The 72,089-nt window shown below is 38.4% G+C and overlaps 4 protein-coding genes across 5 annotated transcripts; 3 read left to right on the forward strand and 1 right to left on the reverse strand.

Annotated features, from left to right (window-relative positions):
- The first annotated feature begins 13,421 nt into the window (after positions 1-13,421).
- On the forward strand, positions 13,422-16,512 carry LOC145129600 (chaperone protein dnaJ 10-like). 2 transcript variants are annotated; one of them, XM_079064370.1, is made up of 10 exons: positions 13,422-13,560; positions 13,627-13,768; positions 14,243-14,302; positions 14,465-14,547; positions 14,708-14,867; positions 15,031-15,160; positions 15,363-15,521; positions 15,609-15,787; positions 15,873-16,100; positions 16,183-16,512. In XM_079064370.1, the coding sequence occupies exons 2-10, from the start codon at positions 13,682-13,684 to the stop codon at positions 16,273-16,275; spliced, it is 1,179 nt and encodes a 392-aa protein (XP_078920496.1). In that variant the 5' UTR covers positions 13,422-13,560; positions 13,627-13,681; the 3' UTR covers positions 16,276-16,512. The 2 variants fall into 2 exon arrangements, with proteins under 2 accessions (XP_078920496.1, XP_078920495.1); XM_079064369.1 differs by having other exon boundaries at positions 13,542-13,768.
- A 5,134-nt stretch (positions 16,513-21,646) lies between these two features.
- Positions 21,647-24,285, forward strand: LOC145132326 (UDP-rhamnose/UDP-galactose transporter 2-like). The gene is made up of 5 exons (XM_079067074.1): positions 21,647-22,225; positions 22,893-23,077; positions 23,169-23,369; positions 23,462-23,629; positions 23,716-24,285. Exons 1-5 carry the CDS (start codon positions 22,096-22,098, stop codon positions 24,058-24,060), a joined length of 1,029 nt encoding a protein of 342 aa, XP_078923200.1. The 5' UTR covers positions 21,647-22,095; the 3' UTR covers positions 24,061-24,285.
- A 13,062-nt stretch (positions 24,286-37,347) lies between these two features.
- Positions 37,348-40,865, reverse strand: LOC145132332 (neurofilament light protein). Its single transcript, XM_079067084.1, has 3 exons — positions 39,464-40,865; positions 38,285-38,971; positions 37,348-38,194 (listed from the first exon to the last, which is right to left on the reverse strand). The coding sequence occupies exons 1-3, from the start codon at positions 40,673-40,675 to the stop codon at positions 37,631-37,633; spliced, it is 2,463 nt and encodes an 820-aa protein (XP_078923210.1). The 5' UTR covers positions 40,676-40,865; the 3' UTR covers positions 37,348-37,630.
- A 1,272-nt stretch (positions 40,866-42,137) lies between these two features.
- On the forward strand, positions 42,138-45,045 carry LOC145131189 (Protein kinase superfamily protein). Its single transcript, XM_079065917.1, has 6 exons — positions 42,138-42,690; positions 42,816-43,043; positions 43,137-43,472; positions 43,555-44,297; positions 44,372-44,738; positions 44,810-45,045. Exons 1-6 carry the CDS (start codon positions 42,340-42,342, stop codon positions 44,945-44,947), a joined length of 2,163 nt encoding a protein of 720 aa, XP_078922043.1. The 5' UTR covers positions 42,138-42,339; the 3' UTR covers positions 44,948-45,045.
- Positions 45,046-72,089: the final 27,044 nt, after the last annotated feature.

Below are 72,089 nucleotides of genomic sequence, written 5' to 3' on the forward strand. Positions count from 1 at the left end.
CGAGAGGCACGGTGTGTGAAGATCTTCCAGTTTCACCGAAGAATACTACATTTAGAGTCGTAGTGCTGTCCGATCATCTTCTAATCAAGTGAGTGTGTAGTTACTTTCTTCTAACACATAAATATGAAGTATTTGCTATGAAATACGTGCTATGTGTTTGCATATTGTTGTTTATTTGAGATGAGTGTGGAATGGATGTTTTATATAGGTTTTAAATGAGTTAAACTGTATATATATTTTTGTATCTACAATTATGTTGGGTAGAACATGGGTAGATGAGATTGTTGGTGTGTGATAAAAGATGAGTTGGATAATGAGATAAAAGGATGAGGAGGTTAGTTTTAGATCCGGGAGTATGGATCAGATCAGGAGGTTAGTTTTAGATCCGGGAGTATGGATCAGATCAGGAGGTTAGTTTTAGATCCGGGAGTACGGATTATGTATTTTTGAACTATACGTTCATCCGATAGGGTATCATGTGCATAATCCCTTTCATGGACATGATTTTAATACAAGTATTGATTAAAGTATTAAATATATATGTATGTGAAATATTTGTTATTGACCGATATACGTGTTAGATATATATTTGATGATATACAACGTGCGAATCAATTATGGTTCAATATGTGTTAAGATGTGAATATATGACATTATTACTTAAAACTTTGTGTTAAGTATACACTAGTTAGCGTTGCCTAAACGGAGATAGTATCGGAAATTGATTATAAACTTCGTAGGTTTGCCTAGTGATGGGTTAAGACTTAGAAATGGATGTTTAGTTCAATTAAGTTTGGACATTGGGTAGCCTCTTATTAAGAGTACGTGTGTGGTGAGATCGATGATCAATGGAGTACGTCTTACGTACAAAAGTACATTTTATGTACGAAGTCATTTTCAAAGCCATGTGTCTTTGGTGCTGCTTGCGCCGAGGTATTATTATGTTCTCGGGTACGAGTCCTACGCATACCAGAGTACTATAATGTGCCAGAAGTACTATCATGTACAAAGTCTTTTTTTGACACTATTGTGTGTCAGGTTACGGGACCGTACGGGAGTACTTTATTAGTACTTCCCTATACTTTTTATTTTGGAGAGCTTTGGAGTCTTCGTTTCTTTTATAAAGTAATCGGATGAGCTTCATGTGTCAGCGTTTTCTTCCACGAAGTAGTTGAGGGAACTTCGTAGACTGCCTAATAAAGTGTGTCTGTAATAGACCACTACCAGGTATGTCTGATGTTGTATTGCTGGATAGGGTGAGTCTGGGGGTAAAACACCTCATGATATTCAGACCACTGCTAGGCAAAGTTCGATGCTGGATAGGGCAAGTCTGGGGGTAAAATACCTCACGATATTCAAACAACGGCTAGGCATTTTTATCTAGATAACTACCCCTGACTTAATTGTCTTGTGGTTCTTTCTTTTACGAACGAAGGTTCGTGGTGAAACTTATTTCATTCCCCTCATTTGATGTCTTTATTGATCCTCGTTTGCTGCCAGGGAATTTCCGAAGCAGCTTCGTCAGTTTGTGGTTCATATCGATTCCTTAGGCTAGATCTCGTAAGATCATTGTATAGGGTCAGTATGTGGGGATCGACGGGATGGGATAGATTGTTTTAGAAATATGATATATATGTGTTAATAATAATAGTTGTCTTGCAGGATTTAGATATACATTATTATCACATTGTTTGAACTAGGTGTTCATTAAGTATTTTCAAACGGAGTGTTTACCAAGTATTCTGATTTAAGTGTTCACTAGTTGTAATCTAAATATCCTGGCAGCTAAGCCTAAAGGATTATATTGGCAACCATAGATTTAGTGCCTTATAGATGTACATTGAGAGTATGGATTTAGTATTGTATAGATGAATTTTGGTAGCTATGGAATTAGTGCCTGTTGTATAAACCCTGGCGACGATGTACTTCGTGCCTATTCGACATAAATTGTTGAGGAAAGCAATTTTGTCACCCCTTTGGTTGTCTATTCGACATAAATTGATGGGGAAAGCAATGTTGTCTGTGACATCCCCATTTTCACGGCCAGAAAAGACCGATTTTGTTTATGCTTGTTTGAAAATCAGAGTAACATTTTAAATAAAAGTGTTGCGGAATTTGTCCCAAAACAAAATATGATAAAGATTTATCAAAAGCATTTCCAAAGAAATGTATTTCATTAAAAGACTCGGGATGTCATGTTCGATACAGATCAAAAGCATAAACAGTACAATATAAGCCTTACTACATTATTTCATATCTACTGGCCTATATCCGTAATCCCTCAACCAAACATCACATCTATGCTCGAGCGCCACTACCTGTAATACATGAAACTGAGTGGGTCAGGCTTGGGAGCCTGGTGAGCACATAGGGTTTTCAACCCACAATAAATAAGTTTATTAATTTCATCAATCAACAATAACCCGATTACCCGTTCCCGTTATCCTCACTTTACGTCCCTAAACACCTATCATAAGGGACCTAGCCTAAGGATCATAATCGGGATGGACACTACTGTTAAGGGGGTTCCTTAGCAATAAATGTCCTAAAGGAAACCATGAGGGGGATGGAGTACACCGGTGAACACATCGTTCACAAACACCTACAGGTTGCGAGCCTGCTAGCGTTCCACTGGACTGTCTAGAAGAGTCTGTGGTCGTCATCTATACTCCGCTAGATGACTGGATCACCAACAACATCGAGGCCTCTCATCATTTTATCACACATCATCTTATTACATCTACCCATGTATTACCCCAACATTTTTGTAGATATAAAATACATATACAGTTTAAATCATGAAAAACGTGTATAAAAATCATTCATCCAACATAGACAGCAAGTATTCAGATAATATGCACACATAGCACGTAATTTATATAAAATACTTCATATCTATGTGTAAGATGAAAGTAACTATGCACTCACCTGATTAGGTGGTGACTCGGTACTCGAAAAACAATTTTTCCTTGGCCAAAACCTAGTATTAATACCACTAGGGTTTAGTTTTAACGTTAACTGCGACTAATTAATAGTCTGGCTATTATTATTATTATATAAGCGTTAAATAACACTCAATATAACTCATAATAATAGCCCAAATAATTATTTTAAGGACCTAATAACATTACTATAATTATTTAAAAGTTATATTAAAAATTGCGTAGTCGTAGCTCACTTACAGCGGATTTTAAAGAAAACCGAGCTTTGCTCGGAGCAGCGTTTCCAAAACCGAAAGACCCTTTTTCTCGGGACTCCGGGAGCCTCGGGGCTTCCTTAGGGTGCTAGGGGATCACCTAGGCTTAGGGGAGGGTTAAAACCCTTAGAGAGAGAAAGTTATTTAGAGAGAGAAAGAAAATGGTGTGAAAAACCCGGAGACCCTCGCAGGTATTTATAGTCGCGAAGCCTCTCGGTTATGCTGGGCGTCCAGCCGTCTACGCGGGGCGTAGGCTTCGGATAAGATCACCAGCTCGGATCCAGCTGGCTCGCACGCGCCTACTCTCGGAAGTGGATCAGATCAGTACGCCGGGCGTACTCAATTTCGGATGCGGGGCGTAGCGAAGGGCGACTTGTCCTTCATCCGAAGCGAGCCGTGATCAGCAAGCGACGGTCCAGATTATGCTACGTCATCAATCGAGCAACAAATTTCGCAAATTCGAGTCTAAACTTTAAAAATTCGTATCTTTCGCATACAAGCTCCGTTTTCGACGTTCTTTATATCCACGCGTAGCCGGGAATGCACTCTACAACTTTCGTTTAGACTCCGTCGGCTAATTTTGACTTTATTTTAAAAGTTATATTTTTAACAGGCCGGGACAGGATTGGTCCGTTAAAAATTCATAACTTCTTCATCCGACGTCCGTTTTCGTCTGTCTTTTTATCGTTCGTTTAGGTTGTGTCGGCTAAAAACCGCTCGATCTAATATTCGAACTTCGGGATGTACACTGCTAAGCCGAAACTTCGAAAAATCATAACTTCTTCATACGAAGTCAGATTTGGGCGTTCTTTTTATGGACGCTCTTGGTTTAACGTTTTCTACGACTTTCGTTTAGATCGCTAAGGCTAAAACTCGATCTATCGTAAATTCACTATTCACGCTTCCCGGTGTCGTGCCGTTTCGGTCGTGAAACTTCGACGGGTCATAACTTCTTCGTTATAACTCGGATTTCGGCGTTCTTTATATCTCCGGAATCCTTGTTTCGACCACTACAACTTTATGTAAAGATATCGGACTTATCTCATACTTTAATTTTGACGCTTATTTTTATTATTTATTAATTATACATTTATAATTAAATATTAAGCACACAAATACACATAATTCACATAGTATTTAAACATTTTATCTTTATTACATCAAAAAGAGTTACAATAGTTGACCTAGACTATTACATCGTCTAAAAATGCTTAGCCCCGAAACCCGGGCGTTACAATTCTCTCCCCCTTAGGATGATTCTGTCCCTGAATCATGCGTCAGCAAACAGATGCAGATAGCGACTCATCATGTCATCCTCTGTTTCCCAAGTGAGATTCGGCCCATTCGAATGTTTCCATTGGACTAGCACTAAGTCGACCATCTTGCGTCGTAACTTCTTAGTCTTACGGTCAACAATTGCCTCAGGCTCTTTAATCAGCCTTTTATTCTCATCCATCCTTAACTCTGAGATTGGAATTATGTCGGGAACTTCTCCCGTGAACTTCCTCAAATAACACACATGGAAGGTGTTATGAATACCATCGAGTTCTTCGCGCAATTCCAGCTTGTAAGCTTGATTCCCAATCTTCTGAAGAACTTTGAACGGTCCAATAAACCTTGGACTTAGCTTTCCTCGTTTCCCGAATCTTATAAGTCCCTTCCATGGTGAGACCTTAAGCAAAACCGAATCCCCAACTTCGAAGGTCACCGGTCGTCTTTTCTTGTCAGCATAGCTCTTCTGACGATCCTGAGCTGCTAACATCCTTTCCCTAATCACCTTCAACTTCTCAGCAGTCTCATGGACTATCTCAGGGCCCATAAACTGCTTTTCTCCAGCCTCAAGCCAACAAGACGGCGTACGACACTTCTGTTCGTACAAAGCTTGATAAGGTGCCATCTTGATGCTCGAGTGGAAACTGTTGTTGTAGGAAAATTCTACCAAAGGTAAGTGCTCATCCCAGTTACCTTGGAACTCGAGGGTACATGCTCTCAACATATCTTCAAGCGTTTGAATCGTTCTTTCGCTCTGACCATCAGTCTGCGGATGATAAGTTGTACTTAAACACAATTTCGTACCCAATTCCTCTTGTAGACTCCTCCAAAACCTTGACGTAAATCGACTATCACGATCCGATACAATTGTAAGAGGAACACCGTGAAGTCTTACTATCTCTTTCACGTAAGCATTTGCGAGCTTATCCATAGACCACCTCTCGTTGGCTGCTATGAAGTGTGCACTCTTAGTGAAACGATCCACGACTACCCAAATCATGTCGTGGCCGTTCTTCGTCCTGGGCAGTTTAGTCACAAAATACATGGTGATGTATTCCCATTTACCCATGGGTACAGGTAAAGGTTCTAAACTCCCATATGGTTTCTGATGTTGTGCCTTAACTCTTGCACATGTTACACACTCAGCCACATACTTCGCAACATCGAGCTTCATCGTCGGCCACCAGTAGTAGGGTTTTAGGTCCCTATACATTTTAGTGCTACCGGGATGAATCAAGTACATGGTCTTGTGAGCTTCTTCCATCAGAAGATCTCTTATTCCTCCCGTCTTAGGTACCCAAATCCGATCTTGGAATACCTTCAGTCCTCGACGGTTTGTACCGAATACCAACGTCTTTCCCAAACGTTCTTCTTTTCGGTCATTCTTTTCCGAAGCTTCTTCTTGAGCTTTCTTTATACTTTCTACAATGGTCGAGACAACTTCTATTCTCAACGCTCTTGGCCTTTTTCTTTCAAGATTGACTTTCCGACTGAGAGCATCAGCAACAACATTTGCTTTACCGAGGTGATAAAGTATCTCACAGTCGTAGTCCTTGAGTAATTCCAGCCAGCGTCGTTGCCTCATGTTCAATTCCTTCTGATTAAAGAGATACTGGAGACTCTTATGATCAGTGAAAAGCTTGCACTTCGTGCCATAAAGGTAATGCCTCCATATCTTTAGAGCAAAAACTACCGCTGCCAACTCCAAATCGTGAGTGGGGTAGTTCTTTTCGTGCTCCTTCAATTGTCGAGATGTGTATGCTATCACCTTTTCTCTTTGGGTCAGAACACAACCCAACCCGACTCCAGATGCGTCACTATAGACTGTGAAGTCTTCAACTCCATCGGGTAGAGAAAGAATCGGTGCTTCACATAACTTCTTCTTTAGCTTCTCGAATGCTCCTTCATGCTTCTCACTCCATGTATAAGTAGCTCCTTTGTGGGTCAAAGCTGTCAATGGAGCAGCTATCGAAGAAAAACCTTGGATAAATCGTTGGTAATATCCGGCTAATCCTAGAAAGCTTCGAATCTCTGTGGGACTCTTTGGACGTTCCCACTTCATTACAGCTTCGATTTTTGCTGGGTCAACCATTATCCCCTCCTGGTTAACCACATGACCCAAGAATTGGACTTCTCGGATCCAAAAATCACACTTGGAGAACTTTGCATACAGTTTCTCCGTCTTCAAGACTTCCAACACTTCTCGTAGATGCTTGTCATACTCCTCCTGGCTTTTCGAGTAGATGAGAATGTCATCTATGAACACTATCACGGATTTATCGAGGAATGGTTTACAAACCCTGTTCATCAAATCCATGAATGCTGTTGGAGCATTGGTTAGTCCAAACGACATAACCAAGAACTCGTAGTGTCCATATCTCGTTCTGAATGCAGTCTTTTCGATATACTGCTCTCTCACCTTCAGCTGATGATATCCTGACCTAAGATCGATCTTTGAGAAATAGTTCGAACCTTGCAGCTGATCGAATAGGTCATCAATCCTTGGCAATGGATACTTGTTCTTCACCGTTGCCTTGTTCAACTCTCGGTAGTCTATACACATTCTCATGCTTCCGTCTTTCTTCTTCACGAATAGCACCGGAGCTCCCCAGGGTGATGAACTCGGTCTAATGAAACCGTTGTCCAACAACTCCTGAAGTTGCGTCATAAGCTCCTTCATCTCCGTCGGTGCTAGTCGGTATGGTGCTTTCGCTATCGGTGTTGTTCCTGGCAACAAGTCTATTCTGAACTCCACTTGTCTATCAGGTGGTAATCCGGGAAGATCTTCGGGAAAGACTTCCGGATAATCACATACGACCGGTATGTTCTGCACCTCCTTCTTTTCCTTCTTAACATCGATAACAAATGCCAAATATGATGCACATCCTTTGGACAAACATTTTATGGCTTTCATCAGGGAGATGATCCCAGAATTTACTCGGCGTTTGTCCCCGTACACCATAAATGACTCTTTCCCGGGTGGGTTTACCCTTACTATCTTCTTTCGGCATTGAATCTCAGCATCATTGGCGCTAAGCCAATCCATTCCCAGTACGATGTCGAAACCGTTCAATTCTATGGGTAACAACTCTTCATGGAATTCGTTTCCGTTTAGGTCGATGACGATGTTCTTAATACGATTACTAACAGGTACGAACTTGCCACTGGCAACTTCCACAATTAGGGCATTATCAAGTTTTTCTACAGGCAATGCTAACTTTCCTCCAAATCTATGCGATACAAAGGAATAGTTTGCTCCTGAATCAAATAGTATATTGGCAGGCAATCCATTTACAAGAAAGGTACCTGAAGCGACGTCTGCTGCCTCCTTTGCAGCCTCGAGCGTCATCTGGAAGGCTCTTGCCTTCGGCTTTCGGTGGAATGTTGGGTCTTCCTGCCTCCTTCTTCTTCGGGCAGTCCCTCGAAATGTGCCCTTCCTCGCCACACCCATAACAGACTTTCTTGGTGAGGGTGCATTCATTGGCATAGTGCCCGGTCTTTCCACACTTAAAGCAGGTGACTTCTCCGTCGCATTTTCCGTAGTGCTTCTTCTTGCACTTGTCACACCACTTTGCTTCGGCTCCTCCTCCCTTCGAACCGGACTTCGAGAATTTACTTTTCTTGGTGGACCTTGAAGATCCATCGAATTTCCTTTTCTCACCAACCTCGGCCCTCTCCAGACCCCTTTCCTTTTGCTGGGTCTCCACATTCTTAGCTGCTCGAACAGCTGATTTCAGAGTGGTTGCCATCTTGACTGTCGGGCCAAAGTCGGCTGGCAGTCCATTTGCGAACTTCTCAATTTTGGAGAGTTCGGTTGGCACTAGGTATGGAAACAACTTCATCTTTTCTGTGAATGCAGCAGCATAGTCGTCGATGCTCATTCTTCCCTTCTTCAAGTTTTGGAACTCATTGTTCAGATCAATTAGATCTATCTCTGAACAGTACTGCGCCTTCAGTTGTTCCAAGAACTCATCCCATGACATTTTCAGAGCTTCTCCTCGCGGCATTGTATCCGCCAATAACTTCCACCAGCTCAAGACTCCAGTTTTCAATTGTCTCACAGCGAAGACGGTCTTCTGCTTCTCGCTGCAGTCGCAGCTCTCAAACACCATCTCCATCTCGGAGATCCAATCCATAATCTCAACAGGCTTTGGGCTTCCTGAGAGACTTGGTGGTTTCGCACCCAAGAAATTCTTGTACATCCGCCCATCCTTGTTGTTTCTCCTCTCCGGGCCATCCCTTTGCTCACCTTGAGTCCCTACTTGACTCACTTGGCGGTTGTAGTTCCCTTCCTCAGATTGTTCGGGAATTGGCTCGGTCGGCTCAACATGTATGGTAGGTTCGTCCCTATTCTCTTGCATCATTTGCCTAATTTCTTCCCTTTGTTCAGCTAACATAGCCCGCATCATGGCTTGTACTCCAGCCATGGTGATTGTCTCAGGTGCAACTTCTACCACGACTGGTATTTGCTGTATCACTGGGGGTTGATCTCGGTTCCCATTTGCATTTACGTTTCCGCTACGGGTCCTTGCCATCTTGATCTATACACCGAATAAGGTGAATTAAGATCTTTATTTAGGATAGTCGTTTAAATCATCCTTATCACTCCGAAACGTTTACATGCTAGTTCTAATATCGTAGTCGTACGTTTAGAATCCTAAACACATAAGGTTTTCAGATCCGGTCGGCAACAGACCATAGACCCGAACAAATAACAACATATCAGGCACACAACATTTAGCACATAAAAGCATTTTAGGCATAATTCCTAAAATAAGCTAGTGCTCACACCTCACAATCATCGCTTAGCATTCTAAGTTTAAGTCTAGAAATCCTACAAATTCCTAGTTCGCTTAAACTAATGTTCTGATACCAACTGTGACATCCCTATTTTCACGGCCAGAAAAGACCGATTTTGTTTATGCTTGTTTGAAAATCAGAGTAACATTTTAAATAAAAGTATTGCGGAATTTGTCCCAAAACAAAATATGATAAAGATTTATCAAAAGCATTTCCAAAGAAATGTATTTCATTAAAAGACTCGGGATGTCATGTTAGATACAGATCAAAAGCATAAACAGTACAATATAAGCCTTACTACATTATTTCATATCTACAGGCCTATATCCGTAATCCCTCATCCAAACATCACATCTATGCTCGAGCGCCACTACCTGTAATACATGAAACTGAGTGGGTAAGGCTTGGGAGCCTGGTGAGCACATAGGGTTTTCAACCCACAATAAATAAGTTTATTAATTTCATCAATCAACAATAACCCGATTACCCGTTCCCGTTATCCTCACTTTACATCCCTAAACACCTATCATAAGGGACCTAGCCTAAGGATCATCATCGGGATGGACACTACTGTTAAGGGGGTTCCTTAGCAATAAATGTCCTAAAGGAAACCATGAAGGGGGATGGAGTACACCGGTGAACACATCGTTCACAAACACCTACAGGTTGCGAGCCTGCTAGCGTTCCACTGGACTGTCTAGAAGAGTCCGTGGTCGTCATCTATACTCCGCTAGATGACTGGATCACCAACAACATCGAGGCCTCTCATCATTTTATCACACATCATCTTATTACATCTACCCATGTATTACCCCAACATTTTTGTAGATATAAAATACATATACAGTTTAAATCATAAAAAACGTGTATAAAAATCATTCATCCAACATAGACAGCAAGTATTCAGATAATATGCACACATAGCACGTAATTTATATAAAATACTTCATATCTATGTGTAAGATGAAAGTAACTATGCACTCACCTGATTAGGTGGTGACTCGGTACTCGAAAAACAATTTTTCCTTGGTCAAAACCTAGTATTAATACCACTAGGGTTTAGTTTTAACGTTAACCGCGACTAATTAATAGTCTGGCTATTATTATTATTATATAAGCGTTAAATAACACTCAATATAACTCATAATAATAGCCCAAATAATTATTTTAAGGACCTAATAACATTACTATAATTATTTAAAAGTTATACTAAAAATTGCGTAGTCGTAGCTCACTTACAACAGATTTTAAAGAAAACCGAGCTTTGCTCGGAGCAGCGTTTCCAAAACCGAAAGACCCTTTTTCTCGGGACTCCGGGAGCCTCGGGGCTTCCTTAGGGTGCTAGGGGATCACCTAGGCTTAGGGGAGGGTTAAAACCCTTAGAGAGAGAAAGTTATTTAGAGAGAGAAAGAAAATGGTGTGAAAAACCCGGAGACCCTCGCAGGTATTTATAGTCGCGAAGCCTCTCGGTTACGCTGGGCGTCCAGCCGTCTACGCGGGGCGTAGGCTTCGGATAAGATCACCAGCTCGGATCCAGCTGGCTCGCACGCGCCTACTCTCGGAAGTGGATCAGATCAGTACGCCGGGCGTACTCTATTTCGGACGCGGGGCATAGCGAAGGGCGACGTGTCCTTCATCCGAAGCGAGCCGTGATCAGCAAGCGACGGTCCAGATTATGCCACGTCATCAATCGAGCAACAAATTTCTCAAATTCGAGTCTAAACTTTAAAAATTCGTATCTTTCGCATACGAGCTCCGTTTTCGACGTTCTTTATATCCACGCGTAGCCGGGAATGCACTCTACAACTTTCGTTTAGACTCCGTCGGCTAGTTTTAACTTTATTTTAAAAGTTATATTTTTAACAGGCCGGGACAGGATTGGTCCGTTAAAAATTCATAACTTCTTCATCCGACGTCCGTTTTCGTCTGTCTTTTTATCGTTGTGCTACTATTAACGAGATCTTCGATTCTCGTTTAGGTTGTGTCGGCTAAAAACCGCTCGATCTAATATTCGAACTTCGGGCTGTACACTGCTAAGCCGAAACTTCGAAAAATCATAACTTCTTCATACGAAGTCAGATTTGGGCGTTCTTTTTATGGACGCTCTTGGTTTAACGTTTTCTACGACTTTCGTTTAGATCGCTAAGGCTAAAACTCGATCTATCGTAAATTCACTATTCACGCTTCCCGGTGTCGTGCCGTTTCGGTCGTGAAACTTCGACGGGTCATAACTTCTTCGTTATAACTCGGATTTCGGCGTTCTTTATATCTTCGGAATCCTTGTTTCGACCACTACAACTTTATGTAAAGATATCGGGCTTATCTCATACTTTAATTTTGACGCTTATTTTTATTATTTATTAATTATACATTTATAATTAAATATTAAGCACATAAATACACATAATTCACATAGTATTTAAACATTTCATCTTTATTACATCAAAAAGAGTTACAATAGTTGACCTAGACTATTACATCGTCTAAAAATGCTTAGCCCCGAAACCCGGGCGTTACATTGTCACTCTGATGGTTGTCCTAATTGACATAGATTGCTAAGGAAACCCCGAAGCAGTGTTGTCGCCCCATTGAAAAAAAATCCTTAGACTAGGTCCCTTATAAATAGATACTTTAGGGACGTGAAGTGAGGAATACGGGAACAAGTAATCTCATTTTAGGAGTGAATGAATGGAGGACATATGATTATTAAGATCTTTAAGAATAAAGAAGATAATGGGGATGAGAAAATTTGGTTAGTTGTTTGATGTTTAAACTTAATAAATTTACTTATTATGGGTTGAAAACCCTATATTCCTCAATAAGGAATATACTTATCCTAAGAAGAAGAAGGAGTCCTCAATAAGGATTTATTTTGTAACTTGTAGGTTACGATTGAAAGTCCAACCTAGTACGAAGAGCAGGTGCAAGATTGAGCATCATGGTTATTACTTAGGATGGAAAGATAACGTATGTAATCATTATACAAGTCCTATTTTCGTTGATGATTCCGGGACGTAATCATCCTAAGGGGGAGAAATGTTTTGGATTTCATGGTTTATGGAAAAGTGTTTTGGTTAATCAAAAATGAAAAATTTCTTTTGAAAATTTGGGTCGTTACAGGTCACGATGGGAAGAAAAAAAAGAGAAGGTAGGAAGGTAACTTTTCAGTCAACAATATTTTAAAGTCTGACCGAGAAATCATATGGGCCAGGCGTTTCTGATTGAGAAAGCTATTATCAAACACATTTCGTCTGACCGAGTCAGCCCAAATCGCTGACTCGGTCCCAATCAAACAATAACAAACGGGCCCTTAGACAATGCATGTGGATGAATAATTTTCACCCCTTAAATAATTTCCTTTACCTATTGAATTACTATTTTGATGATGTATGAATATGATGTTATGTACTATAAATACCCATCAAATGTAAAAAGAAAAACACACCATCTTGAATACAATCTTCTAAGTGTTCAAGAATACTCTCAAATCTCATTCTTTTATTTTATAACGTTTTAGTTTAGTTTTGTTAGTTTTAGTTTTAATTACGTCGAATTTATAATTAATATATATATATATATATATATATATATATATATATATATATATATATATATATATATATATATATATATATATATATATATATATATATATCATTTCAAGGTATGATCGGATCCGATCCCGATCCCAATTCCGATCGTATGAACTCTCATTTGCGATCTTATATTCGATATAATTCTTTTATGAGAAATTAAATATCTTCATGTGTCATATTAATGTATTAAAATATCATTAAATGAGAATTAAATAATACATATGTCACTATTCAATTGGGTAGGAGAATTTATAGGAAGAAATCGTAGTAGAATATTTAATTTCTCTTCTTGATCATGTCTAGATCGGATCGGGATCCGGATCTTGACACCTGTGGTTTATTGAAAAGGTGAAAACAAGTGTGGGAAATAGCTCATCACAAAGTGCCTTATTCCTAGGGTAACGATGGGTGGTTTGGATCGATCCGTGGTTGAAGTATAACCTCAACCTGCTCGTGGGGCCGGACTGGCGGTGGTCAATGCCAACGAATGTATACCGCAGCCGCGTCGTCTGTCTGTCTCTCTCTCTCTCTCTCTCTCTCTACTCGTAATCGTATGACTTGTAAGGGATTGGATTTGTGAATCATTTCCAACGACTATCCCAGTCGGTCTAGTTCCCATTTTATCACTTCCTTGACCAATCGTTGCGTTGTTCTGTTCGATTCGATCGAAATTTGTGCGACCTTACAGAAAGTCAGGTGAGGATTTCCAAGTTTTAAGCCTTGCGATTTCCGTAGAAAAGTATTGATTCGCAACAACCCCAGATCGATTATTCGTCGGAAGGCCAAACAAGAGCTCCGACCGAGAAATATATGATCCATGGTGAAGGAGACGGAGTACTACGACGTCCTCGGGGTTAATCCCACGGCAACGGAGGCTGAAATTAAGAAAGCTTATTACATCAAGGTCCTCATCACTTCTTTGATTACTATAATTTCCTCTGATCTTCTTCATCTCGCCCTTTTTATGTTACCTACACTTTTAGTAAACGAGTAAGATCCTTGGAAAAGAATTACAATCGTTAGGAAACGAGGTATTTTATATTTTGTACTCAACGGTGATATAGATTATAACCCCATTGAATCTATCCCCATTAGCACAGTCTATATAGGTTACGCCTCTTAGTAATTTTGCCCTAATCCTACCAAATGTCAAATAGAAACCAAGGAACTGTGTTGTGACAATACAAATTTCTCCTTTTCCCCACAATTTCTACTTAACAATTCGGATTAGGGATTATATTCGAACTCCAAAAATGTAGCAGATTTTCTTTTTAAAGATAGCATCTGGAACATGCATTTGATTCTTTATGAGCAAACACTTATCCCCATGCCATGAAGGCCCTAATTTATGATATTTTTAACACTTGTATGATTGCAGGCACGACAGGTCCATCCGGATAAAAATCCAAATGATCCTCTTGCAGCACAAAATTTTCAGGCAACACTTTCATCCACATCTTATAAGATGTTTATATATATATATATATATATATATATATATATATATATATATATATATATATATATATTTTTTTTTTTTTTTTCAGAATATTATCTTCACTTTATTGTTTTCAGTTAAAACCTTTATGTTCTATTACAGGTGTTAGGAGAAGCTTACCAAGTACTGAGTAATCCAGAGCAAAGACAGGCATATGATGCTTATGGGAAATCAGGAATCTCAACGTCAGTTTTGTGGTTTTTTACTATAGATATTGGAGTAATATTGTGTAGAGATTATGGTATTCTGAATAGTGAACATGCACAAACTCATATGTGTCTTCTTGATGTTTATATAGTTGATTTCTGCTGAATTTTAAATTTATGTTCTCTTGATTAATTACAGTGATGCAATCATTGATCCTGCTGCCATCTTTGCAATGCTTTTTGGGAGTGAGCTATTTGAAGAATACATTGGACAGCTTGCCATGGCATCAATGGCTTCTTTGGATATTTTCACAGAAGGGGAGCAGTTTGATGCTAAGAAGTTGCAAGAGAAGATGAGGGTATGTAATAATAATATGTTGTAACACATACCTCAATTAACTTTACTTATAATCTTATTATCTTGCATTGCAATACACAAGCACTAAGCCACCAACTAATTCAATTTATTAAGTTTCTAAGTGGCTATGTAGATTTGAATCAGTTTAATTGTTTTCATCACAGATTGTTCAAAAGGAAAGAGAAGAGAAGTTAATCCAAACACTTAAAGATCGTCTCATCCCATATGTGCAAGGAAACAAAGATGAATTTGTTCGTAATGCTGAAGCTGAAGTATTAAAGCTATCTAATGCAGGTGATGTGCATATATATTTTTTTTCTTTCTTTTAAAATCTTCAGTTCATAGTTTTCTCTTGATAAATCTTTTTTGTATATATGTTAAAAGTTGTATTAGATGTAAGCTTAATCATATTAGAGTTTGGAATGATGTTAGGCTGTAGGCATTGATATCTATGTCTTACTTAAAAACATATTTGGACACTTTTACCCTTTTGCAGCTTATGGCGTTGACATGTTGAACACAATTGGCTACATCTATGCAAGACAAGCAGCCAAGGAACTCGGTAAAAAGGCAATCTACTTAGGTGTTCCATTCATAGCTGAATGGTTTAGAAACAAAGGTCATTTCATCAAATCACAAGTTACAGCAGCAACAGGTATCAAACTATCAATCTACCTTTCTGATATTATCCAAATGTTTTTATGGGTTTTAAAAAAGTTTACTTTTTTGTCCCTGGATCTAGGTGCACTTGCTTTAATTCAACTCCAAGAGGACATGAAAAAACAGCTGAGTGCAGAGGGAAAGTACTCAGAGGAAGAACTCGAAGAATACATGCAGTCACACAAGAAACTAATGATTGATTCCCTTTGGAAACTCAATGTAGCAGACATCGAAGCCACACTTTCACGTGTCTGTCAGATGGTTGTTTTACCTTTATACCCTTTTTTCTTCTATAATCCAACACCTTTATAGTTTTTACACTACTTACATTTTGTGATGTTTTCAGGTTCTTCAAGATAATAGTGTGAAAAAAGAGGAACTGCGTGCAAGAGCTAAAGGATTAAGGACACTTGGAAGAATCTTTCAAAAGGCAAAAACAGGAAATGGAAGTGAAGGTGAAATGTTACATGGTGGAAGTGGAATGCATAACATTAATGGAGTTGATGGGGATAATGTTTCAAGAGGTGCAGAATTTGGTCAAAGCTCTCAAAGTCAAACCACCATGGCACCTCAGGTAAGAACTAAGAAGCACCACATTGTTTTAAACTTAGTTATAATGGAGAATAGTAGATTGTTATAATGTTTGGAAATTGCAGAGTCCATATGTGGAAGCTCCACCGTTTGCGGGTGTTGAGAATTTTCACTTTCCGATGCCGACTGCGCCACCTGGAGCTCAGAGGTTTCAGTGAAGATGGAATGATGAATGATGGTATGTGTTGTATGTATCATTGTGGTAATGGAGTTGAATTTGTTTGTATTTGTTGAGTGAATATTCATGTGATGTGAAGTTTGGAATGGTTTTTAAAGCACATATAATGTATTTGTGTTAGAGAGATGTGCTTATGCCTTATGCCTTATGTTTGGTTAGGATTTGCTGACATCAGCATGGTTTATTATATACTATTCACTATTGCCTCTTGTTTGAATTTTCCTGTTAGGGTTAAAAAGGTAAATCACAGTATGTAGTTACATATTTCACCTTATGTTTTATCTGGTTGTTGTGGTTGTTGAGCTTTAAGAAATCATTACTAACACAGTTGTATCTTTTTTATGTTTCAAAGCCTCTAGGTGTTTTATCCTGATAGATTTGGAAGTTAACATTGAGATATCATGTGTAGTGTTTGAGTGTTTGGTAGATCTTGGTTATTTAATAAAAGGTTAATGACATTGTTGGATAACCAACTTTTATGAATTGGTTTAAATGACCCCTTAGGTTTTTTCTTGCGTTTTAGGGCACAAAGTGCCTTTTATTAGGTTTAAGGGAGGAGGGAGTCATTCCCTCCCAACCCACTGAACCCAGTGCCACATTGTTTTTTCTCTTTTATTTTTCTTCATCTTTTCCAACCCACAATACACGGAAACCCTATCTTTTTGAACTCATTCAATCTATTTAATTAAAAAAAAATACAAAACAATCAAGGTAAAATCTTAATTAGCAATAGAGTTACCGCCGGTACCACTTCCGCTTCAGCGGTTTGTTTAATTGGTTTCACTAACCCACTTCATCATCTCTCTACTTTCTCTCTCTCATTTTTTCTTGTACCATGTGTCTTAAAACTTGTACCTTAGTTGTTTTGTATATTTTTTTAATTGAGTGGGTTGAGTGGGTTTAGAAAGATAGGATTTCCGTGTGTTGTGGGTTGGGAAAGATGAAGAAAAATCAAAGAGAAAAGTTGATGTGACAGTGAGTTCAATGGGAACGACTCCCTCCTCCCTAAAAGGCCACTTTTAGAAATGTGACTGGGTAGCCTGGTAACTTAGAACATGTGACAGTCCAATTGGTAGTATGGGCTACATGGTCAACACAATAAGTCTATGTGGCAGTTTGGCCAACACAATATGTCTACATGGTAGTTTAGTCAGCACAATAAGTTTATGTGGCAGTTTGGCCGACACAATGTCTACATGGCAGTTTGGTCAACACAATGACCCGTTTATGATCTTCATCTTTCTCACTGACCATAGTAATCCTTTTTACATCTAGACATCTAGAAATCTGATCGGGAGTAGAAAAAAAAACAATACATGCGTGTGGTCTACGAGTAGGAGAAGGCGACAAGGGTGGAGCTGCCTTTAGCTAACAATGTTGATGACACAACCGAAAGAGGAAAACGCTCTCCCCTTGTGTGTATAATAGAGACACGATTGAAAGATATCGGGGGTAGAGGAGAAAGAGAGCAACATGACAACGTTTGTCGGTGCGATTGCAATATGTATTGGCAGCGGTGTGGTGGCCATATCTCTGACAGTGGCTTCTTATACGAGTTTGAAGGTAACATAACTGTTTGATATGCCTATGATTCCTCCTTGGTATGTACCAATTAGGTCCTATAATCTTGTCGTTGATTTAATACACGTTTGGCGATTCAGATATGCATTCGCAACAAGTTTCATATCAGGGTTTCATCTTAGCATCAACGTTCAGGCTGTGAAAGCAGTTTAATTTTGAATTGTCAATTCCAATACCTAACTCAAGTCAACTAAGATCTGTTAGGTACATAGTAAAGGCAATCAAAAGAAAAGAAAGAGCAAGAGAGACTTACTCTTAGCATCATCCATTTGTAGTTTCAAGTAAGATGAGTTGGCATTAATGGATTTGATTAGAACGAAAAATACATATGATGAAGGAAATGTGAGTTGGCGTTAATGGATTTAATTAGATTCCTTCTACAACCGGTTAATATGCACTTTATGCCCTTAGAACACAAGAAAAATACGACAGGGACTATTAAAACTAATTCATGAAAGTTCATTACCCAACAGTGACATTAACCCTTTAATAAATTACTAGATAAAACAACAAATCTTTTTATATATTGTTTGATTTTTTTTACTCAAAGTATAAAAAGTTGTTTTCTTAATAGTAACAATAATAATTTTAACATATTTTATACAAAAGATTATTTTTTTTGAAAGTTTTGTCATCTATAATTCCATTTTTCTTTTCACGATAGAAATATCAATATATTAGTTTATTTTCAAAGATCTTTAATTTTGAGTAAGAGGTTATATTGTAGACTTGTAGTTTTTGTTTATCTCGGATAATATGAGTTTTGTTGCAATTAATACAAAACTGATTATGTAATATAGATAATCAAATCAAAACTATTTTACCTAAATATAATTTATTATGTGCAACTTCAAATTATAGTAATCAAATAATTATGATGAATCTAAATATTAGATAATGTTTTTAAAAGAAATGAATAACTTGTTAAAATAACCGAAGCACGAAGGAGTTGAAATCTAATTCAAATTTTACATAATATTTATAAGAGAAATTAAATATCCTCCTACTTATTGTTCTTACAAATTTTTCTACCCAATTAAATAGTGACATGTGTAACATTTAATGCTCAATTAATGATATTTTAGCCTATAAATATGTCACATATCATTATTTCATTGGGTAGGAGGATTTGTAGGAAGAAAAGTAGGAGGATATTTAATTTCTCCATTTATAAAAGAAATGAAATCTTTGAAACCTAAAGGAGATGAAATCTAAATGAAATAGATTTTGTTATGTGTTTGGTGGTCCCAAAGATTTAAATATTCTCAAATCGTCGAGCCAGAAAAAAAGAACTTTAATTGTTATTATATATATATAATAATAATAATAATAATAAAATTAAGCCCCCCCCCCCTCCAAAAAAAAAAAAAAATGGGTCCTGTGCAGCTGTCCACTTTGCCGCTCAAAACTCTCTATGAAATGTGTTTTCTGTTTGATTTGAAGATTTGTCGAAAAAATTTAAAAATAAGTTATGTAATATAATCAAAATACTATTTTATTGATTTTTGTAACTTGTTATTATGTTTAACAAAAATGATAAACTTTAAACTAAATTAAAAAAAAATTATTTATTAAACTTTTACCTGGTCAACCTTAAATTGAAAAAATATAACTATCCTTGATAAAAACAATTAATAAACATATTGTTTTAAGGTCTAGTGATTTTAGTTAGGAGCTAGATGTATATTTAAAAAGTTAAAAAGTTTTAATAATAGTAAAAAATTGAATTTAAAATTTTTATCGATAGCCAAAAGAATGATCAATTCATTATAATATAAAATTTAATAAAAATTAAATAATTATATATATATATATATATATATATATATATATATATATATATATTTGAATTTATCGTCTTTCATTCATGATATACTTTTACCTGTTCAACCTTACAAATTGAACTTTCTTGATATACTTTTACCATTAACTAAATTAAAAAAAATTCATTTATTAAACGTTTACCTGTTCAACCTTACAAATTGAAAAAAATATAATTACCCTTGATAAAAACAATTAATAAACATATTGTTTTAAGGTCTAGTGTTTTTAGTTAGGAGCTAGATGCATATTTAAAAAGTTAAAAAGTTTTAATAATAATAAAAAATTGAATTTAAATTTTTTATCGATTGCCTCAATTCATTATAATATAAATTTAATAAAAATTATATATATATATATATATTGAATTTGTCATCTTTCATGATATACCATTAACCAAAGTACCAAACTAACACTACTATACCAATTTTTGTCATAAGCTAAAAAAAACCATGGCTGATGATGGTTAGACAAATTTGACATCGTAAATATCTATTGTGCTTCACTGTCATGCTATATGCATTGCTTGAAAATCATCTATTACTTAACGTATTTGGCTATTTCTAGACAAATTTTATATTATTGGAATAATTTGTGTTTGAGTGTCATACTATATTTGCATAATAACTTCATGTGCTAATAAATTGTTAGTATTAACTTCAACAACCAACATTTGGTTAGTGCCTTTATAGTTGCTTAAGGTAGCAAGCACTTTCAATAGTATTCTGAGCAATCATTCGAAAAATATATACAAATATCCATGAAATCAATAAAATTATCATTTATTGGATTTTTTTACTATGTAGATATACAATTGTCTCACATACACTCACCATAACACTTCTTTTTTTCTTTTTCTTTAAAACACATTTTGTTCGGTTAAATCGGTTTTAACATTAAACTTATATTTTTCAATTGATTGAGACGATATATAACCTAGAAACCTGATCTTGCTAACCCGATACAATTGTAACCACATCATATGTCACGTGCACGACACAATATCTTAATAAAATTTATCTTTAGTTAATTCTTTTATTTTTCTTATTATGAAAATAGCTAGCAACCTTTTTAATTCTTCATGTTAGCAACTCCACCCCACCTCTCAAAGTCCCCACTATCCATCTACCTTCACCCTTTTATTGATTGTAAGCACTTGTATCACAATGATCGTGACTATCATGGGGTGGAATGTTTTTTCACATAGGTTTCTTCCTTTTACAAAGTTTCTTATTTTTTTTTTTCTTTCAACACGTGACAACTGGCGATCCTAAATCACATGAAAAGCAATCAATAGAATTTATACAATGTATCAATGGTGATCCAAACATCCCGCCTCATTATGTAAAATCCGTATGTGAACAATGTTATTGCTTTTGTAAAATTGTTGTTGCCAAAAATGAACAAAGCATCAATATTTTCACTTGATTATAACTCATATGCACTTTTATATGTACATTAGTTTTTAATCATTATAACATGAACTATAATACTATATGATGATGAAAATGTCACTTTAACTATTACTTTAAAATAATTGCAAATTATAAATAAAAAAGGACACTTAAATTTACAATTCAACATTATGCAACTTAAATTGATAAATTAGCACATGATTTATCATCATAATGTAAACTTCTTTATGAATGAAAAAATCACTTTAATTATTACTTTAAGTAACTCCTTACTATAAATAAAAACCAACAAACTATTTATTGACTACTTGGTGAATGTTACATGTGATCTTATATAATTCATTCCAGTTTTTAAAAAATAAACATTTACCTTATAATACATATAAAAAAAACTAAAATAGTAACATCAAAGGTTAAAAAAAGGACCAATAATGAATCATGGTTGGAGGCCACAAAAAGGGTGAGTAAGATGAGTAAACAATGAGTCTAAATTAGTAAAGGTGAAAAGAGAAGAAAAAAAACATAGATGATAGATAGACCAGAGTCCATTAGGCAGCAGCTCATTCCAAGCTATTTTCCATTTCTTTTTCCCCCAAATGGATCTTGTCTCCATCTGCGATCGATTGAGAGACTAGATCACCGCATATATCATTCATCAGCATCATCGCTTGATATCCTGTTATTCCTTGGAATCTTGATTTCTTCTTGCTGTCATCGTCGTGGGTCTGGTCTTATTCAACTCATTACTCATTACTCATCACTATTCACAATTCACAATTCACAATTCACACCCCATTTGGAGTGTGGACCTTTATTGAAATTGCCGTCGGTGGGTTTCAAAATCTTTTCACGTCTCTCTCTCTCTCTCTCTCTCTCTCTCTCTCTCTCTCTCTCTCTTTGCTTGCTTCCCTCTTCTTCAATCCCTCCTTCTTTAGATTTACTTGATACCCATTTGCGAGATCGAGTCAGTAAGAAGAGGGAAAATGGAGAGCGAGAAGAAAGCTTCCCCCGTTTCGGATATGGGCGCATGGGCTATGAATGTTATAAGTTCTGTGGGAATCATTATGGCGAACAAGCAACTCATGTCCGCCAATGGCTATTCTTTCACCTTCGGTCAGTCACTTGTTCCTCTCTTCCTCAGATCCAATCCATAATTCATTCTCTGTACCTTAATTGAATTGGGTGTTTGTTTAGATCTGCTTCCTGTTATCGTTTTCTGACTTGGGAGAGGGGTGTGCATGGATCGTTTGGTATAATTGAATATCTATATTTATGTAGTAAATATATGCAATATGTTTCCTGTGATCTTATTGATCCGTGGAGAATTCTCTATTCGTCCGTGATTTGCTGCTGCATCCAAGCATCAATTTGCACGATCCTAAATCCTAAACTTAGTTTTACTTTGTTAGGTTAACTGTTCTTCCACGCAATATGATTGCCTTTTACAGAACGCAATCCTGTTATAGGGTTAGGTCTTCAAAGTCCAACGATATCCAATTGAAGTGTTTAGAATGTCTACATTGCATCAATTATGCAAGAATTTGCTTAAACTTATCTCCGTTCTATAGATCAATTAAACCGTTTGACAATTTCCATTCACTACCCTACTCTCAGTTTTCAGATCTTAAATTTTGTAGTTGTTACTCTTGTTCTTCTGCCTTTATGATACACCACAATCATGATTTGCCCTATTACTACCTAATGGCAGACTCATTCCATTCCTAATTTCGTATGATACTGTTTATACTAATTATCTTCTGTTCAATTTTGCTTTCTGCAGCAACAACATTAACAGGATTCCACTTTGCTGTAACTGCACTAGTTGGATTCGTGTCAAATTCAACAGGATACACTGCATCAAAGCATGTTCCTTTATGGGAGCTTCTCTGGTTTTCAATTGTTGCAAACATGTCAATCACAGGGATGAACCTCAGTCTCATGCTGAATTCAGTTGGATTCTACCAAGTATGAAGCTCTTAAATTACTACCATCATTCAAAACATTCTTGATTCTTCTTTCATAATCCCACAATGCATAACTCAATTTGTTTTTGTAGATTTCCAAACTTAGCATGATTCCAGTGGTTTGTGTAATGGAATGGATTCTTCACAGTAAACGTTACTCAAAGGAAGTGAAAGTTGCTGTTGTGGTTGTGGTGATTGGTGTTGGTGTTTGCACTGTGACTGATGTCAAAGTCAATGCCAAAGGTTTTATATGCGCCTGTGTTGCAGTTCTTGCAACTTCATTGCAACAGATTGTGAGTGTTCTAAATTCTAATCATCTTTTAAACATTTGATTTATAGTCATGAACTTGAAATATTGATTTTTATATATTTATATATGTTGCAGTCTATAGGGTCATTGCAGAAGAAGTACTCAGTTGGAGCTTTTGAATTGTTGAGTAAAACAGCTCCCATTCAAGCTCTATCACTTCTTGTATTTGGTCCTTTCATTGACTATTATCTAAGTGGAAGACTTATTTCAGACTACATGAAGACCATATCTTCTGGTGCAATTGTAAGCAATTTTGTTTCTTTTTGTATTTATTGTTTTGGTGAAGTATTATTATTATTATATGTCTAATTTAATCTCATTGATGACAGATTTTCATTCTGATTTCATGCTCATTGGCTGTTTTCTGCAACATAAGCCAGTACCTTTGCATTGGGAGATTTTCTGCAGTTTCATTTCAGGTTTTGGGTCATATGAAAACAGTATGTGTGTTGACATTAGGGTGGCTGTTGTTTGACTCAGAGTTGACTTTCAAGAACATTCTTGGAATGTTGGTGGCGGTTGCTGGCATGGTGATATATAGTTGGGCGGTTGAGGTTGAAAAGGCTGCTACAAAGGGTGGCCCACCACATCCTAAGCATAGTTTGACTGAGGAGGAGTTAAATTTATTGAAGGATGGATTGGAGAAAGATTATGAGGCTGGTGAATCAAAATAGTAAAAAAAAAAGATTTGAGATTTGTGTTTTTTTAGAGATGATGATGATCATCATATTTTGGTTGTTCTTTCAATTGTTTGTCTTTATGCATTTGAAGATTAGATGAGGAATTGGAATTTATATAGTGTTCTTATGTAGCTCAAATGCTCATTGCAGATGCTCTGTTATAGAAACTTTTTATGTCAATTCATTAGATTTATTTATGATTAATTGGTTGATGCTGAATTGCTGATTGGGTGTTTTTGCTTTCATCTACTACTTGATAATGTGAAAGATTCTTCAAATAGATTGAAAATATATTTTATAAGCATAATTTCAGAATTCAAATAGTCTGCAAAAAAAGATAATAACAAAAATGTCAAATTGAGACATAAAAAACTTAATTTTTTGCAATATTATTCATATTTTATAAATTTTATGTTGCTTTTTATGATTTTTTAGAAAATCGGTTTCATCACATTGGTTTTTTGATCTTGGTTTATAGCTGGTAACTTTTTGTATTTTCGATAATCTTACTGAAAAAAAAAGAAGACATAATTTACTAAAATGGGATCACTTTTCAATTTAACCATACAAGATACAGTAAAAAAACCTAGATTGTTATTTATAAAAACGAAGAAACACAATAATTGTTCAAAAGATTTCATTTTCTTACAACTATTAAGAAGTACCAATGTTCATATGTGAGTGACCAATCACATGGTCCACGTTATTCCTTTACAAACACGATGCCCAACATTTAGAACTACGATGCACAGTGTATATGATCAATCATATATATAGGAACAATGGTCCCTATTTTTTTATTGAACAAGTGGCCCATCTAAACGAGTAAGTGTGCAACCATGTGGTGAACGTTAGATCCTTTACAAACACGATGCATGTTCGTTCCTAATCAAATTAAGGACGTGGCATTATAGGTTAGAATATATAGAAGCATAATATTTATTCTTTTGGGCTTCTTAGGAGAGCAGGGCCTAACATATTCACATTTAACTATTAGTGTGTATTATATAATTAACCCATGTTCTAGATAGCCCATGTATTGTATTTGTTGTAAGCCCGTTAGGTTACATCCCGTGTAAGCATGTAATATCTATATATATTTTTATGGAATGAAATTATGTTTTACAGGAAAATATTATAACTCCAATATGGTTATCAGAGCTGTAAACGGCTCCTACCGATTTTTTCCCTATATCTCGACACCCACTCTGTCGACCTAGTTTTGCCGCTGTTGCCCCCCTCTCGATCTTTTGTTGCCGCCGATCACTCATCTTCTCCATCATGACTGGTGAATCATCTAACCCTAATGGTGGAAACATGAAGCCATACACCATTACCAACATCAAAGCCTTTGTTCCACTCATTCACGACTTGAATCAACTTAATTATGATTCGTGGAGAAAGTTCTTCCAAACCTAATGTATCGGGTTGACGGGTTTGGTGTGCATGGTCATCTCAATTGGACATCAAAGCTAAAAGGAGACAAAGATGAAGAATGGTCCACCCTTGACTCTCTTGTCACTATGTCGATCTATAGAACCCCAACTTAATCTCTCCTTAACATGGTGACCAAACCCGTTTAAGTTGGATCATACTGGTACTCCCATTCAGGACCTGATACTCTACGTAGCCTTGCAGGTGGGCTCCAGTACTTGACTTTCACTCGTCCAGATATTGTATTTGTTGTTCAGTAGATTTGTCTCTACATGCATGACCCTCGCGATACACACTTTCATGCGCTCAAGTGCATCCTATGTGCATTCTATGGTATATTCAGGGTGCTCTAGATCATGGTCTTTATATTCGCCTCTTTTCCACTACGAGCCTCTGGCTTCTTGTCGCTCCACTAGTGGCTATTACATTTATCTCGGCAACAACTCGATTTCATGGTCTTCAAAACGCCAAGCTATTGTCTCTCGCTCAAGCGTTGAAGCGGAATACAGGGGTGTAGCTAATGTCATAGCCGAAACATGTTGGTTGCGCAACCTTCTTCGCGAACTTCACTACCCACTGACCAAGCTACCATTGTCTATTGCGATAACGTCAGCGCGATCTACTTATCGACTAATCCCGTCCAACACGAACGAACTAAGCACATTGACATTGATATACATTTTGTACGGGATAAAGTCTCCACTGGACAAGTTTGTGTCTTACATGTCCCTTCCGGTCATCAGTACACAAACATCTTCACAAAGGGCCTCTCGATCTCACTTTTCACGGATTTTAAGTCCAATTTGAGGGTTTGCTCTCGTGCTCCCGCTTAAACTGTAGGGGCGTATTAGTATATATTATGTATTTGGCCAATGTTCTAGATAGCCCATGTATTGTAATTGTTGTAACTTGTAAGTTAGTTAAGTTACATCCCTTGTATGCATGTAATATATATATATATATATATATATATATATATATATATATATATATATATATATATATATATATATGTATTGATGGAATGAAATTATGTTTTACGGGAAAATATTATAACTCCAATATTCACTAGAAGGATTGTTTTTTATTGAAAAAGTATTTACCAGAAGGATTCGCCACCCATTTACTTAGTCAATCTTGCAAATCATAAAGTTATAGCAAAAAAAAGGTGTTTAAAGAAGATAAGTTGCATTTGTAAACCTAAGGTAAATAATCGAACATCTACCGACAAGAAGATAAGAACAATAGAGAAAGAAAGAGAAGAATTTTTAGAGACAATATTTTCCCATAATTTGTGATATTCATCAAATAAATAAGTGTTATAAAGTGTACATGGATTTAGCCGACTAAAACTATGGACTACACAACATAGAACATAATATAATAATATACACTAATATGGCCTTGCAATTGGAGGGGGAGTATGAGGACGAACACTTAAATTGGACTGAAAATCAGAAAATAGACAAGATATGAGTCCCTTGGTGAAGATATCAACATACTGAAGACTGGAAGGGACATATAGAGAATATGTCCGGTGGCGACCATATCCCACACAAAATGAATGTCAATCTCTTTGTGTTTTGTAAACCGATGTTGATCGGGATTGGTCAATAGGTAAATTGCTCTAACATTATCGCAATAGACAATAGTGGCATTTGATAGAGGACAATGAAGCTCTTGCAAGATATATTGAAGCCAACATGTCCCTGCCATGATATTGGCAATGCCTCTGTACTCGACGTCAACACTAGACTGAGAGAAAATCGCATGTCGCTTTGAGGACCATGATATAAGATTATCACCAAGAAAAACATAATACTTATTGGTCGGACAAAAAGAGACGTGGCACTCACCCATTCGCATCAGAATAAGCGATCATGCATATGGTAGTAGACAAGTGAATGTGAATGTCATGGTCAATAGTGCCCCGTATGTAGCACATGATGCATTTGAGAGCATTCATATGAGGCTCTCTTGGCTTTGTCTACTTCTTCTCACATTGATGATGTCAAAAAAATAGGAGAAAATGTTCAAGATTCTAAAAAAGACAAGTCTCCCTCCAATGAATCTTATGATGAAGACTTCCACACTAATCCTTCTGAACCCACTGATGAAGAAGGCTTTCTAGAACTTCACTTTCTGGTTGATTCCATGCATGCTTATACAATGCCTATGCCTATCTCAACTATTTTGCAAATGAATAATGCTAAAAGGGAGTCTTAGCCTTAGGGGGAGAAACATGTCAACATTGGGTTGATGATGATTAGCCCTTGTCTAAGAAAAGGAAGCCAACAACAACTTCTTCTGCCGCTTCTTCCTCTACTGCTGCTAAACGAAAAAAGGTCACTAGAGTTACTAGGATCTTTAAAGTGATTAAAAAACGAGGCTTAACTATTAAAGAAACAAGGGCTTTGTTGATGAACATAATACAACGACTCGTATTAGAGCCATACTTAAGCATGATGCTGGTGTTGTTCCAAAAGTAGCATTTGTTGAAGGAAGTCTGACTGAGCACAAGAAAGCACTTGAACGTTTCAATGCTGAAGTTGAAAAGAAAAGGAAAGTCGAAGAAATTATCACCAAGATTGACTCATTCAAAGTATACTGATGTATTTTCAAGAAGGAATTCTCATGATCTGATTGTGAAGGTTAGATGTAATAAACCAAAGGGGAGGAAGATTTTAACAATGCATCTGACAAGAAGAGATTCAAAAGGAGAATAACCAAATAAAATTCTTGTGTCCGATCTTGTCAAGTTTGGATACAGTGAGTGGTTAGAAATTCAAAATATAATAAAAAACCACAAGGGTATTCATGCTCAATAGTTGAATCTAGCTGTAATCCTCATGATCAATAAAGTCAGGAATCTTAATCTAGTTCCTTTTCCTAATGCAGCTTCTTCATTAACAACCTCAAGTGCCTCAGGGTTTCGAAGGAGAAGATCAAAGCATGTTAGATTCCTGTTACCCTTTGGAATTGTCTATAGCAACAATTCATTACCAGTGCGAGTTGATCTTGTTCAACATATGTTCATTTGAGAGCCAGAACATGGAGTATTTTATGTCAATGAAAATGACAGAATCTGTTTTCAAAGATCTGATGAGATTTGCAAGACTTCCATTGAACATTTGTTTCATTTGAGGCTTTGAATGTAAGGACAAAGTAGAAGCTAATAACTATCACCGGTTAATCTCCTTTGAGCCGAATAAAAGAAGAGAAGAACTTGCTTGTGTTGATTTTCAGTGGATCAAGCCAGAAACTATTGTTGAAGCTAGTAAAGTTTGTCTTCATGATTTCCAACTAGATTAAGTTTTGACATCAGCAGATTGGAGGAGATTGTAAGGCCGGACCTTATAATTGATGAATCAAACCGATTTCACGTTATGATTTGTCAGCGTATCATCTGTTGACCGGAGCTTCTCCCTGCAGTAAATATCCAATCCCTAATTTGTAGGGATTTTCTAGAATAGAATTATACGTGGTATATTGTTAGATGCATTTCATGCATCCATTTTGTAGTTTTACTCCATAAAAGTGCATTGCATTTAGGTTTAAACTCATGCATTTTGCATGTTTTTCGGGATTTTTCATGAGGCAATTTCATTCACACATTTTTGTGATATTTCAGGGACTTTTGGAGGTCGGATATTGTTGGAGGAGGTAAATAAGAGTTGCGGACAAAATTTCGGGACTTGCGGAGCACCGAGGAGCAAGATATCAAAGAAATGAAGATTTTGGCTTTACAGAGATTTACACGGTCGTGTAAATGGAAGCCTTGCGTTTACACGCCCGTGTAAACGTAGATTTCTGCGCAGTGTATTTTTGCGTTTACGCGGGCGCGTAAACGACAGTGTTAATTTACGCGGGCCGTGTAAACGTAAATGCGGGTTTTAAAGCAGTTTTTCACCATTCTTAAAGGGGGGAACCAATTTTTTTTAAGGGGAGTCGATTTTGGGAGTAGGGAACGCAATTTTTTGGAGGATTTTGGAGTTGATTAACACTTGGGAACCTTTGATTTCACTTTGTAAGAACTTTACTTTCATTTTCTAGATTTGTGATCTTGTTCTAGTCATGAGTGGCTAGAACCCTAGTTTCTCCAACTTCATGTCTTGAATTTTTAGTTGTGATTTCAATCATGTGATTTGATGTTTGCTTCCAATTCCTACCTAGTGAATTTGATTTTGTTTCAATTGAATGTTTGATTCTGATTGTGATTCTTATTGGCCATTTGAATTAGGGTTAGACCATTCAAGTTATCTAATTGCAAAATCCGTAATTGTTTTGTGAATTGGACTAAGTAACAAACACTAAATTGATTTCCATTGAATGAATTTAGTGTAAATCTTATTCACATACTCTTATACTCCCGAGCTTGTGAGGAGTATTGGGTGTTGTTGGGAACATTCACATAAATCTTATTGCACTCAAGTGGGACACCCAACTGATATGTGCCCACAACTTCAAGAAGAAGATTATGAAGAAGCAAAAGCCATGGGAGGCCATTCCGGATCAAATCAAATAGGATACGATCAGCTACGAGGTGACTAAAGATGGAACAACAATCAAGGTTGGGGAGGAAATCACCAGGGAAGCTATCAACCAAATCAACCACATCAATACCAACAAACACCACCTTTTCCACCACAAAACTTTTAGCCAAGGCAGCCACAACACCCTCCTCAACAAGCGGGTTCATCAAGTATGTCCTTAGAGGACATAGTGAAGAGTTTGGCAACTAGTACACAAGCTTTCCAGCAAGAAACACAAGCAAGCATAAAGAACTTAGAGCAACAAGTTTCACAGCTTGCTACTTCCGTAAGCAAACTAGAATCTCAAGGAAAGCTGTCCGCCCAAACTGAAACGAACCCAAGGCACAACGTGTGTGCCATCACATTGAGAGGCGGAAAGAGCTACAGTGATCCAAAAGTGTCGGTTGATCAAGAGGAAGAAATAGTGGTCGAAGAGGAAACCAAAGAAGAGAAGGAGAAGGATAAAACAACCAAAAAGAAGTCCTTCGTCACTGAATCTAAAGCCACACCCGCTCCATTTCCCGAAAGATTAAAGAGCACGAAGAAAGAACGGGAGGAGAGTGAGATCATGCAAATGTTCAAAAAGGTTCAAATCAACATCCCACTCCTCGATGCCATCAAACAGGTACCTAGATATGCAAGGTTTCTTAAGGATCTTTGTGTATATAAAAAGAAATTGAAAGGAAACCAAATCATAAAAGTTGGGGAGAATGTATCCACGGTTTTGCAAAAGATGATGCCCCCGAAGTGCACGGATCCCGGTGTCTTTACCGTGCCATGCAAATTGGGGAATCTTTATGTACCTCAAGCCATGCTTGATCTAGGTGCATCTATTAATGTCCTACCATATTCCATTTTTAAATCAATTGGTGTAGGAATATTGAGCAAAACCGGTGTGATCATCCAACTTGCCGACCGGTCATTAGTACACCCGAAAGGTGTACTAGAGGACGTATTAGTGCAAGTCAATGAATTTGTTTTCCCGGCTGATTTTTATGTTCTAGATATGGGAGATGATGACTCTCCAAGTTCAAGTTCCATACTTTTGGGTAGACCTTTTCTTAAAACTTCTAAAACAAAAATTGATGTCTACAACGGAACTTTAAGTATGGAATTTGATGGTGAAGTTATAAACTTCAATGTTCATGAAGCAAAAAAGGTTCCTTCTGATGTTCAATCTGTTAATTTTGTGAATATGATCCAAACATTGGCTGAAAAGAGCTTAAACTTGACTAACCATGATTTTATGGAGTTAGTCTTGTCACAAAAATTAGACAGGGACAAAGCCAAAGAACTTGCAAAGGAGTGCGGTATAAACGAGGAGGTGCTGGAGATTTTGAAGTTCAAGGATGATAAGCACATGCGGATTGATGGAAGAGAAGTAGAATTACCCACAACCAAATCCAAATCTACCCTACCGGTGGAACAAGCACAAGATTCGGGAGCAAAAACTCCACCGGACCCTTTAAAGATAATACATGTCGAGAAGGAGAACACTCAACCGGTCATCAACTCAAATAAACTATCGAAGAAGGAGGTGGCGAGAAGGTTGATGTTTTTGAAAGGCCCACCTACTTAGAACAAAGCACATTCAGGGGCCAAGTCGAGCCAACGACTTAAAACAAGGGCGGCTAACCGGGAGGCAACCCGGGGGTATTTTTGTCCTTCTTTTAAAACTTTTTAGTCTTTGGTAAATTTCAATTTTTTTATGTCCCAAATGGTTTTAAACTTGTTTTTCTATACCTACAAAATGAATCTCGGGCTCCAAAAATATTTCACGGATAGCTTGGGGAGGATGAAGAGGAGGTTCTCACCACAATTGCAAGGCTCCAAGAACGATTTGGTAAATTCTTTCCATATCTTTAGTCGTTCATATTTTACTTAAAAATTCAATTGGTATGCATTTGTGACTATTGTGGACCCATTCCCAGCCCGACTACCATCCTCCACCAACCCCCGACAATTAGATGGCTATGCCTCTCTCCAAGCATCGAGGACGATGCTATATTTTAAGCTTGGGGAGGGGCATCCATCCATGCATAAATCCCGTTGCATATAGGTTGAATGTAATTTTGTACATATTGCATTAATTTTCATTTTCTTTTTCATTTTTCTGCATAGAAAATTTTTCAAAAGCCAAAAAGATTTTCTTTCTAATTTTTATTATTCTTTGCATTTTGCATCTAAATTTTTGCATTGCATTCATTTGTTTTGTTTTTTTTTTTTTTAAATTGATCCAATCCCAAGCAACCAAATTTTCCCAAAACAGTTGAGCTGGTAAGTAAGTCGTTTGCCTTGAGATTAGATTTGCTCTTTTTATTGAAAATCTAAAAGCAAGCTAATCACACACAAACACACCTCCCGAAGCTACTCGTGCAAAACAGAAAGTGAGAAGATTGTCAACATTGGAGCATAACAGCAGGTATGAGTCAATTCTTTGGGACGTATGACTGGTCTTATGAGTAGTAAATGCTCAATTGAACTCAAAATGTCAAATTCAAAAATTCATAAAAAGAATACAAAATTTCAGTGTCCCGAGCCTTCCAGCGCTCTAAAAAGTCTTTTTTACTCATCCCCTTTTATATACCCTGCTTGGGGACATATTTCCAACTATACCTACGGGTCTTTGCATGTTAACTTCAGTCCCCCAAAAAATGTCTAGAAGCCCTCACGATAATAGACCGTGAGATGTCCCACAATAGAAAAGTCAAGGATGAAAATATAAAGAAATAGGCCTAGCAAATAAATTTATAAGAGTGTTATATGTTATCTTTGTTTTGTTTTGTATTTATTTGTTAAAAAAATAATAATAATAAAATAAAATAAAATAGAATAAAAAATAAAAAAAATATTATTAAGTTAATCTGTGACCTTTGGGACTCGAACAAGTAAACTCTGAGGGGTGTTCTACACCTAATCACCTAAAGCTAAATTGTTTGGGACAGATTGGGTTGAAAGTTCGCTACAGAGGTTCCATAGAAAGTCATGAATTTAATAATAACAAATAAAGCTAATATGTGGCCTTTGAGGTTCGGGCAAGTAAACCCGAGGGATCTCTTTAAATCTAGCACACTAAGGTCATTTGATCTGGATGTGTTGGTTGGAAGCCCGTTACACGGATTTCAAAGAAAGCCATGAGCTTTATTTGTAGGAAAATATAATTAGATAATTTGTATCTATTTGTGTTTATAGTTTAATTGAATAATATGTTTAGGAAAAATGCTTGGCTGCCAAAAGATTCCCTTGACCTTGGACTTGAACTTATGACATTGGGACTGACTGTTAATTACTTTGACTAGTGTAAGTGGTTTGAAATTTGTAACCAGTCTGAGTAAATTTTAGGGAATTTTTAGAAGATATTTTTTAGAAAAAGATTGTTGTTAATCAACAAATAGCTGGAATCGGTCATTGTTATATTTTGTGAAACAAAGATGATTGAGCATGTTTTTTCACATATAATTTCACGAGAGTAAGACCATAATTTGTTCCATGAATTAACTTGATGATATTTATAGGTAACAAGTGTTGTGATCTTTGATTCTGTTGAGTTGCATTAGGGGGTGGCTAAAGTCTTATTTCTATTGTTATATAATTTGAGACTAAAGCCAAGTTGACTCAAGGCACGACAAGTACATTCTCAACTTTGGTACAAAAAACAGGGTTAATTGGGTTGGATTCTTTTTCATGTTTGTTTTGATTTCTTGCATTAAGTTTCAAATAGTTTTGACTTTGATTTTCTTTTCTTCTCCTTTATTTTATTTTCTCTAGTTTAAAATTTTCTTGTTCTTTCTTGAGGACAAGAAAGGTTCAAGCTTGGGGAGATTTTGTTAGATGCATTTCATGCATCCATTTTGTAGTTTTACTCCATAAAAGTGCATTGCATTTAAGTTTAAACTCATGCATTTTGCATGTTTTTCGGGATTTTTCATGAGGCAATTTCATTCACACATTTTTGTGATATTTCAGGGACTTTTGGAGGTAGGATATTGTTGGAGGAGGTAAATAAGAGTTGAGGACAAAATTTCGGGACTTGCGGAGCACCGAGGAGCAAGATATCAAAGAAATGAAGATTTTGGCTTTACAGAGATTTACACGGTCGTGTAAATGGAAGCCTTGCGTTTACACGCCCGTGTAAACGTAGATTTCTGCGCAGTGTATTTTTGCGTTTACGCGGGCGTGTAAACGACAATGTTAATTTATGCGGGCTGTGTAAAAGTAAATGCGGGTTTTAAAGCAGTTTTTCACCATTCTTAAAGGGGGGAACCAATTTTTTTAAGGGGAGTCGATTTTGGGAGCAGGGAAAGCGATTTTTTTGAGGATTTTGGAGTTGATTAACACTTGGGAACCTTTGATTTCACTTTGTAAGAACTTTAATTTCATTTTCTAGATTTGTGATCTTGTTCTAGTCATGAGTGGCTAGAACCCTAGTTTCTCCAACTTCATGTCTTGACTTTTTAGTTGTGATTTCAATCATGTGATTTGATGTTTGCTTCTAATTCCTACCTAGTGAATTTGATTTTGTTTCAATTGAATGTTTGATTCTGATTGTGATTCTTATTGGCCATTTGAATTAGGGTTAGGCCATTCAAGTTATCTAATTGCAAAATCCGTAATTGTTTTGTGAATTGGACTAAGTAACAAACACTAAATTGATTTCCATTGAATGAATTTAGTGTAAATCTTATTCACATACTCTTATACTCCCGAGCTTGTGAGGAGTATTGGATGTTGTTGGGAACATTTACATAAATCTTATTGCAACCTTTTGATTTCTATCTAAGAGCTTGTTTAGACTTAAATTAGAAGGTTAGGTTATTTTCAAAGAGCTTGTTTTGAATTTGACAACTTGGTGAATGGGAAATGTTAGAACTTGTTAACACTTTCAAGTACCAACTTAGGTGGAATTGAGTAGAAATCATTTCACCCTTGGAATCACATTGCTAAATTGTCTTGCATAGAGTTGGAGTCCTTACAAATCTTGAATCTACTTCATTTAATCAATCATTTACTTATTGCTTTATTCTATCGTTTAAATCATTGCTTATAAATTTCCCCCATTCTGTGACCATTTTTGTACCTTACGCAAAAAGGTATAAGCACTTGTCCCGTGTCTCAGTGGATCGACCCTGCTTACCTTGTATTACATTCTTAGTGCAAAGTAACAGTGTTTTGGAGTCATTTTGTACCCCTTTATTTGTTGGGTTTGACACGCCTAACATATATAATCATGCATAGGTTTTCATCTTATTGTAACTTAATAGCCGTTTTGTGCACCTTTCTCTTCGTGAGAAAGTTTTCTTAGAGAAAACACTTAATCGAAATCTCTTTTCAATTAAGCTTTGTAAAAAAACCTTGTTCTTACTATTTGTTATTGCTTGTTACATTTCGTTTCGATCCTACATGTATCATTGGCACCAATAGAGGTTGAAGTGCCTTCGAGATGGCCCGCTGCACCGAAGGCTTTGTAGTGAGTTTCAAAAAGAACCCACCAAGCATCATAGTTGAGTTGATTAAAATCGATGTTTAGCGTTTGCTGTCAAGTTCGATAGCATTGGCATCCTTGCTGTTCTGAAATAAAGCTTGAAGACCATTTAAACATCATGAGCCGTCGTATTTAAGGACTATGGTGAGAAGCGGTTGGATGAGTGTCTCATGCATATATCCACATGGTGACTCATGAATCGAGTTTTGACCACTCGATATCATTAGCACCAATAGAGGGTGAAGTGTCTTCGAGATGGCCCGCTACACCGAAGGTTTTGCAGTGAGTTTCAAAGAGAACCACCAAGCATCATAGTTGAGTTGATTAAAATCAAGGAGTAGAGGCACATAGGCTTTAATGTCCATGATACTGTTGTGTTTGAGATTGGTTTTAATTGTGTTGTTTTTGTCGCCCATTTTGAAGAAGAAAGAAGAAGATGAATGGAGAGGGCGGAGGAATTGAGATGATCGACGGAGAAAAAGGAAGCCAACGATGCTGATGAGGGCAGTCATCGGTGGGATGGAGCAGTCGGTTTTTAGGGTTAAGATCAAAGGTGCTCTGTTACCATTTTAGGGACAATATTTTCCCACAATTAGGATTTTTGATATCCTCCCTAACAAATGAAAATAATTTTGTCACATGTCACTCTCTCATTAACTTGGACACATGTCATTTTTTGGTATTTTTGAATAAATGTTTTTTTCATTTGTCATTTTCTCATTTTTTTTATCTTTTCTTAATTAACACATCATATTTACACCTCAGTTAATAATTGCCTTAATTGAAATCCTCCTTAACAAATGAAAATAATTTTGCCACATGTTACTCTCTCATTAACTTGGACACATGTCATTATTTTTTGGAAAGGGAACTTCCCTAACGAGGGTTTCCGGGCCAGCTTTCGCGCACCAACTAATCCCCCGCTGCAAACATGAGACTTTGCCTCATACCCTGGAGTCACTGCAGGCGAACCTCCATGGCCACAAGGGCTGAGTAGTGCCAAGATTTGAACATGGGTCAATAGGTTATCCACCATATCTTCCACATGCCTTACCAAGTCACCACAACCCAAGTGGTATTTTTGAATAAATGTTTTTTTCCATTTGTCATTTTCTCATTTTTTTTTTATTCTTTCTTAATTAACAAATCATATTTACACCTTAATTAATAATTGCCTTAATTGAAAATAACCAATAAATTACAATATTACAACTGATATAGTATTTAATATGTTTCCTTTTAAATTTTAAATTTTAAATTTCAAATTTAAATAAATTTTCGTTTAAACCTTCATATTTTTTTTTGTTTTATCCAACCCATATAACATACGGGTCTCACAACTAGTTTATCAAATAAATAAATAAGTGTTACAAAGTGTACATGCTTAGCCCTAGTGGACTGGACTAAAACTATGAACATAAAACATAATACAGTAATACAAATATAGATTATGTTTATCCAACAAAACATTGAAAAAATATGATATTTGTTAACTAATTTGTACTAAAGTAGCTTATGAGAACTCCACCAAGTTATATCGATGTGGATAAAGATGAGGAGTAAATTATTTTTAATTTGTATTTAGACTTATTAACCAAGCCAATCCATGGCATTAATTTGCATAGTTACCAATCTTTTACTGATTTAATATTTTCAATCCATGTATGTTAGTCTGGAAGAAATTACAATATGGAAAATAGATAAATACCAACATCTAAAGGAACATGAAAGAGAGATACTTGGATATAAGTATGTGCTCATTATATAGTTTAAGTAGATATTATACATCAAAACTCGACTATAAGTACATACATGCACATTAAATCATTAACATATACATAATAAGCCTTGAAAGTTGATTTAAGAATTGAATTCGAGTTCTTACAAGCTCAAAAAGAAAGGTCTCTCGGGTGAGGTGACTTCCCTCCACACTATTGTATGACAAAAAAAATAGAAAATGGAAAGAGGTTCAATGGTTTATACAACACACACTGTATAGAAATCACAGACAAACAAAAATTCAATGAAAAGATTTGAAGTCAAAAATACCATTACCAACACTAAAATTGGGATGATGAGAAACAAAAATTCTTGCATTGCATTGCATCACATTGCATCATGATTCCACAATCGGAATAGATGCCACCAATTCCGCTAGCTGATTCCTATCAAGACTGGAAACAAGTTCCATGGAAATAATAACACTTTCCTCTTTACTACAATTCCCTTCAATCTTTCTAGCTTCAGAATCAGCAGCTTCAGCTTCCTTCAACAGAATCTCACCTTCTTCAACATCACCAAACTCCATAGCTGCCAATCTTTCACCTCTAGCACCATTGCCAACAAGAAGCAACCTTTGGTATCTCACCTTTTCCAATTCCTTTTCCATACTCAAAATCTTTTCTTCTTTTTCCTTTAGTCTCTCCACACTCTCACTGATATCATCTTCTATCTTCTTAAGCTCAGAAACAGCTTCCTCTATTTTAGTTTGTAAAGTTTCCTTTTCAAGATTCAGTGTCTTTACCTCATTTGCTATCCTTGCTGCTTCCTTGAAGTTTCTTGCAGTTGCAGCAACTTTCTTTTCAGATTCTAATTCTGGTATTCTTTTGTCTATGAACACAAGCCTCTGTTTTGATGATTCAATCTCCTGTTGGGTTCCTGATTTTGTTGATGACAGATCCTAAAACATAACAGATACAAAAAATAAAAAGTTTATATGGTTTTTAAAACTTTTTATTTCATAAGCAGCTATAAGTTGTTTGTGCCTAACCTGAAGTGAAGCTCTTACAGAAGAAATATCTTGTTTGAAGATTTGCACATCATCAAACAACTTCTGTTCATTTGTAGCTAATCTTGCTTTCTCTTCACGTGATTTTGAGATGAAATTTACTAGACTTTTTCTCAGGTTTACAACTTCTTTATACATTTCAGCTTCATTTGCAGAAATTCGGCTAAGTTCCTTGATTTTTGAACCTTTGGTTTCTTCTTGAATATGGAAGTCATCGATTTCCTTCTTTTTTCTAGATAAAGATTCATGATCCGATTCGATTTCAGAAAGATTTGATTGAAGAACATTGGACTTTGAATGAAGGCTTGATTGTGCTTCCTGGAAGCTAGAGGTTACATCAGCTATCTTTTTCTCAATTATTTCGATCTTTGAATCGTTTTCTGCTATTTCTGATTCCTTTTGTTTTACTAAAGATAGTAATTCCTGCAGTTCTTCTGCTAATATGTTCTTTTTGTTGTGAAGGAGGTTGCTTTCTTCTCTGTCTTCCGTGATTACTTGTTCTATGGAATCATCTAACACTTGTCGTGCTCCTGATAGAACATGTGATTCAATTTCTATTTCTATTCTTTTCACCTCTAAAGCTTCAGATAATGAAATCCATTTCTCCATTTCTTCTGAAGTTTTGATTTCAGCATTTGAGATGACAGCATCTGCTTCATGATCAGCATCCTGATATAAACCATTATTCCAAATTAGGGTTAAGAGAAAGAATTAGGAAAACAGTAAAAATTCTAGGTTTCTAAATCACACCAAAGAAACAATAGGATCTCTTGAGCATCATACCAAGATCAGATAATGAAATCATCAGTTGTGAGGATTGCATCTCTACATATAAATATATAATAAAACCAACAAGATAGATTTTCATTTTAACAATCCTTATACTAAAGATAGAAAGAATAGCATAAAAGTGACAGTTATATTAGGGTCAGACCTACTTCTATGATACACACATGCAGCCACTTACAAGAGTCTTTGATGTATTAAGTCAACAAAAACCCCAATGGAAGAGTGTACAGTTATGTTGTATAAATCAAGGGCAGACTGTAAACAAAACTAATTGTAGTTTTTGCTCAGGCAACAAAACTAATTGTAGTTTTGGACTAACAAACAAAATTGGTTTATAGATCATATATTTGATGAAAAAGATAGCAAACTTACCACCACAAAGCTTTGCAGAAGGGCTGCACACTCCTCTTCGGTTACAATTTGCAATTCCAAAGCCTCCTGCATCTTGGAATCAATGGCATCACAGTCTGCTTCAGCATCTCTCAAGGAAACAGAAAGAAGCTCCTTGTTCCTCTCAGCTGATGCAAGACTATCACTGACCCTTTCTGCAGTCTCAAAATCCTCAGACTCCACAGCTTCCTCCAGCTCCTTCTCCATTTCTTTATGCTTTGCAGATGCAAGATTCAGCTCCTCCTCTGCTTTCCTTCTCTTCCTAATGGATTCCTTGCGTTTGGCTGACACAGAAGCTACTGCTTGGTGAGCACCATTGAGTTTGTCAGCAATCTGTTTCTTAATTTGGTCGTATCTAAATTCCACTGAATTCTCCCTACTTTGCACTTCTGTAATCTCCTCTTCTTGTGGCGTATTCTTCAATGTAGAGTCCACGGACTCTGAATTGGGAATGGCCTCATTTATCTTGATCCGTTCTTCAACTGCTGAGGTGGTTGCTTCTGCCACAGTTGAAACGGAACCACTTCCAGAATCAGGACGGATTTGCTGCTTTTCTTCTTCTGGTTCAAGATTTTTTTCAGCAGCAACAATGGGAAGTGATGGAGAGGGGGACAGGGATGGAGATGGGGATATGGATGGAGATGGGAGACGGATCTGTGGCTGCGTATCATCAGCATCAATGGTGGAATCTTGTGACTGGGCTGCTCTACCATATCCGATCCTTAGACCAGCTCTCTTCTTCTTTCTGGTGGAGGAAATCTGTGATGAGAGCGATCGGGCAGGGGAGACAACTCCTCTACTATCACTAACACTGGTGGAATCTATGGCGGTTGACAATTGTGATGGCGATGCAAATGTTGTTGTGGGAACATCAGTAGTACTGCGCGATGATGATGATGACGGCGAAAGAGGAGGGTCGAGGGAGGAATGGGCGTCTTCTTGAGATTGGGGTTGTATGAGGGTTAGATCCGAGAAGAGGTTTTCATCCAGGGGCTCAAATGAAGCTCCGGCGGTGGTTGTGGCGGCGGAAGTAGGGGATTGAGGAGGTTGCTGACTAATTTCACGATGATTGGGTAGTTCAATAGCACCATCCTGCTTCTTATCATCATCTACTGGCAATTGAGAAGAAGAGGATGATGAAGAAGGGTCAAAAAGGACCATACCCTCGAACAAAGAATCCTCCATATCATCCATGGCTACGCCGGTGCCAGTCTCTGCGATCCCTCTGGCGGATTCCAGACGGTTTTTCAATCAATAAGAAAATTGAAGAGAATTCAGATGTATCACAGTCTCAGTTGCAGATTAATTCTTCTGGTGTAATCAAATTGCCCAACTCTCTGATCAAAACTCAAACGACCACTGCTTTGGACTCCCTATTCCCACTTCTTGATCTTTGTTATCGACATTTTCAGAGCATTTTACATTTCCCTTAATTTTTTAGTAAGTTACACATTTGGCCCCTCTGTTTTCCCAAATTCACACATTTAGTCTATAACATTTAGTCTATGGTATGTGTTTGTTGCACTGCATATGAAAAAACCATCTTATCATTTTTACTATGTTTTTTCTTTTCTTTTTACTATATTTTAATAATTAAAAACTAAAATGGATGCAAGTAACGAACACTAGTTCACAAAAAAATGGTTAACCCATGGAATATGTTACAAAGTTCTAGAGAAACATTGTTATTTGTACGATCAAAAATTGTTTTGCAACCATCTTTGATTGTTAACGAGAAACCCCTACAATTAGAGAATTCATAATCTATTCAACACTATAGAGTTTAATAGATTGTCATATTATCCATTAAACTTACATATTCAACTTTACTTTTAACACTTATGTTTATAAACACCTATATAATCCTAATCATCATTTTCTTTTCTTAATTGAATATTATTGAAGAGTTGAACGATTATTAAACTTTTTTTTATTGAACTTCATTCCATATCATTACTCAGACTCCATTAAACATCTATTCAATCCTAATCACCACCTTATTCAACTCTTATTAGAATATGTGGTAATATTATTTTTGTTAAAAAGACTTGTTGATTCTAATTGTAAATCACACCAAAAGGGTATCTTGTTTATCCTAAAATATAAACAAATAACATAATTGTATTTTTTTAGACTGAAAATGAATCAGTTTACAAATTTATATATTAGTTTCCTTGTTTTTATTGATCAATAAAGTTTCATGTTCACCTTTAAATCCAAAACCTCAATACGTGTCTAATCAAATCGTTGTGGAAAATAACCTTATATCACGAAAAGACTATAAAAAATATAGACCATAATCATATTGCAACATTCTCAAACAACATGTAATTACATACATTTCAAAATAATTCTTGATAGATTAATTAATCCATTAAAGTGGTTCAACCAGAACAAAGATCCAAAAATAGGCTAGTCCGATAGATTAGCTAAAATGTTAATTTTTAATTAATGATAATAGAATAGAATCGGGCAACATGATTATCGGGCTCAATCATGATTAACTTAAATCGAATTAGAAAGACGTATCCTTTGTATGATTTGATAAAATAAACCAATCTAGTTAACCTAAAAGATTAAGATTGATATTTGATAGAAGTAGAAGTTTTGAATTTATGAGTTTGTGTCATTCATTTTGTTGACATCTCCATGTGAGAAAGGCTATAGGCAGGCAGATGAGCGACGGGTAAACTCGTACACCATATGTAACTCCCTTCCATTTTTAGCCAAGAATTTTGTTTCTATACGACACACACACTCATTACATTCTTCTATAATCTATTTACTTGATTTCCTTACCTTCTTCTCCCCTTGCGATTTCAAGGAGGAGGATCGACCTCCATTAACCATCTTCAACAATGAGTTCGGTGACCCTTTCCCCAGCTTCAACTACATCACCCGGAAACCCATCCGTTTTCTACCGGAACAGAACCAGGACGACCAAAACCACCCACCCTAAATGTCGGACCAGAACCAGATTCAGGGCCAAACCCCTACGTGCAGCGCTGGTTGAGGAAGCTAGACCTCGCGCTTTGCCTTCGGTTAGAGGTAATAACAATATTAATGGTGTCGTCTCTTCCATAGTGCCGGCTTCCAAGAGTAGAGAAGATGATATTCAAGCCGAAACCAAAGCTTTGGCTCGTGCCTCCAACGCTTCCGTCTATAGTCCTGAACTTCTTAAATTAAATTACGCTTCTCGTCCCTTCAAGGTGAGTTTTCCCCAATTTATTGAATTCACCAAAATTCTGAAATTGTTGTTCAACCTTAACCTTGAATAAACATCGAAAATTTCAAATTTGAAATTCTAATTCCTGTGGTAGTAAATCAACTTCAGGTGCTACGGAGGACTCTTCAGATTCTGATTGGACTCGGTTCGTTTGGATTGAAACTCTGGATAGATCAGTTGCAAGGTCAGCTTGTACAGAACAGAAGATCGCGAGCTATCGAGTTGAGGGAGACTTTCACGAGGTTAGGCCCTACTTTCGTTAAACTTGGTCAGGGTCTCTCCACCAGACCAGATCTTTGTCCACCTGAATTCCTTGAAGAACTCTCTGAACTCCAGGTTCTGTAAAACCACCATTTCTTTCCTTTCTTTCCAGTCGACACCATTTTCATATGCTTGACAGTTGACTCCATTTTTTTCATGATTGAGCAGGATGCTTTGCCAACATTCCCAGATGCAGAGGCATTTGCTTGCATTGAAAAAGAGCTCGGAGTCCCACTTGATTCCATTTACTCATCCATATCAACATCTCCTATTGCTGCAGCCAGTCTAGGTCAAGTTTATAAAGCTAAACTCAAGTATACTGGGCAACTTGTTGCTGTGAAAGTACAGAGGCCTGGTATTGAAGAAGCCATTGGGCTAGACTTTTACCTCATTAGAGCTCTTGGTTTACTTATAAACAAATACGCAGACATAATAACCAGTGATGTTGTTGCTTTAATCGACGAATTCGCACGAAGAGTCTATCAAGAACTCAACTATGTACAGGTTAGTCCTCTGGTAACTTCCATTACCTTTTGAATCCACAAAACTGTTTTAGGCAAATGTTAATTTTGACAGGTGTGTGCAGGAGGGACAAAATGCTAGAAGATTCAAGAAGCTATATGCTGACAAAGAAGATGTTCTTGTTCCAGACATCTTCTGGGATTACACGAGTGGGAAAGTTCTAACCATGGAATGGGTTGAAGGGGTGAAACTAAACGAACAAGCAATCATCGAAGGTCAAGGGTTAAAAGTCTTGGATTTAGTCAACACAGGTATTCAATGCAGCCTTAGGCAGCTTCTTGAATATGGTTACTTCCATGCAGACCCCCACCCTGGTAATCTTTTAGCAACCCCAGAAGGAAAACTTGCTTTTCTTGATTTTGGAATGATGAGTGAGACACCTGAAGAAGCAAGATTTGCAATCATTGGTCATGTTGTTCATATGGTTAATCGCGATTATGAAGCCATGGCTCGTGATTATTATGCTTTGGATTTTTTATCTCCTGATGTTGATGTCACCCCAATTGTCCCAGCACTTAGAAACTTTTTTGATGATGCGTTGAATTCTACAGTGAGTGAACTCAATTTTAAAACCATTGTGGATGGACTCGGTGCTGTTCTTTATCAGTATCCATTCAATGTCCCTGCTTACTATGCATTGATATTGAGATCACTAACTGTTCTAGAAGGTTTGGCACTTTATGCGGATCCTAATTTTAAGGTTCTAGCAGCTTCGTATCCTTATTTTGCAAAAAGGCTGCTCACAGATCCGAATCCGTATCTAAGAGATGCCCTTATTGAGTTGGTATTCAAGGATGGAAAGTTGAGGTATTTTCTTTTTCTTTTTCTTTTTTGTTAATAATCAAAGTTTAATTTTGTTGATTGTTGTGAATATGAAACAGGTGGAATAGGCTTGAAAACCTGCTAGTGCAGGGGAAAATGGATAGGGATTTTGCAGCAAAAGATGCATTGCAGCCTGTTTTGAAACTGGTGTTGGGTCCTGATGGGGAGGAGTTGAGGAGTTTGGTTATTAAAGAGGCTATTCGGGTGACCGAGGCGATTACTATCGGAACTGTAATTGATACCTACAATTCCATTCCGGGGCCTTTGAGGAGTTTTCTCCCGAATGGGAATGGAATTGGGACGACGGGTCTCAGTGAGGCTGAAATGGAGAGCATGTTGGAGCTGAGAGAACAAGTTTTGAGGATTTGGGGGCTTTTACGCGCTTCTGATAATTTTGATCCTAGTGTCCTACAGCCAATTATACAGGTAAGAGTAACATTACTCATGTCTGTTTGTTTGATAATTGATATGTCTCTTACTGAGTCTGATATTGTCAGGTTCTTCAAGAACCAGAGGCTAGAAATCTTGGAGGGCGTGTATTTGGGGGGATTACACAGCGTCTTGCTGCACGTCTTTTGCAACAAGTTCTTCGTTCCCCAACACCAACACCAGCACTTCGTGCACCAACTTTATAGCACCACATTCTTTCAATGTGTATAATCTTTAATAATAATAGAAAAAAAAAATAATAACTAAATACACACTTCATTTTCATTGTTTGTAAATTTGGATATTTATGCCTTTTGTACAAACAAGTTAATAAGTTATCCCTCATATTTAATATAATACAAAGCCAATCAAATCATTCAACCTACATCATCATCAATTCATGGTTATTGATATCTCGACTCAAATATGATCCTCATTTTCCTTTTTTTCATGTAAGAGGGACTAGTTCACTTTGGATCTCAAGTGTGATATCAGCACACATTAATTAAACATCATGGCAACTAACGCTCATTCTTTGTTGTTTCGGTTTAGTTTTATCTTTTATGATATCTACATGAGCCCCAATTCAAAGCTGTATTATATGTAGACATGAACAAAAAGACCAAACCGATTCCAAGATCAGCCTCAAAAGACCAAAAGTCATACTTTATATACATATCAATTTTTTTATTTTACATAATTGTTAATCATAGCTATTACTTAACTTTTTCCCCTTTTTTATTTTTTATTTTAGTGTATCATTTTTATAAATATCAATACATCATTTTGGTGTTAATCATGTTAACGGAAAAACTCAAAACTGAAACCAAAAACCCAAAAAACATACCAAACAGAACCGAAAAAACCCAAAATTTAACAGAAATCAACACACATAAAGAGCACGTGACGAGGCCGAAAAATAAAATAAATCATTATGAGACCGGTCCAAATCGCTAATGTGCATGTTTAAATTTATATGTATTACAAATGAAATAAACAGTCAATTTTTAATTAATTAATGGGTTATTGTTAGAAGAATGATCAATTCAAAGTTATATTACATGACTTTTTCACTTTTGGAAAAGTCATTAAAGACCAAAGAAGGAAGAAACCTCAAATTGTTGTTACTGGTAAACAAATTTTAGCCTGTTTAAGTGGCTTTTTCCACAACAAAATATGAGAGACTGTTCGAATAAAAAAGTGTCGAAACTTCAATGCTTTCCTATATTTAGAAAGAGCCCTTCTATTTTGTTTTTCTATGAACCCCTTAAGCCGGCTAAAATCTAAGATGACTATTTTTGTTTTCAATAAGGCCCCAAATCTATTTTAGGAGTGATAATATGTAAGGTTTTTTTTTTGGTCTAATAATGTGATATGTTTAACATATTGAAAAACTTAATCCAATTCAACTTTTTAATTAAACTTAGAGAATTCTCAATCAAACACAATATGCTTAATAAAATGAATTTGAAATCAGATCGACATATTTATGTTAATTTTCCTAACCCAGCATATTTAATAAACAAGTTGAATCATATGATTGACTCGTTTATATTTCAACTAAAGAAAAAAAAAGAATTCCAATTATTGTTTAAGTTTGAAAATATATATATATATATATATATATATATATATATATATATATATATATATATATATATATATATATATATATATATATATATATATATATATATATATATATATAAACACAAATCAAGTGTTCAAACAATGTTATAGATGCTATTTTTTTTTTCTAATACAACTGAATTTTCACTTTCATCGGCTCGATTTTGGCTTTTATATATAACTTTCATTTTGATTATATCTTCTTTATCATGATGGCTCCAAATAGCTTTTCAAACTGAGAATTCATTTTTGCTATAAAAACATACAAGATTAATGTTACTTATTAATTATAAGAGAATACATGGTTGTTTTAATAAATAATAGCCTCCACTATAAAAAATTTCAAAGAACTTCATAAAACAAAATAATCATATTGTTTGAAACTTACTTGGTCAGAGACATCGTAGAGTGAAAGAGTGACCTTAGTAAGGGTTACTGGTGAGAGGAATATATGATTAGTTACTAGTTCAAGAGATTGATGAGTGACCAAAAGAGGGTTAGGGGTACGTGAAAAATCTAGTATGCTTAAGAATCATATTAAAGTGATATTGTTAATTAACATATGATACTAATGGGTCACATTAACAATAACTTGATATAATTGATTATTTATTAGGAATTGATTTTAATAAATATTCAATAAACTCTTATAATTAAATTAGAAATTATTTATTTCTAGGAAATAATAATTTTCATTAGCAAGTAACATTATATATAATTCATATGGTATGAATTAATAAGTCATACACAACATTTTGGACTAGATAAATTCTTTTGTCTTTTACCAAAAAGTTAAAGTTTATATTTTATAAACTTTGTTTATAAAATATAAATCTTTTGTCTTCTTCCGTTTATTATTTTTTTAAAATAAGAGTCAAAAGACAAGAGTATGACTTTCATGTTAATTTATTCAAAAGTAATAGGTATGATAGAAAGCATGTGGGGACAAGCTTGTCTAAAGGGATTAACGGTTAAGGACGTTTAGATTCACTTTAACTAGCTTAGAGGCTTTTATATTGTGTGTCCCTGTTTTCATGCAAATTTCGAAATTCCTAAGTTCTCCCTCATTCTCTCTTGTTTTGTTAAGAACACTTGAAGATTACTTGCATTTATACTCTCTTGAAGTTCATACTTTGGTTATGAACTTCAAGCTTAAGAGTGTAAGAGTTTATGGACTAGCATCTACATCAAGTTGGCTTCATGTTGGTGTCTCAAAGGTTCCACGTTCTTCATCAACTTCCAAGCCTCCCAAGAGGACCCAAAGAACAACAAAGGTTGTTATTTCTTCATCCTTTCTTTGGTTGGTGTTTAAATCTTTCTATAACTTGCAAGAAAGATCCATGATGGGTATAAAATGTTTATGTTATTTCGAAAATCATAAGTCTTCCGTTTGCTATATTTTTCAAGTTTATGAAACTATTTTTGAACTAAAACCCAACAATTGGTTTCAGAGCCACCTTGCAAGTTTGGTTAGTTTTTTATTTTTTAGTTTTTGATTTTTGGAAATCTTAGTTTTTGGAGAATATGGATAACTTGTTTTTGTATAAAAATAAGTTCATACATATTTTCTATGACAACTTTATATTTGTTATTTTATGTGACAAAAGTTTCATGCATCTTTTGTCATTTAAAGTTGTCTTAGAAAAACAAATGTTGTTTTATGTGTATGTTGATGTATATGATATGCATAAACTAGCCAATGACCATTGTGTTTGTTGTGTTGGTTGTTTTATAAAAATGATTGTAATAATTTATTTATTCATATGGTATGTAATAAATTAAATAGATTAGTTTTCTTGGTTTATTTTTGTAAGTAATAGATTAGTTTATTAGAATTAATTTATTTGTTCAAAAATGTAACAAAAAATGAAGTTGGAACCATTTTTGAAGACAAAAGAGCAATTTTCGAGTCTAAAAGGTGTGTAGGATTTTCAGTTACATTTTCTGAAAAGTGTACTAATGTTGTTTACAAATGGTTGTTGGACTTTTAGCGACAGTTGTTAAATTTTAGCCTTCAAGAAGTTTTTCCAATCCTTTGCAAACAATTGGTGTTTACTCAAGTGGAAGCTTCTTCAACAACATTACAAGAAGTTTTTTGGTCCCCTTAAACGTCCCTTTAGGAATGGACTTGACATTTTTTGTGTTGGCTCACAAAAAAAAATGTCATTAGTTGGTTATGTTTATGCACATATCTTTTTATGCATGTTTGTGTTGTTTATTTTATGCAATTATTATGTGTGGTTGATAAATTAGTTTTTCACATGCTAAAATAATTTGGACAAAATAAACATCACATGGAGTTTGGGTTTTAAAAATTGGACATAAGATGTAACAAATTATTATTTTAAAAATAAAACACGGTTTTATAAAATCGTTAATAACGACAAATTTTGAAATACTCCATTATAAGTTTAAAATGGTGATTTTTGTAACTTATACAAACTCCATATATATATATATATATATATATATATATATATATATATATAAGTAATAAAATAAAGTGTTATCTTTTGTAACTTGATGGTCGGGGTATCTTCGCAATTTCTATAACCAAGTTATAGACCGATTACACAAGTTTTTCAAATTGGATGATTTGATCGAAATTTTTTGTGATAAAGGATACCTAAGCAAGAGAGTTCTGAGGCATAGATGGGATCAAACATGTCTAATTAAATTTGTTATTAGAGATCCCATAAATCTAGGAATTATATAGCAAGATATAATTGATAATCGATATCTACCGAGTTGAATTCAAATGGATGGGATAAATGATACCTAACCATTTATTTGTTTTGCACCTTGGATCCTAGACTTTGATAATTAATGTTTTTGGAAACTAAAAGGGTATTAATTATTAAAGATTAAATATTGAAAATACTAAATGAATTTTGTTAAAAATTTGTAGTTAAATAATCCATTCTCATTATCATGAATTGTCATTTTCTTTAATGACTTAATGAAACAATAACATTCACTAGATACAACTTCAATGAATGAGTTCATGTCTTAAGAGACAATCTCGTGAGAGATATGAAATTGTATACACTTAAAGGTCCTAGTCCTAAAGTATTTGCTTTGAGCAATAAACCTGAACATGATACCTAGTAAAGGCATCACTGTGATGCTAAAGATGCTTCTAACATCAAGCTAGGAATAGTTATTCATGACTTCTAGGAAGTCTTGGATAATTTAAACATATATCTGATGATATAACAGGTCAAGCAATATTCCAAAAAATACAGTGATATGTTATTTAAAACTAGTTTAAACATTGGTATAGTGCAAGGCTAAAAGAGTCACATAGTGTGATCTAAGAGGCCCATGTTTTATGGACTAAAGACCTTTAAGCCCAAGAAATCTACTAAAGCCCACATAGATGGATCTTGTTTCCTTTGTGAAGAAACTGGACACTGGAAGAGGAACTGTCCCTCTTATCTGAAAAGAAAGTCTGGAAAAGACTAGTACTTCAGGTATCTACTATGTAGAACTCATATTTTTCATATAACACTTAAGTACTTGGTACTTAATGTTTATCTAATATTTGTAAATGGTTTGCAGATATTTACTAGAAGAGTACCAGCTAAGCATAATCATGTTGAAACTACACTCTCAGAGTTTAGTTTATTATTTATGCTTATAACATAAAGTACTTGTAATGTAAAACAATATTTGTTTTGGAACAATGTATGTTTTAATTTAGCATATCTAAATTTAGGTCTCAGTTATTTTATTCAAATATTTGACCATTTACTTAATCGTTTTTCATAACGATATTATTCATATTCTGAAATGATTAACTTCTATTTATGAGACTAGATCTTTTAATAGAATTATAAAGTAAATATCAACATTTTATAAATAAATCAAGTTCTATATACAATCACTTTTGACTTAAACTTGTTTTAAATCAAACTCATCTTTGACATTGTTATCTTTATTATATAAATGACATTCACATATACCAACTTCAAGAAAGGGATCTTTGAAGGCAAATAATGTAGTTTATTTGACATATGTGAACCTTATTTATATGTAAAGGATTCCTAATGATATTTCACTAAAGTGTAGAGAAAATAATTAAGGAACTATACACTTTGGTGTATGACTTCCTTTCTAATGAATGTCTGAGATTAAGCACAAGATACCAAATCAACTTTATTAACAACTACAGTAGTTTTGATTATATTTTACGTGGTAAACATTAATTGTGAAATCTTTGTTTAAGGTTTCAAAAGTTGAGAAACAAACCGGTAAGAACCATCTAAGGCCTTAATGATAATAAATGATGAATTAAATCTTACTTGACATGATTTACTTTCTAATCGCTAGAAATATCCTCCTTTAATCTTTTTGGGATAATACTTCAATCACTATTAATTGTATCTTGAATACAAATACCAACTAATAAGTATATTAAACACTTTATAAGATTTAGTATGGAAAGGCTCCATCCTCATCTCACTTAATGTTTTGTGGATTTGAAGCCGATGTTGGACTAAAGTTTCTAAACCCAAAATATACTAAATATATATTTGTATATATATTACTCTAAATGTGGCTTAGATTGTTATATGAAAAACCCACCAAGAATAGGTTCTCTTTAAAATGAACTAGTGGGAGCATAATGAAATACTAAATGTTATATGAAAAAGAATGTTATATGAAAAGAATGTTATATGAAAAAAGAACCTATTCTAAGCCACATTTCATATAACAATCTAAGCCACATTTTGAATATACTAAATGTGGCTTAGATTGTTATATGAAAAACCCACCAAGAATGTTGCAATCATCACTTTAATGTAAACCCACAAGGTATGTTTTCACATCAAAATGAATAGAACATATGTGTTTACTAAGAACTAGTGGGAGCATAGTGAAATTCCTAATCTTGTATAAATAAGACATACTTAATCATTTGAAATCACATTCTGACTAAGCAAGGTCGTTTTCTCCTTGACTCAGAAAGTGTTTCTAAAATAAAAGACTTAGGAAGGAGAAGATACATTCTTGGAATGTAAAATCTATAAGGGATAGATAAAATGAATGTTAAAAGTTTCATGTCCTTATACATATATTGGCAATATCTTGAAAAGGATCAAGACACAAGATTCTTTTGGAGAATTCTTGGCATTGTCTTATGACACCATTTTGAGCTAGCCTCAAAAGTACATAGCTCATAGGCTTGAACTGATGAAATGATTTATATTCTATTTGCTTGGCAAATGAATTCATCATTTACGCCATATTATGCATAGGACATGGTATTTGATCATGCTATAAGCATGTCATAGGATACTAATTGAATACATGGTTAAGTCACTGGATAAATAATAGAGAATTCTAAGAGTACTTTAGAAGAACTAAGAGAATGTATATGAGACAATCAGTTTAGAAAGGATCTTTATGGAAAGAGCTACACAAGATGTTAATTTCTAAACAGACATAAATAATTATGAATTATAATTGGATTTTGACTTCATTATGGAATGAAGGATAAATTTTGTTGGAATGAGGTCCAAGCAAAACATAATGACACAATCTACTACAAAAATAAGAATACACTACTTTAGAAGTTGAATTCAAATATGATTGGATGAATGGGATCATTGAAAAAACTATGTTGATTTCTGCCATTCAAGGATCACATAGAAATCTTTGTGAATTCGAGAGTATACTTAATCAAGCTAAGAGACTCTATGTCACAAAAGAACACCAATCATATTCTCCAAGATATTTAACTGTACTTAGAGTAAAGTTAAGTATGGAGATGATAGTATTCATAGAATTCACACAAATTAAATTTTGTCAAATCCATTGATAAAGTCATTCTTTTGAGCTAAGTATGAATGGTCACACTTCAGTTGTATGACTTTATTATTCTAGAAATGGGTTTTTGATTTGGATTTGGTATTTGGATATTGGAACATTATAACAACAACTATTAGACAATGTTATGATATATTGGGATATAGTCATCACATTAATACTTGTTGTGTTCTATATTAACATGTTTAATCCATGAATAACGTTATTATTCTAAAAGTTCATAGTCGGTTATAATTGTGGGAGCAATTATGAAGTAAGACTAATATGAATTGGATTGGTTGACTCTCACTAGATGAAAGTAGGCAAGTGGTTGTAACTAAGTTTCATAGGTACTTGTCAAAGAACTAGTATTGAATTGACCCGCATCAAGATCATTTCATGGATCGCTATCATGAATGATACTTGATTAAAAGGTACTATCTTTGTATCCTTAACACCCGAGATACATATTAAGTGTACAGAGTACTATGCTTTGATATGGTCAAATATTGTTCCTTAACTGGGCAGTTATAAAAGCCATTTTCACGTATGGTGTGAACTATGAAAGAGGCTTATGTAGTCAAGATGGGATTTATTCCTATTATGTGGTGAGACTTAGGAATCTAAGGCGCCTTACCAAAAACTGAACAACTAATGAGATTGATCGCGATCTGTATCTCATGTTCAACATGATGTCTGCAGAAAAAGGATAACTGATAAACTTACCTTATACACCAATTGTAGTCTTGCGCTTATGGGAATTGGGTGTTGATAGAATGGCACAAAGTCGTATGTTTATGGGGGCAGTGAAATGTTGCTAGACGATCACCACTGTCTATATTAGTCTAATATGAATTTTACGCAAGTGGGAGATTGAAAGATCTAGTATGCTCAATAATCATATTAAAGTGATATTGCTAATTAACATATGATACTAATGGGTCACACTAACAACAACTTGATATAATTGATTATTTATTAGAAATTGATTTTAATAAATATTCAATAAACTCTTATAATTAAATTGGAAATTATTTATTTCTAGGAAATAATAATTTTCATTAGCAAGTAACATTATATATAATTCATATGGTATGAATTAATAAGTCATGCACAACATTTTGGACTAGATAAATTCTTTTGTCTTTTACCAAAAAGTTAAAGTTTATATTTTATAAACTTGGTTTATAAAATATAAATCTTTTGTCTTCTTCCTTTTATTATTTTTTTAAAATAAGAGTCAAAAGACAAGAATATGCCTTTCATGTTAATTTATTCAAAAGTAATAGGTATGGGAGAAAGCATGGGGGGGAGCTTGTCTAAAGGGATTAATGGTTAAGGACCTTTAGATTAAGTCTTCACTTTAACTAGCTTAGAGGCTTTCATGTTGTGTGTCCCTTTTTACATGCAAATTTCGAAATTCCTAAGTTCTCCCTCATTCTCTCTTGTTTTGTTAAGAACACTTGAAGATTATGTAACGACGAAATTTTTCAAAACAGTTTTTCACATTTTAAAACATACTTTCATTCCCAACATTATAAAAATCTCATTGTTTCACATAACATTCATAAAGCGTATCCCAAGATCATAAATATAAAAAGCTCCTCGTGTGTGTACGGATCATGCCGGCGCCTTCCCGCGATCCTCACTGGTACCTGAAACACATAACATAACACTGTAAGCATAAATGCTTAGTGAGTTCCCCAAAATACCACAAATAACACATACTAGCCACTCGAGGCTATAACTCTGTGGACCTTCCGGTCCTAACTCTATGGACCCTCTGGTCCTAACTCTGTAGACCCTCTGGTCCTAACACTATGAACCTTACGGTTCTAACTCTGTGAACCTTACGGCTCTAACTCTGTGAACCTTACGGCTCTAACTCTGTAACTCTGAAATACACACAACATATGTCACATGGAAATAATGCAGTGCAACACATCACATACATAACATACAAAATACTCTATCACATAGCTCTATTACCACTCAAGGTAAGTATAGTGAGAAGACTCACCTCGGGTATCTCGGATGATCTCGCACACGAATCTACTGATCTAGTCCCTGCCTAATCACATACAAAGTATCCTCAATAAGTAATGGCTCTCAAAGGCTAGATTAAACCCCCTTCTACGATCCCTCGGAAGGGTAAAAGGCCATTTTACCCCTCCTTGACTCAAAAGTCCAACTGTTGACCGAAACTCTAAAAGTCAACGAAAGTCAACGGCCACTCTTGACCCGACTCGCCGAGTGCACTAAGGTGACTCGGCGAGTACACGCCTGCCCTCTTCGCCCCTGGTCCTTTCTTGACTCACTGGGTCAACCCTATACTCCACGGGTCATCACAGATCGCGAGTCGCGGGGCAACCCGACTCAACTCGTCGAGTCCGCTCATGGACTGGGCGAGTTCATTCCATGCTCACACTCAAATGACCTTCTGAGGTCAGATCTGTTCCTCTAATCCATATATCTGGCCTTCCCAACCACTATAATCACGTAAAGGTCCGACCTTTACACCCATGCAATGACCATAAAGCTTCTTTGGGTGAAATAACCCCTAAAATGGCAACCTAGGGCCATATCTCTAATGGAATAGCAAAAAGCAATATGGATAGGACTCTCTGGACCTCTTAAGGTCCAGATCTAGGAAGAACTCCACCTTGGGACCTCACATACTTTGAATCCAAGCCAAAGAAGGCACAAGAAAACCCTAGATTCAACTAGAACACCACACGCTGCCCATCACACACTGCCCTACCTCTCCCCAGCAAATGGGAGTCCGGTACCTCCTACCATACAACAACTCGAAGGGAGGCATCCCAATACTAGAATGATGGCTGTTGTTGTAGGAAAACTCAGCCAACGGTAGGTACGTGTCCCAACTTCCTCCGAAGTCCAACACACATGCTCGGAGCATGTCCTCGAGCGTCTGAATCGTCCGCTCACTCTGTCCGTCCGTCTGGGGGTGGTAGTCGGTACTGAAATGCAACCTCGTACCCAACTCCTCGTGGAACTTTTTCCAGAACCTGGAAGTGAAACGTACATCTCGATCAGACACGATCGAGATCGGTACTCCATGACGCGATACCACCTCTCTCACATACAACTCTGCCAACCTCTCGGCAGAAGAGCTCTCACTGATAGCAAGAAAATGCGCATTCTTCGTCAGCCGGTCGACGATCACCCAAATTGCATCGACGCCCCTCGCGGTCCTCGGCAATTTGGTGATGAAATCCATACAAATATGTTCCCACTTCCACTGGGGAACCTCAAGTGGCTGCAACTGACCGTGCGTACGCTGGTGCTCAGCTTTAACCCTGCGGCAGGTCAAGCACCTCTCAACAACCCACGCTACAACCCTCTTCATGCAGGGCCACCAGTAATCTCTCTTCAGGTCCAAGTACATCTTAGTGGCCCCGGGATGGATCGAGAACCTCGATCTGTGCGCCTCTTCCATCAACACGGTACGTGCCCCGCTTGTATACGGCACCCAAACCCGACCCTGAAAGGTCATAAGCCCACGTCTATCGGTAACGAACTTCGGTGCCTGCCCAATCACCCGCTCCCTCTTGCGGTTCTCTGGTCTCACGGCCTCTGCCTGGGCCTCCCGAATGGTGTCTAATACCGGAGTCATCACTGTCAATCTCAAGCAAACGTCTCGTATCGGGGCACTCTCCGCCCTACGGCTCAGGGCATCAGCTACAACGTTAGCCTTGCCCGGGTGGTACAGGATCTCACAATCGTAATCCTTCACCACGTCCAACCACCTCCTCTGGCGCATGTTCAGGTTGGGCTGATCCATCAAATACTTCAAACTCTTGTGGTCCGTGTATATGGTACACCGAACCCCATACAGGTAGTGACGCCAGATCTTGAGGGCGAACACCACTGCTCCTAACTCCAGATCGTGCGTAGGATACCTCGCCTCATGAGGCTTCAGCTGCCTCGATGCGTATGCAATCACGTGCCCCCTCTGCATCAGCACCGCACCCAACCCTGATATCGATGCGTCATAATACACCACAAAATCCTCCATCCCTTCCGGAAGGGCTAGCACTGGGGCTTCGCATAATCTCTGGCGAAGTGTCTCGAATGAGGCCTGCTGCTCCGGGCCCCAACTGAAAACCACGCCCTTCCGGGTCAACCTGGTGAGAGGCACGGCGATCTTGGAGAAATCCCTGATAAATCTCCGATAGTAGCCGGCCAATTCTAGAAAACTCCTGATATCGGTGGGAGATCTCGGCACTTCCCAACTCATCACTGCCTCAATCTTGGCCGGATCGACCAATATCCCATTCTGGTTAACGAGATGTCCCAGGAACTGGACCTCTCGTAACCAGAAATCACACTTGGAGAATTTGGCGTAAAGCCTCTCCGATCTCAAAACTCCGAGGATCTCCCTCAAGTGGTCCTCATGCTGCTCTCTGGACCTCGAATACACCAGTATATCATCGATGAACACAATCACCGAGCGATCCAACATCGGCCTGCATACCCTGTTCATGAGATCCATGAACGCCGCCGGTGCATTGGTGAGCCCAAAGGGCATCACCACGAACTCGTAATGCCCATAACGAGTCCTGAATGCCGTCTTCTGGATATCCTCATCACGTACTCCCATCTGATGATATCCCGACCTCAGATTAATCTTGGAGAACCAAGACGCTCCCTGCAACTGATCGAACAAATCGTCTATCCTCGGTAATGGGTAACGGTTCTTGACCGTCAACTTGTTCAACTACCGGTAATCAATGCACATCCGGTGTGAACCATCCTTTTTCTTGACAAAAAGGACCGGTGCTCCCCAAGGCGAGCTACTCGGTCTGATAAACCCTTTCCCCAACAACTCCTGAAGCTGTGAGGATAACTCCTGCATCTCTGGCGGCGCAAGGCGATAGGGCGCCTTGGCGATAGGTGCCGCTCCCGGGATCAAATCGATGCGAAACTCCACTTGCCTCTCGGGAGGCACACCCGGCAACTCCTCGGGAAAAACGTCCGGGAACTCACGCACTATCGGCACATCGTCAACAGAACTCGGTCTCCCTGCTGCTACTCGTGTGTCCATCACATAGGCCACAAACCCATTACAGCCCTGCTGTAGACTCTGTCTCGCTCTAGCAGCCGAACAGAATGCTGACCCTGAACGGGTACCCTCGCCGTACACTGTAAGAACTCCCCCACTGGGGTCTCGTATTGTCACCAACTGTCGCTCGCAGTCGATAACAGCCCCAAAACGACTCAACCCATCCATGCCCACTATAACACATACGTCCCCCATCGCTATCAGAACCAGATCAATCGGAAACTCAACACCGAAGATTTCGAGCACACATCCCCGAATCACATCCGTAGCATACACTGCTCGCTCGTAAGCTATGGAAACTCGTAAAGGTCGACTCAACGCCTCCCGCTGGGCACTGATGTGCTGGCTAAATGCTAGTGACACAAAAGATCGACTCGCACCCGAGTCAAATAACACCAAAGCAGGTACAGAACTCACAAGAAAAGTACCTACGCATATCATAATATAAGCATAACATCTCAAGCTCAACATAAATAAATGAAGGAATACATACCAGCCACGACATCGGGCGCTGCGCGGACCTCCTCCGCTGTCAACTGGAAGGCTCTCCCGCGAGCCTTCGGTGCCTCGGCCTTCGTTGGCCGACTCTCTATAGCTCGAACGGCAACAGGAGCAGATCCATGTGATGCTCCCTGGGCTGACCCTCGTAACTGCGGACACTCTGCCTTCCGGTGTCATGTCTGGTTACAGTGAAAACAGACTGCAAACCCCTTGGGGCAATCCTTGGCCATATGCCCCTCCTTGCCACACTTGTAGCAAGATCCCGCTCTGCAAACCCCCTCATGACCCTTGCCGCACTTGGCACAAGTGCGGCCCTTCTGGTTCCCTGATCTCGAATCGGCGGGCTTGGCCCGCTTGGCTGCCGGCTGGGACTGTGTCGGTCGCCGATCCCTCCCTTGAGACTCCGCCTCATCCCTGGCCCGAGTCTCGAGCTCAATCTCCCTCTTCCGGGCATTTGCCTGAAGCTCGGCAAATGTCCGGTACGACGAGTTCGCCATGAACTCACGGATGTCTCTCCTCAGAATACTTAAATACCGACTCATGCGTGCCTGCTCGGAAGACACGTGCTCAGGGCAGAACATCGCCCTCTCATGGAACATCCTGGTGATCACTGTAACAGACTCGGTACCCTGCTTGAGGGTCAAAAACTCCTGGGCCAAACGTTCCCTTTCTACCGGGGGAACGTACTCATCACGAAACATAGCGGTGAACCTCTCCCAGGTCACCGCGGCAAACTCTGCAGGTGTGTAGTGTGCTGTCACAAACTTCCACCAGTCCTTCGCTCCCAAGCAAAGCTGGTTCAGCGCGAACCGAACTCTCAGATGCTCCAGACAAGAACACGTATAGAAGCATCCCTCAATGTCAGAAATCTATCTCATCGCAGCAATCGGATCCTGCGTCCCATCGAACTCTGGTGGCTTCGTGTTGCTGAACTCTCGGTACAGCAATGAGTCACCCCCCTGTGGCCTGGCAGCAGCGATGGCTGCGGTGGCCGCAGCAACAGCTGCATTAGTAAGAGCGGTGTACCGCTCATCAAAAGTCTCGATCAACGTGGTCTTGATAGACCCGAACATCTCTGGTATCTCAGCTCGAATGGCCGCAGCCACCTCCTCATGAATCAATTTGTGGATCTCCTCATCACTGGTACCACTGGTACCACTGCCTCCTGGGTGATGACGCGTCCCAATCATGATGTCTCTGAAATACAACACGAAAGAAATCAGAGACTCGCTCGAATATACTCACACTCGATAACTCAACTCTACTTGTTCCCTGGTACCCAAAGGATTCTTACTTAGAGTGCGTACTGCTCCGGTGTCTTCAGTAGTACGGGCCCTATACTACCGTCCACACCGCATCAGTATTCACCCTAAGTCCTCCTCCTTGGATCCCGGATCACAAGTACTCTATATCTTTCTCAACTCAGGCTACCCTCCAGTAGACCACTCATAAGCTCCTCACTGCTACCTACTTACTCTCGAAGTATCTCATTGTAGCAATAACTCCTAGGCTAAGGCATCACAAATCAGGCCCACTCTAGTCCTAACCATGAATACCTAGCCTACTCTAGCATACATAGCATATCACATAATATCTCATAGCACATAATGTAAGGGTATTTTGGGAAATCACCGTTCGGGCGCTGGCTGATCGTACACATTGCTCTGCTCTGCTCTTTTCAATCCTTTTACTCTTTTTAGAAAAATTGTTTATTTTATGAAAAACTTTCTCAAACCCTCAGTTTGAGTTCAGATACATCCGAAGATACATCCGAATCCCTCAAACCAAGGCTCTGATACCAACTTGTAACGACGAAATTTTTCAAAACAGTTTTTCACATTTTAAAACATACTTTCATTCCCAACATTATAAAAATCTCATTGTTTCACATAACATTCCATAAAGCGTATCCCAAGATCATAAATATAAAAAGCTCCTCGTGTGTGTACGGATCATGTCGGCGCCTTCCCGCAATCCTCACTGGTACCTGAAACACATAACATAACACTGTAAGCATAAATGCTTAGTGAGTTCCCCAAAATACCACAAATAACACATACTAGCCACTCGAGGCTATAACTCTGTGGACCTTCCGGTCCTAACTCTATGGACCCTCTGGTCCTAACTCTGTGGACCCTCTGGTCCTAACACTGTGAACCTTACGGTTCTAACTCTATGAACCTTACGGCTCTAACTCTGTGAACCTTACGGCTCTAACTCTGTAAACCTTACGGCTCTAACTCTGTAACTCTGAAATACACACAACATATGTCACATGGAAATAATGCAGTGCAACACATCACATACATAACATACAAAATACTCTATCACATAGCTCTATTACCACTCAAGGTAAGTATAGTGAGAAGACTCACCTCGGGTATCTCGGATGATCTCGCACACGAATCTACTGATCTAGTCCCTGCCTAATCACATACAAAGTATCCTCAATAAGTAATGGCTCTCAAAGGCTAGATTAAACCCCCTTCTACGATCCCTCGGAAGGGTAAAAGGCCATTTTACCCCTCCTTGACTCAAAAGTCCAACTGTTGACCGAAACTCTAAAAGTCAACGAAAGTCAACGGCCACTCTTGACCCGACTCGCCGAGTGCACTAAGGTGACTCGGCGAGTACACGCCTTCCCTCTTCGCCCCTGGTCCTTTCTTGACTCACTGGGTCAACCCTATACTCCACGGGTCATCACAGATCGCGAGTCGCGGGGCAACCCGACTCAACTCGTCGAGTCCGCTCATGGACTCGGCGAGTTCATTCCATGCTCACACTCAAATGACCTTCTGAGGTCAGATCTGTTCCTCTAATCCATAGATATGGCCTTCCCAACCACTATAATCACGTAAAGGTCCGACCTTTACACCCATGCAATGACCATAAAGCTTCTTTGGGTGAAATAACCCCTAAAATGGCAACCTAGGGCCATATCTCTAATGGAATAGCAAAAAGCAATATGGATAGGACTCTCTGGACCTCTTAAGGTCCAGATCTAGGAAGAACTCCACCTTGGGACCTCACATACTTTGAATCCAAGCCAAAGAAGGCACAAGAAAACCCTAGATTCAACTAGAACACCAAATACACGAGTTTGAGTACAGATTAGTACCTCTAGTAGCCTCCTCTGATGAAATGGATGATAGATCTGAGCTCCTCAACCTTCCTTGTTTGTCCTCCTTCCTTCTTTCTTGCAAAATCACACTTAGAGTGATGAACTAGCCTTCCTCTTGCACCACAAGCCTTCTCTCTGATTTCTAGGGTTTCTCAGGGGTCTGATAGCCGCAAATGGGGGCTATAAAGGTCCTTAAATAGGGCTCAGGCCCCGAGAATTAGGGTTTCATTAAACAGCGTGGACTCGTCGAGTCCACGTATGGACTCGCCGAGTCCGTCACTAGATCAGTCCAACCATGCACGATCCTACTCGGCGAGTCTGGGCGCCTACTCGCCGAGTCCCTCTCCAAAACTCAATATAAATGCATAAAATAAGATACCTGGGAATCCCGATGTTACAGATTACTTGCATTTATACTCTCTTGCAGTTCATACTTTGGTTATAAACTTCAAGCTTAAGAGTGTAAGAGTTTATGCACTAGCATCTACATCAAGTTAGCTTCATGTTGGTGTCTCAAAGGTTTCACATTCTTCATCAACTTCCAAGCCTCCCAAGAGGACCCAAAGAACAACATAGGTTGTTATTTCTTCATCCTTTCTTTAGTTGGTGTTTAAATCTTTCTATAACTTGCAAGAAGATCCATGGTGGGTATAAAATGTTTATGTTATTTCGAAAATCATAAGTCTTCCGTTTGCTATAATTTTCAAGTTTATGAAACTATTTTTGAACTAAAACCCAATAGTATGATGGCGGGAGAAACTAAGGAGTAACTAAGCAGGCCTATCTTGAGGGGGTGCGGTCATGCGGGATGTGCAACCGCAGAAGGTTAATATATACTGTTTTATGTAAATATTTACAAAAATAAGGTATGAGTTCAACTACCAAGAACACCGCCTATTATTCATCTAAATGACCAATGTTCGATTCTTATCTTCCCCACCTTCTGAATTTTTTTTTAATCAATTTCTTTCTAAATATATATAATTGAAGGGCCCATTTATGTGTTGTATGTGGTATATTGGGAAATTCACTAAACTGTGTGCTTATGGTTTGAAGTTTAAATTGATTCAGGTGCTTCTGGTAGCAAAGGGAAGGGCACGACGTACTTGCACTACATCTACTTTTATGCTTTAGAGATTTTTCGCACTCTTGATTTTATAACTTTGATTGACGATGTTTGTAACATATGGTTAATTACTCTCTCAGAATTAAATTAATACGTTTTTTCTTTAAATTTTAAATAAAAATTTTGGGTTGAAATTTGGGACGTTACATGTTGTCGAGACTTGCTGGCTCCACAATCTTCTTCGAGAGTTGTACTCGTCTCCACTCTAAGCCACCATTATCTACTATGACAATGTCAGTGGTGCGTATCTAATCATGAAGTTTGAGAAAGTAAGAATCCATAAGAGCTTTGAGCACCTCTTCAACTCGATTCACCTGCAAATTTTCTTTCCAACTTCCACTGGGATTCATCACTGGCTAGGGCTTTCGAATCAAATCATAGGCATCAGCAACTAAGAGGGAGTAGTAGATAAATTCTTAGATTGGTTTCTTTTGAGAGTGCTTCTCTTCCTACTGCTCGTATCTTTCATTCTCAGATGGTCGAACCTTTTGTTTGATTTTGAAACTTGGGTAGTAAGGAGTTGAGTCCCGTCAATGTAGGCTAGAAGAACAATCTGTCTCATATGCAAGACAGTCTAGTATCCATATCTTGAATAGGAGTCTCTAGGAATAAGTAAGAAAGATTTTTAACCATAACGACAAATGAACCCAGGGGGTTTCAGGGAGTAGCCCGCTTCCCATTACTAAATAGGGCAATTTATCACATGTAAGAGACGTGTTGAAATTATGACAATACATTGGGCGACTTTTATCCTCATCTCTATCCTATTTCCAAGAGGGGATAAGATGGTGATGCTTCAGTAGTTCCCTCTCTCTAGCCCCCAGGAGTCTCGGGAAGATAAATGTAAGACAACCCGCATAAGTAAATATATAACCAATAGAAAGTTGGGCTAATCCAACCAAGTTTGCATGTACAGTTGTAACATCCCAAAAATAAGACCAAAAAATTTCATTTTTAATTTAATAGAATAAGTATTTCCAAAACATCATCGATACAAACCAAATAAAATAAATGTGTCAAACATCATATCAATCAGAGTGAATCACAAAAAGCGGAACGAGGTGGTGTGTGCTCTGCAATCATCCCGAGCCCTTCCCCTTGGAACTGGAAGTACCTGAAACATAAACTAAAAACTGTAAGCACAAAGCTTAGTGTGTTCCTCGATATACCGCATACCATACACCTAACACATAACGAGCCCCACCCATGGAGTATAATGGGCCTCGCCCTAACTCGCATAACGGGCCCCGCCCAATGAGTATAACGGCCCCTTCCCTAACTCGCATAACGGGCCCCGCCCAGTAAGCATACAAGCACATACACATACTAGTGTCACACAGACAATGATTATTCTAACATAACAGATCATGGGTCGGCATTGGTGCCTTCGATCCACTAAAAACAGCGAGGAAACTCATCTCGCACTGCTGAATCACACCGATAATCCCTGGCTGCTGGTCTGACAAATCCACGCGCTATAAATACAAAATAACACCCAATTTAACATTTGGGTTCCAATCCATATCCAACAATCCATACTTGGGGTAAAAAGACTATTTTACCCCTCACCTAGTATGGTCCAAGACTAAGGCCCAAACTCACAATCTAAAAGGCCCAAAACCATTTAATCATCCAAGGCCCACTTACGGCCCAATTTTCCAAATTGGGCCCAAATCCTTACACAGGACTTACCCTAAGTTCCACCAATTTTTCCTAGTCCAAACTCTTACATTCAGATGGCCCGACAAGGGCCCAAGCCACTAAGCCCAAAGAATAGCCCGAATCCGAAGCCCAACCATGCGAAGCCCATCAAACATGAGTATGTGGGGCGTACCCAGCACGTACGCGCAACATACTCGCTTGAGGTCTTGTACGCTAAGCGTACCTGCTTGTATGCCCAACGTACTCACCCATTCAGCCAAAACTTGATTTCAATCCTTAATCCCTTAAGACATAGCTCCAAAACATATATCTGACTTCCTTGAGCCGAAATATCACGTAAAGTTGCTATCTTTACGTTCATGCATGGCTAGATGAAGCTCTTAAGCTTATAAAGGACTCAATAAGTGACTTAATGCATGCATGTAACCAAAATTCTCATAAATCTTGCACCTTTATGCTTAATGATACCATGACAAGCTTAGATCTAGAAGAACAAACCCTTAAAACGTCTAAACTCTTCTATCAACCCAAAAAGGGACCAAAAGCATAACAAAACAAACCATAATGAGATCTAAAAATTTACAATCCAAGATTTAAACTTGATACCTCAGAAATCTTGCACAAAAGATGATGATTCTGGATCCAAAACCTTCTCACCAAGCAAGAAAACTTCAAGCTTCTCTACTTCCTTCACAAAGGAAAAAATAGGCACCAAAGTCTTCTTAATAGCTCAAGAACACCACAAAGAGGCTTAAGGGTCGATTTAGGGTTTTTATGGCAATGGAGGTTGGTAAAGAGGCCAGCCATGAGGACTTAAGGCCTTTATATATGGCACAACACCCTAAATTAGGGTTTCAACATAACTCACGTATGCCCCGTGTACATAAATGTACGCCCAATGTACGTGTCCAGAGTCCTATCCCAACCTCGCATCAGTACGCTAAGCGTACCAAGTGGTACGCCCCGCGTACTCGCTTTACAGCTTGTACGCTAAGCATACCAAGTGGTACTCCCCGCGTACTGCCCAAGGACCAAATTGCAACTTTTTATAATAACAAGGGCAATAAAGAAACATATCAGGATTCAAGTGTTACAATTCTCCCCCACTTGAATCAGACTTCGTCCTCGAAGTCTGCTGCCCCGAATAACTGCAGATAGTGCTCCCTCATCTCATCCTCGGGCTCCCAAGTCCACTCCACACCCTTACGGTGCTGCCATTGCACCTTACCAACTCAAAAACCTTGTTCCTTAAGGTTTTCGTCTTCCGATCAAGAATCATCACCGGTCTCTCAATATAATTCAGACGATCATCCACCTGAATATCCTCCAAATGTACCACTGCGAAATCATCCACTAAGCATTTCTGCAACTGAGAGACGTGGAACGTGCTATGAATCTGATTGAACTCAACTGGAAGATCTAAACGATATGCAACCTGGCCCACCTGAGCCAAAACCCTGAAATGACCAATATACCTGGGGCCCAGCTTGCCCCACTTCCTAAACCGGACGACACTTTTCCAAGGTGACACCTTCAACAAAACCATATCTCCCACCTGAAACTCTAAGTATGATCGGCGTCTGTCGGCATAGCTCTTCTTCCGACTCTGAGCTGTCTGGAGCCTGCTCCGAACCTGCTGAATCAACTCAGTGGTGTTGAGTACCACCTCAGTACTCCCCATAACCCGCTGACCGACCTCTCCCTAACAAATCGGGGTCTTACACTTCCACCCATAGAGCATCTTAAAAGGAGGCCGATCGATGATCGCGTGATAACTGTTGTTATATGAAAATTCCGCTAACGGAAGATACGTATCCCAACTCCCACCGAAATCTAGAACACACGCACGCGGTATATCACGAGGGTCTGAATAGTCCGCTCACTCTGACCATCGGTCTGCGGATGAAAATCAATGTTGACATGGAGACAAGTACCCAACTCGTCACAAAACCTCTTCCAAAACCTGGAAGTGAACCAGACATCTCTGTCAGAAACTACTGATGCTGGCACTCCATGACATGCCATAACCTCCCTGATATAAATCTCAACCATCCTCTGTACGGGAATACTCTCCTGAATCGGAATGAAATGCACTCTCTTGGTCAAACGATCCACGATGACCCAAATCGAATCCACTCCACGCGCAGTCCCTTGGAAGCTTCGTGATAAAATCCATGGTGATATCCTCCCATTTCCATATGAGAATCTCCAACTTCTGCATCTTGCCGTGAGGATGCTGATGCTCAGCCTTGACTTTCCTGCAAGTCAAGCACCGTTCCACGTACAAATCCACATCCCGCTTCATGCAGGGCCACCAATAATCCAGACGAAGATTCTTATACATCTTCATCGCCCCGGGATGAATGGAGAACTTCGAATTGTGAGCCTCCTCCATCAGAATCTGACCTACTCTGTCCCAATACGGAACCCAAACTCGTCGATGCAGGGTCAACAATCCACGGCTATCATAAGCAAAGGAAGCCACCTAACCCACAATACGCTCTCTCTTTCGGTGATCTACCTTCATAGCCTCGACCTGAGCCTCACGAATCTGCTCTAACAATGGAGTAATCACGGTCATCCTCAAACGTGTATCTCTTATCGGATCCGCGACCGCCTTGCGGCTGAGAGCATTGGCCACCACATTGGCCTTCCCCGGATGATAAAGGATCTCGCAATAATAATCCTTCACCACATCCAACCATCGACGCTGCCTCATACTCAGATTCGGCTGATTTGGAGTTGTGATTGACTGTGAGCATCAGATGGTGACCATACGAGACCCTAGTGGGGGAGTACTTACTGTGTATGACGAGGGGACCAGGTCTGGATCAGCTTTCTGCTCTGCCGCCAGGGCAAGACAGAGTTTACAGCAGGGATGCATGGGCTTCTTAGCATATGTGATGGATACGAGAGTTGCCACTGGGAGGCCGAGTTCTATCTCCGATGTTCCGGTAGTGTGTGAGTTCCCGGATGTTTTCCCCGAGGAATTACCGGTGTGCCTCCCGAGAGGCAGGTGGGGTTCTGGATCGATTTGATTTCGGGTGTGGCACCTATTACCAAGGAACCTTATCGCCTTGCGCCGCCCGAGATGCAGGAGTTATCCTCGCAGCTCCAGGAGCTGCTGGGGAAGGGTTTTATTAGGTCGAGTAGCTCGTAATGGGGAGCGCCGATCCTTTTGTCAAGAAGAAGGATGGTTCACACCGGATGTGCATCGACTACCGGGAGTTGAACAAGTTGACGGTCAAGAACCGTTATCCACTACCGAGGATCGATGATTTATTTGATCATTTGCAGGGGCGTCTTGGTTTTCCAAGATTGATTTGAGATCTGGGTACCATCAGATGAGAGTTTGCGATGAGGATATCCAGAATACGGCTTTTAGGACTCGTTCGGGCACTACGAGTTTGTGGTGATGCCTTTCGGGCTCACCAACACGCTGGCAGCATTCATGGACCTCATGAACCGGGTGTGTAGGCCCATGTTGGACAGGTCAGTGATCGTGTTCATCGACGTCATATTGGTGTACTCGAGGTCGAGGGAATAACACGAGGAGCATCTTCGGGAGATTCTTGGAGTATTGAGGATGGAGAGGCTTTATGCCAAATTCTCCAAGTATGATTTCTGGTTACGAGAGGTCCAGTTCTTGGGAAACCTCGTTAAACAGAATATGATTTTGGTTGACCCGGCCAAGATTGAGGCAGTTATGCGATGGGAGGTGCCAAGATCCCCATCCGAGATCAGGAGTTTTCTTGGTTTGGCAGGTTACTATCGGAGGTTTATCAGAGGTTTCTCCAAGATTGTCGTTCCTCTCACCAGGTTGACCAGGAAGGGTGTTACTTTTGTCTGGGGGCCCGAGCAGCAGGCCTCATTTCAGACTCTTCGCCAGATATTATGCGAAGCTCCAGTGTTAGCCCTTCCCGAGGGAGTGGAGGACTTCGTAGTCTACTGTGATGCATCTATATCAGGGATGGGTGTCGTGTTGATGTAGAGGGGACACGTGATAACATATGCATCGAGGCAGTTGAAGCCTCGCGATACGAGATATCCCACCCACGATTTGGAGCTGGGGACGGTGGTGTTCGCCCTCCAGATCTGGCGCCACTATCTTTATGGTGTCCGGTGTACCATATACACGGACCATAAGAGCCTGAACTACCTTATGGATCAACCCAACCTGAATATGAGACAGAGGAGGTGGTTGGATGTAGTGAAAGACTACGACTGTGAGATTTTGTATCACCCTGGCAAGGCTAATGTGGTAGCCGATGCCCTGAGTCGTAGAGCAGTGAGTGCTCCGATCTGAGACGTGTGCATAAGGATGAAGGTGATGACTCTAGTCTTAGATACCATCTGAGAGGCCCAGGTGGTGGCCGTGAGACCATAGAACCGTAAGAGAGAGCGGGTGATCAGACAAATTTCTAAGTTTGAGACGGATAGTCGGGGGCCTATGACCTTCCATGGGCGGATATGGGTGCCATATACGGGTGGAGCTCGACGTATTTTGATGGAGGAGGCCCATAGGTCGAGATTCTCGATCCATCCGGGGGCCACCAAGATGTATTTGGACTTAAAAAGGGATTATTGGTGGCCCTGTATGAAGAGAGATGTGACATGGGTAGTCGAGAGATGCTTGACCTGTCGTCAGGTCAAGGCGGAGCACCAACGTCCTCATGGCCAGTTGCAGCCTTTAGAGATTCCCCTGTGGAAGTGGGAACAGATTTCCATGGATTTTATCACCAAATTACCAAGGACCGCACGAGGTGTTGATGCGATATGGGTGATTGTAGATCGGTTCACGAAGAGTGCTCACTTTCTGGGTATCAGTGAGAGCTCTTCTGCGGAGAAATTGGCCGAGATCTACGTTCGAGAGGTGGTGGCACGGCATGGGGTGCCAACATCGATAGTGTCAGATCGAGATGTATGTTTCACTTCTAGGTTCTGAAAGAAATTTCATGAGGAGTTGGGTACCTGATTGCATTTCAGTATCGCATATCACCCACAGGCAGATGGGCAGAGCGAGCAGATGATTCGGACGCTCGAGGACATGCTACGTGCATGTGTTATGGACTTCGGTGGAAGTTGGGACACTTATTTGCCCTTGGCTGAGTTTTCGTACAACAACAGCCATCATTCCAGTATCGGTATGCCTCCCTTTGAGCTTTTATACAGGAGGAGGTGTCGAACTCCCATTTGTTGGGGAGAAGCAGGGTAGAGAGTGATGGGGAGCACCGAGATAGTGCTCAAGACGACAGAGCAGATCCAACAGGTCAGACAAAGGTTACTGACAGCTCAGAGTCGTCAGAAGAGTTACACAGACTGGCGACATTCAGATTTAGAGTTCCAGGTCGGAGATTATGTCCTCCTGAAGGTATCCCCATTGAAAGGGGTGATCCAATTCAGGAAGTAGGGCAAGCTAGGCCCTAGATACATCGGTTCATTCAGAGTGATTGTACGAGTGGGTAAGGTAGCCTATCGGTTAGAGTTGCCTGCAGAGTTGAGCCAGATTCATAACACTTTCCATGTGTCCCAACTGAGGAAGTGTGTAGCCGATGAGACAGCAGTGGTCCCTTTGGATGACATCCAGATTGACAATCGCCTGAACTACATTGAGAAGCCGATAGCGATCTTGGATAGGAAGGTAAAGGTATTGAGGAATAAAGAGGTGCCCTTGGTTCAGGTTCAGTGGCAACATCGTAGAGGGTCAGAATGTACTTGGGAGTCGGAGTCTGAGATGTGCGAGCAGTACCCGGAGTTATTTCCAGAAGATGACTTCGAGGGCGAAGTCTGATCCTAGTGGGGGAGAATTGTAACATCCCGAGACCAGGTATTTCTCAATAGCCCTTACTTTATTGTGGTTTTCAAGTTTGGCCCTTAATTGAGAAAAGGTGGCAAATGAGTACGCGAGGCGTACGCGTGTGTACGCTCAGCGTACTCATGTGCGTATTATGGATGTGGAGGCCACCTAGTACGCTGGGCGTACTAGGCTCAGAGTGAAAACCCTATTTGTGTGGTGTGTCCCTATTTAAGGAACATGATGACCTCATTTCCAGCCACCATTTACAGTCTTCAACTCCCCTCAAAACCCTAATTTCCGTTTTCTTAGCTTGAGTGGCCATTTGAAGCTTTTGAGTGATCTTTGTGGGATTCTTTGGGTGAAGAGGGAGCTTTGAAGATAGTAGAGTTGGTGTCCAAGCTTTGGATCTGATTTTCCCTGTGGTTGGTGCATCATTTGGAGGTATCGAGCTCAAAGCTTTCCCGTTGTTTTGATTTGTGCATATTGTGGTTCATTTTAGGGTTTATGTCCCAAATCTTGAAGCTTTATGAGTTTGTTGAACTGCAGAGCATAATACCTGTACCTTTAAGTGTCTCTAGTTGAGTCATGAGTGGACTCATAAAAATGGGATCTTGGACGTCAAAATCTCCCCATGCATGATATATGAGAATTTTTGTGAGTAAGGCTTAAAGTCACAAACTTTATGGAGTATTAGCCTTTAGTGAGTCCAGATCTGAGATTATAGCTATGGTCTTAGCGGATTAAGACCAGGGGAGTGGGAAAAAGTAAGTATGGGACGTACGTTGAGCGTACTCCCAGATACGCGCAGTGTGGCGTCGAAGTTTCCCGATGCATGCATGGTGAAGTAGTACGCCCAGCGTACGCGCTTGGTGTTGACTTTTAGGGTTTGGTCAAACTGTGGACTTTGGAGGCCATAGAAGGGTAAAATGGTCTTTTATCCTTCTGAGAATTTGTAGAGAGTTTAGCCTAACATCTTTAGGGTTTGTTTATTAATTAGAGTTAATTACGATATATGTTAGGCGGAGGCTAGACCGGTGGTTCGAGTACGAGACATACTTGCTTTACTTACGAGGTGAGTCTTCTCACTATACTTACTTGAGTGGTAATACTGTGTGACCGGAGGGTCTTATTTGAGTTATCGACCGGAGGGTCCTATGTGCTTATATTGAGTTATGTGATATTATGCATCTTGTCTTTGTGATATATGCTATTATTCTGTGCCTTACTGAGTTAGGACCGGAGGGTCCAAACCGAGTTGTGAGACCGGAGGGTCTTCACTGAGATACAGTACTGAAGGGTCCAAACCGAGTTGTGAGACCGGAGGGTCTTCACTGAGATACAGGACTTGAGGGTCCAACCCGAGCTGTGAGACCGGAGGGTCTTCACTGAGACACATGATCGGAGGGTCCACACCGAGCCGTGAGACCGGAGGGTCCTCACCGAGACGCATGACTGGAAGGTCCATGCCGAACTATAACCATTAGAGGCTTATTATTTGTGTATGTGGTATTTTGGGGAACTCACTAAGCTTCGTGCTTACCGTGTTGTGTGATATGTGTTTCAGGTACTTCTCAGGATCGCGGGAAGGCGCCGACATGATTGTACACACCTGTTCGAGATCATGTTTGAGGATTCTGGGATTTTATCAAACATTTGTTGAATTGTGTTTTGACAAATTATATATTTTGTGGTTTTGGGAAATGTGATGTTGAGTTTATGTGATTTTAAAAATGAAAATTTTATTTGAAAATTTATAGTGTTACATAAGCACATCGATGAGTACCTTCGGGCGTACGACCATAAATGCGACAAGATGGTGAATCTGCTCGAGACCGGAAGAGATCGCTACCTCTTCCCACCAGCTATAAACAGGTAATCGGATTCCTCCGATTGTATGCAATACACACTCACTCTAAACGATCTAATACATATCAATCACTAATCTTTCGAGGTCTTTACTGACTTTATCATTGGAGCGTTGACCCGAGATCCCCCCCCCGATCATCGGCTTACTAGTTATTTGTGTTTCCAGGTCAATTGAAGGAATAGAACGGACACTTCTAGCCTAATCAATGGAAAACGGACCCGGTGGCACATCAGTCGGTGCGACCTCCACAACAACATAGGTACGCATGCATTGGCAGATCTAGTATATATCATGGGGTAGCCCGGGATATCCCTAAAAAAAATTCAGTAGTGTAATTTTTTTCGGATTTTTTTTCTTATTGTGTATTACATTTTTTTTTACCGGGGATACCCCTTTACTTGTCGAGCATACCCCTTTACTTTGAGTCTGGATCCGCCACTGTACGCATGCGTTTCTGACTTTTATGTTCCTGATTTTTACAGATTATCGATTAGCTGTGAGTAGGTGTTGACTTTAATGTCTATTTGGGCGTAATCTCATCCTCGATTATAAATTTCATCAAGCTTTTCTTTTGTGATTATGAACTTCCGATTTGGTTATAATTAATCAAAAACTGGTTTTTGGAAATCAGTTTGCAGATACATGTGAAAGTAAGACGCCATGGAGAAGATCCAAATGTCTCTCTTACAATCGGAGATTTTTGATGATTGATTATCAAGAGCCAAGGGAGAGAGTACTCAAGTTTACA

The sequence above is a fragment of the Lactuca virosa genome, chromosome 8, assembly GCF_052849685.1.
Source record: "Lactuca virosa cultivar CGN04683 chromosome 8, Lactuca_virosa_CGN04683_v6, whole genome shotgun sequence".
Taxonomy (NCBI): Eukaryota; Viridiplantae; Streptophyta; class Magnoliopsida; order Asterales; family Asteraceae; genus Lactuca; species Lactuca virosa.

Excerpts from the sequence above, each read along its gene's own strand:
- LOC145129600 (XM_079064370.1), top strand. The coding sequence starts at position 13,682 with ATGGTGAAGGAGACGGAGTACTACGACGTCCTCGGGGTTAATCCCACG. Across the intron at positions 13,769-14,242 it reads AGAAAGCTTATTACATCAAG|GCACGACAGGTCCATCCGGA; the intron begins GTCCTCATCACT and ends GTATGATTGCAG. Across the intron at positions 15,161-15,362 it reads ATTAAAGCTATCTAATGCAG|CTTATGGCGTTGACATGTTG; the intron begins GTGATGTGCATA and ends ACCCTTTTGCAG.
- LOC145132332 (XM_079067084.1), bottom strand. The coding sequence starts at position 40,675 with ATGGATGATATGGAGGATTCTTTGTTCGAGGGTATGGTCCTTTTTGAC. Across the intron at positions 38,972-39,463 it reads TTCTGCAAAGCTTTGTGGTG|GATGCTGATCATGAAGCAGA; the intron begins GTAAGTTTGCTA and ends GGTTTATATCAG. Across the intron at positions 38,195-38,284 it reads CTGTAAGAGCTTCACTTCAG|GATCTGTCATCAACAAAATC; the intron begins GTTAGGCACAAA and ends GTTATGTTTTAG.
- LOC145131189 (XM_079065917.1), top strand. The coding sequence starts at position 42,340 with ATGAGTTCGGTGACCCTTTCCCCAGCTTCAACTACATCACCCGGAAAC. Across the intron at positions 43,473-43,554 it reads AAGAACTCAACTATGTACAG|GAGGGACAAAATGCTAGAAG; the intron begins GTTAGTCCTCTG and ends AGGTGTGTGCAG. Across the intron at positions 44,298-44,371 it reads TTCAAGGATGGAAAGTTGAG|GTGGAATAGGCTTGAAAACC; the intron begins GTATTTTCTTTT and ends AATATGAAACAG.
- LOC145132326 (XM_079067074.1), top strand. The coding sequence starts at position 22,096 with ATGGAGAGCGAGAAGAAAGCTTCCCCCGTTTCGGATATGGGCGCATGG. Across the intron at positions 23,370-23,461 it reads CAACTTCATTGCAACAGATT|TCTATAGGGTCATTGCAGAA; the intron begins GTGAGTGTTCTA and ends TATATGTTGCAG. Across the intron at positions 23,630-23,715 it reads CCATATCTTCTGGTGCAATT|ATTTTCATTCTGATTTCATG; the intron begins GTAAGCAATTTT and ends CATTGATGACAG.